At 33.1% G+C, this 72,089-nt stretch overlaps 2 protein-coding genes, 1 long non-coding RNA gene and 1 pseudogene across 4 annotated transcripts; 2 read left to right on the top strand and 2 right to left on the bottom strand.

The window, feature by feature from the left end:
- Window positions 1-5,252, bottom strand: part of LOC132057293 (polyubiquitin 3-like) — a 6,307-nt pseudogene extending 1,055 nt beyond the window's left edge.
- A 9,421-nt stretch (window positions 5,253-14,673) lies between these two features.
- LOC132057292 (uncharacterized) lies at window positions 14,674-26,492 on the top strand. 2 transcript variants are annotated; one of them, XM_059449829.1, is made up of 3 exons: window positions 14,674-14,825; window positions 14,990-15,210; window positions 26,092-26,492. In XM_059449829.1, the coding sequence occupies exons 1-3, from the start codon at window positions 14,738-14,740 to the stop codon at window positions 26,128-26,130; spliced, it is 348 nt and encodes a 115-aa protein (XP_059305812.1). In that variant the 5' UTR covers window positions 14,674-14,737; the 3' UTR covers window positions 26,131-26,492. The 2 variants fall into 2 exon arrangements, with proteins under 2 accessions (XP_059305812.1, XP_059305811.1); XM_059449828.1 differs by lacking the exon at window positions 26,092-26,492 and having other exon boundaries at window positions 14,990-15,510.
- Window positions 26,493-34,270: 7,778 nt separating this feature from the next.
- Window positions 34,271-35,170, bottom strand: LOC132057291 (protein S40-4-like). The gene has a single exon (XM_059449827.1). It carries the CDS (start codon window positions 35,079-35,081, stop codon window positions 34,587-34,589), a length of 495 nt encoding a protein of 164 aa, XP_059305810.1. The 5' UTR covers window positions 35,082-35,170; the 3' UTR covers window positions 34,271-34,586.
- A 27,471-nt stretch (window positions 35,171-62,641) lies between these two features.
- On the top strand, window positions 62,642-63,442 carry LOC132058525 (uncharacterized). The gene is made up of 2 exons (XR_009415327.1): window positions 62,642-62,745; window positions 63,157-63,442. It is a non-coding gene; the product is annotated as an uncharacterized LOC132058525 (long non-coding RNA).
- The last annotated feature ends 8,647 nt before the right edge of the window (window positions 63,443-72,089 follow it).

The following is a 72,089-nucleotide window of genomic DNA, read 5'->3' as shown; positions in this document are numbered from 1 at the left end:
TTTCCAGAGAAGATCAACCTCTGCTTGGCAGGAGAGATGCCTTCCTTTTCCTGGATCTTTGCCTTAACATTGTCAATGGTGTCGGAGCTTTCAACCTCAAGGGTAATGGTCTTCCCTGTCAAGGTCTTCACAAAGATCTGCATGCCACCACGTAGATGGAGGACAAGGTGGAGGGTGGATTCCTTTTGGATGTTGTAGTCAGCAAGAGTTCGTCCATCCTCGAGGTGCTTTCCAGCAAAGATCAACCTTTGCTGATCTGGAGCGAGCCTTCCTTGTCCTGGATCTTCGCCTTGACATTGTCAATGGTGTCAGAGCTCTCAACCTCGAGGGTAATGGTCTTAACAAAGATTTGCATCTGAAGGTACATTTAAAAAAAAAAGGGGCAAGGAAAAGAAAAAAGGTGAATACGCATATCAGTCATCCACAAGCCTGGTGAATATCCGAAGCACAGTCCCTTCATCATCTTTATCCACCAAGAATATCAATTATTCACATTTATGCACTTGCTCAACGATCAGTACTCTTCAAATTTTTGTAGCACGATTGGGAGGGGAAAATGCATAAAGTCACTCCTCAAAATACTCTTAGTTAACAGAGCTGGATGTTGTTAATGCATCTGAATTGACTCTTCATTTTGGTTCCTATTCATTTAGCGGAAGGAAAATCCTTTCATCACTGTTTGCCCAACATCCTCGGCCGTAAACTCCGCAAATTCCCAATGTCTAATGGCACGGCTATGCAGAGTCATAAAAGTGAACTCCAAGAAACAAAGAGCCCTAACCCCCATCATCTATTGCCCATTTAACAGATAAATCACGAGTAATAAGCAAGAAAGATGATAATAGAGCCAATCCAAAACGCAGAAGGAGCTTTGAGGAAGAGCACACGACGACAAATATGATTGTTAATCTTAGATGATCAGAGAAGAATAGAGAGAGAGAGAGAGAGAGAGAGAGAGAGAGAGAGACATCGAATGGGATAGAGGGCAAAGCAATTCCTGGTTAAAAGACACGTCAAATGACCATAGGCAATTAGCCCAAAAGACTAACATGAAGGGCAAATTTCTCCAACACGTATAGTCCAACTGCTAACTTCATGTTGTTACTTCTTGACCTCATCCATCTGATCATGAGCATGTATAGTCCAACTGTAACCTCATCCATCTGAGGCAGGTTTAACATAAATAGCAATTCAAATCTCAAAATAGAAAAGATATTTGGATGACAAAAGTAGAAGTAAAAGAGAAAAGCAAAACTGATAATAATACCTGTACCCAATCCATATAGGAATGTAACTGACAAGGATTATAGCCACAAAAAGAACCATTCCTCAAGCTCCAAGCATGGTTTATCTGGTTTCTACACGTCATATACACCAGGAGATAAGATCACAAAACTACGATGATTCATACTGCATTATTTTTTTCTTGCCTGACAAAAAAACACATCACATTCCTCAATGAAGCGATAGAGGTCGAAGCTGATAGCATCAGTAGCAAGAAGAATGAGTATGTAAAAGGTCATAAGTGATTCGATCTCAATAGACACATGAAATAAGTAAATAAGATGTCTAGGTTTGACACACGCCAAACCAAGAGAACATAAAAGTTGAAAAACTTTACAGAGTTCTACTGTATGTCAAATAACAAAAGAACTCTTAACATTCCCCAGCATAGAAGAGAGAGTGTTTCTAGACCAAAATCAATTAGTGCGCCTTTCTCAAAAGCTCCTGCCGAACACAAGAAATGACCTCATTTGTCGTCATAGTACTCTGTCTGGTATTACCCTTTTTTTTTTTGATTAAGCACAAAACTACGATGTCCGAGTTTTTTCTTGCCTGAGACCCGACCTCAATGAAGCGATAGAGGGAAGTGCATCAGTAGCCCTCGGCAAGGAGTTTCCCAAAGTAGCACATGAAATAAGTTCGATGCTCTAGGTTTCCCACACGCCAAACGTCCATGTTGCCCTCGAGTTGTTTGCACAAAAGAACTCTTAACATTCCCCAACTTGTTTCCTAGACCTTCAATTAGGGCGCACCCCAAGCCGCTCAAGTCAATGACCTCATTTGTCGATAGGGTTGTCTGGTATTACCCTTTTACTTGGCCAATAAAGCTCTTGATCTTCCAACCTTGCAATTCTTCATAATAAGTTGCAAAGAAATTGAGAAACTAATTTCTTGTAGCACGTTAAAATAGGCCTCAACAGTCCCTATCTTAATTCAGAGCCTGCCATGTTTCCAACATTAAAGTCATATAGGATTCATACTTCTTTCAGTACTGCCTTTTCAAGCTTTGTGCAGTTCCAATCATCTTATACAATGCCAACAATACTTCTGTTTTCACTCTTTTTTTTTTTTTTTTTTTTTGATCAAGTAATAATTTTCATATAAATAGGGCAGAAAAAGGAGCCCGTATACAAGAAGTATACTAAAAGGAATAGAGCCTCACAACAAGACAGGATTTTCTACAAAAGCCACCCAATCCTCTAAACCTATGGGAACATCATGGCTACACCAAAAAGAGATAAGAGCAAGAGTATACTTCTGTTTTCACTCTTAAACATGTAGTCTTTCATCCAAAATAATTACAATGCTGTTGATTATGTTTTGAGATCAACTTTCACCACGTCTCACTTTCGTGGCAACAAATAGAAAAAATAAAGGCGGCAAAAGTCAAGAAGTTAGAACAGACCTTTGATCTCATACGGCAACAAACATTATAAAGGATAGAATTGCCTCTTTAAGTCACAACTTGATGAATCAACCTTCCTTGGTTCTTTACATCAAGATATCCACTCCCTTCAAAACAGTAGGATATTTCCTTTTCCGCATGTATGTGCTCACTGCATAAAGTTTTCAACTTTTACTCATAGTTCTCCACCTTCAGAGCAAAAAGGTAATGGTATTAAGAAAATAATGCAGCTCATTATAAACAGCAGGTAAAGGAACAGAGTTCAAAATGGACGCAAATATTACAGTATTCTCTGAATGTAATAATAACCATAGGATATAATCACAGAGATCATGTGCGCGCTTTGAGAAGAGATTTCACTTGAACAGCACATAATGCAAAAAGTACAGAAAAAAGAGTTTAGAAGGTCAAAAAAACAGCACATAAATTGCATGTCCGTCGCTGCTTGTTATCTCCCTAGACCCGCATCGTTGCCACTTTGGCAGCAGACGTTTGCATTGCATTGCCAAACAGTGAAGTACCAGTAAAAGACAGCTTCAACCAAGAAGGTGGAAATAGATGAAAATTACACCAACAAAAGTGCTAGTGTCAGTCACACATGCGAAGAAAATGAAAACAATTCTGTTTTCCTTGATAAGGAAAACAAACATGTTATTAACTCTGCAGTTTATGAAACAGGTGTTTCCTGGACAAAAACTCTAAGCTTGAACATGTAATCTGCCATTTTATCTTATCACATAAGCTTATTACGAACCCTCTGCAATCATCTGAAGCAAAGTATCTAAGTAAAAACCTTGGTTCTTCTAATAAAAATAATAATGATTCTGCCCTCAAAACACCTACATCTGCAGTAATAATAAACACTGATAAAAGTGCATGAAATGCACACAACCTGTAGGCATTTTGTTCTTGTACTGAAGAAGAAAAACAAAAACCATCTTGAAGTCGCAGAGTGCAATCACATTAATATGTATCTCAGTAGTAGCTGCATTGATCAATTAGTCTCAGTAGTATTGACATATATACATAATCCAAATTATTTAGTTTGGCAGAAAAATTACACTACCCTATTTCCATTGCAATTACACAAATTTTATGTAGGCCACATGATCTGGATGAGTTTGATTGCATCAAGTTTGATTTGTGCGAATTTTTTTAAACAACACGATTAGTACAAAAGAGAGCTAGTAATTTAAAATATTGAGTTTTAAGTAGGTAAATTCAGTTCATGATGTATTATCTGGAAAATGTCTCAGTATTGTGGTTTACTACTTACATAAAAGAAGAAAACTAACAATTTATTAACAGCGGAAATACACATATGACTAACCATTTTGGTGTAATATCTATTTCTACTCGCTTTCCTCATTGTGGAGCTGCAACCAGGGGCTGAACCAGAACATTTGATAAGGGGGTTCAAGAAAATTAAAAAATAAACACGCGAAGAAATCAAAACAAACACAATTCTCTATTGAAAGTGCAAGTATATTACTACAACTGTACACGACGAGGTTTCATTCCTTTCTTGCCTGATTATGAATGCTATTGCTGCCACCAACATTTTTTTTAAGACTCTTCTTTTTTTGCCAACTCCTAAACCCTATGGTCGAAAATACATCACCCCCTCCTTGATGAATATTATCGTCTGCAAAGAGATAGCAATTCAAACAAAAAGACTGCATCTTTACTTCCACTATACTCCAACCAATTAGAATATTCACTAAACCACTGAGGATCAAAACGACGCATGTATCTAGAAACTTTTGTTCTAGGATACTCTTTAAGTCGAGGTTGACAAGGACCTCTCCTAAGGTATTCTCTTCGAATAACATCACGATGATTTGGATGAAAGTCCAAGATTTGAGTTCTTTCACCCGGATCATGCTTTAAAGAATTCAAATCAAATTCCTGAGAAGAAAGCAATGGTACTTCTGAGTGGTTGACATTTTCTTCTGGATTAGGTTGATCATGAGAGTCCAAACTTGATCTTGGAACTTTGGTAAAATAATTATTCACTAACTTTTGAGACTGAATTATAATAAAAAAATAGTTAGAATTAAAGGCACAATGTCAATCTTAAAAGCCAATAAAACAAAGCCTATTTAAGGACATCTAACAATGAGAATAAAAACTCAATCTTGTATATAGCAATACAGCAAAAAATAATCAGTAACCTTAAGCATATCCCATTTCAAATGCCTACAGATGATCCTATATTATAAAAAACTCTGCCAAATGTCTCAATAAGCAAGAAAACAACTTAACCACAATCCAGCACACATAAAAGGGAATTGATTACTAAATAAAAATCTACACTTTGATTCTTTTATCAGCTAAAAATAAATATCTGGAAGACCAATTTTGCAAACAAACAACATTTAAGAATTAAAACAATCAAGGCTTGGGGTTCACGGATGGAAAATGGGTCAGCTACCCATTTCACAAAATGGGTTGATTAACAACTAACTAACAAGAAACAATAATGGGTTTGTTGTGATTTTGAGTATGGTGAAAAAAGAAAAAAAGAAGAAAAACCTTGGAATTGGAAGCCATGGGCGAAGGCCCAAGAAGATAAACAGGAGCAGAGGAGCTTTGAAGTTTGAGTAAAAAAGCAGCCAGCAGTAGCACAATTGTGTTGACAAAGAACAACGTCAACACATTTTGAAATTAGGGATTCTTTTCTGCCCCTGGCTGCAACATGGTCTCTCATACACACTGATCCTGGGAAAAAAAGGTTGAATCACAGTTGCATATGAAAAAAAGAAAAGAAGAAGATAGAATATGACAATGTACAAATGGTTGATGCCATCAGAGTGAATATAAGATTAAGGGTACAACTTTGTCCATCTGTTTACCAGGGAAAAATAAAAAGAGTAAAGCCTCACATTCTGAGTATGACGTGAATACGAAATGCATTTCAGTACCCTACACGGTTAAACAATGGAACACTTGATATAATTGATTTAAAATCTCAAGTCATAAATAAAAAGCATTAAACACAAGTGATAAAGTCTTAAAAAAATGCTCCAAGCATATTAGACTTGAAGCACAAAGAGCAATTAAAGTGAGGATGTGAATAAAATAAATTGAAACCCCAGGTCAAAACTCTACTCAGTAATTACATATTACTCCTAGCAGATTGTTAGCCTTAGAAAATGGAAGGATGTAAAATGTTGATTTCATTTCACCTGATTATAAATTTGAGTACGGTAGAGATTTCCTTTGACATTATTTCCTTTTTGATTTAATGTTGGCCAAGAAATTAGAGCTTCACAATCTAAACAGTACTAGAACGTAATATCTAAAGTATTATTACTCCATTTGCTAGTTTCTCTAATTCAGATGTACATTGATGACATTTAAATATTTTTTAGTTTGAAGGAAACAGTAGGACTTTAAAGCCACTAGAAATCAATTTTTGCTTCTTACAACTGGTGAATTAACACAGCGCCAAAAGACGAATTACTCCTATTAAAATCAGTTTATCAATTAAATTATGTTAGGCGCAGTAAGTAATATTAGGGTTGTTGTAGACAGATGGAGTGAAGGTGGAGACCGTGGTGCTAATGGCGGCAAAGGTTGTGGAAGGATAGGAGATGGTAATGGTGGAAGAAGAAGGGGAAGAGAAGGGTAAATGAGTTGGGTGGTGCTGCGTGGTATCCACCTCACTAAGTTGTCATTGTCACATCAAATCTAGTGTCCACCTTGGATAATTTTTAGACTCAAAGTATAACGGTAGGGGTATATTTGGACTCAAAATATAACGAAGGGTATATTTGGCCCTTTTTCGTTTAATTAAAAGTTAAATGTGCTTAGTGCATTAACTAAAATCATAATTACGCAATAACTCAGGGACTAAAGCAGTCATTTGCCCTTTGATAAATTATTCTTCTAGGTAGGGGTGTCAATGGTACGGTTCGGGCGGTTATTTTATAAAATTTATACCATACCAATTTTTCGGTTATTTCACTTTGTAGAACCAAAATTAGACTTTTCGAAACCGTCCCATCATCTCGGTTTTTCTTAGGTATCGGTACGGTTCGGTTAATTTTTGATTTTTTTTTAAAACAAAGCAACATCATGTCATAGTCACTAGTAAAAGTTAAAGACACGATATCATGCATACTTCAATTGGACTTTGGCTAAAGTTCTAGACATTTACTATTTAAAAGGTGATGAATCAAGAAAACATGAAAGACGACAAGAATAAAGATTGATCCCACTATTTTACGGTAGTGTAAAATAATGTTAAGCAAAGACAAAAAGTATAATTTATATCGCACGAAGGGGCAAAAATCAATCAAGATGTGACTCAAGAACTAAGACTACTAAGATTAAGCATCCAACAAGAGTAGCTAGTTACTATTCGAGACACTAGAACTAATTTAATTTCAATAGGAGTAGTATAATAGGTTTTAGAGTTGGAACTTTAGGTGTTAATTATTTCATCATCCTGAACTCAAGACGAAAATTTTAATATTTATTATATTTAAATCTAATAGATAGAATATATTTTACACATATAAATGTATTCGGTACGGTTTGGTATTTTTTCGGTTTATTTTTATAAAATTAAAAACCAACCCAATTATTCGGTACGGTTATAAATTTTTATAAAAACTGTTGGTTTTATTAAAGGAAACCTAAAATCGGTTCGGTACGGTACGGTTCGGTCGGTTACGTCGGTTTTTTAAAAACCATTGACACCCCTACTTCTAGGGGCATTATTGTTTGATCTAGATGAGGCATTATATCAATAATTCTTCTTTGTGTACTTCTATAAATACTCCTACCGTCTCAATTTAAATATTTCATATTTGAGTATTTGATCATAATTTTAACGGAGAAATATGTTGAATTTTAAAAGCTAATTGCGTTTAGTCAAAATATTCAGTAATCATTAGGTATTCAAAACCTATTGAACTGATTAATATGAATTTACGTCGCACATGACCCATTAAAAGAGGAAAAATCATTATCATTATTTTTTTAGTTCCAAAGGGTCGAACTCGAGACTTTGAATACTTTCCATCCCATTTGGTCAAAGATTACTACCACTTTTTTGCTTTAATCAAAATGTGAAAATTAGCAGCCTAAAAACTACAGGTTGCTAGAGCTTGAGCCTGGACTTGGATTTGAAATTAAGGAAAATTATAGTCAAATGCCATTCAGCCATCTAATTTACAAAAAATATACACAATGCATAGGCAGTTTATACTTTATACTAAATATACTTACGTTATACATATAATATACATACTTATAAACAACATATATAGCCGAAGTGTAGTGTACACTTAGGCCATATTGGTGAACTAGTTAGCCGAATGACATATCACGTAAGTTTTCATTGAAAGTAGGCTTTGGATGGGGCTGGGCCGGATAATGCATGCATAGTGAATCTTCTTTTTTTTTTTTTTTTTTTTTTTTTTTTGCGCAGATTACCCTTCATTTGGGGTGGTCTTTAATTTTTTCCCTTCAAATTGGTGGTCTTTAAGTTTTTCCCCTCGCCTAACACCCCGAGGTTGTGGGTTTGAACTCCAGCTTAGTAAAAAAAAAAAAAATCACAAGGCAGAATTTTGCAAATCTGCCCATGCAAATTCTGCCTATTTGGGCCTCAAGGCAGAATTTGCATGAGCACAGGCAGAATTTCTGCTTGAAGGGCAAAATTTAAAGACCACCATTTTGAGGGGTAAAAATTAAAGACCACTCCCAGCGAAGGGTAATCCTGCAAATTGCCCGTGAATCTTCTGATGAACTATGGGCTCGGAACAGATCAGATTGAACCTGGCCCATAAAGAGCCATAGACATAAGAGATTTTTATGGTGTATAACCCATCAAAATAATAGTCAGTAAAAGTTTATTTTTTGTACTAATTAAAATATACAAAAAAAAATATAGTATATGTTTTGTTTGTAATTATTTTTTGTCAAGCGGTCAAATGTGTTAAAAGCCCTTGATTGGCAGATCTATTTGGAGTTCCGTTAGATTTTCTAACTTTGGATAACGGAAGGATGAAAATTGTTCATTTGAAAAATAATAAGGATGTTCGTTGTTCATCCGTATCTTATAAGGATGTACTCTAAGTCGTCGTCATACTTGAAGGATATTTTTAGGCCAAAAATATGATTACCTTATAAGATACGATCAAATAAACAGAAACATTCATAAGAATAAAATTAGTGGACGACCTTGGTTGTTGGACAATTCTCCATGAGGTGATTGTGTTGTAATAAAACTTTACGAGGTTGTTGATGTCCACTATTTCATACTTTAAAGGGTAACCATGAAATTAACCAATTAGATTTAGAAGAAAAACATTGTAAATTGTATTTTTTTCACTGTTAAAAATCTCTATTTTCCACTGATTTTCCATCAAAATATGTTTAGTAGCTATTTCCCACTGAATCTTCGTGGGAAAAACCTAAATAGTAGTAGTATTTATCACACTGAAAAATTAGGAAGTTTCCAAGCGTTTCAATAAGAACCTGTTTCCCACCATGTGTTTTCCTTGTGAGTTGATTCGGTGAAAATGAGGTGGGAAAATCATGTTTTAGCACAAATTTTCCCGTATGTCGGTGGGAAAAACCAGTAATGTTTTTGGTTCCAAGTAAGTTGTATTCTACATCTAAAAAGCAACAAGTTATACAATATTTAAAGAACATTAATTATTACATATTGCAACAATCACCGATTCAATAGTTTCAAGTAAGAAAAAAAAACTTAACATAATATAAATTCACACATACAAACATTTTAAAGTAAAAAAACACACTACAAAGAGAGAATTAATCCAAAAAAATGGTCACATCTTCTCAATTCTCACTTCTAATCTTGTTCTTCAACCTATTTCTTTTAATTGGCTTTTCATTTGGCCATTTCATTCCAAGTGTTTGTAAACAAATCAAGAATGAAACATTTTGTAAGGAGAATTTAGAGTCAAATCCTAAAGCCAAAACAGCAAATTTGTTCACTCTTGAGAAAATAGCCATTAATTCCCATGTTAATGCTACAAATGACAAGGTCAATTCACTTTTAGTGAAGGAAAAAGATCCAAAATTGAGGAATATTTAGGGAATTGTTCAATTAATTATGAAGATGCAGTGGATTTTTTAAAACAAGCAAAATTGTACTTGAAATAAAAGCAATTTTGGGATTTGGGCTATTCTGCTAAAGATGCAAAGCTAAGCCTTGCTTTTTGTGAGGAATCATTTAAAGGGAAAATGACCTAATAATATTACTTAAGACTATAAATGACAAAACATAAGGATATTTTTCATTATTTACAAAATATAATAATTTAATTATTAAACATACCAGATTTGGAATTAATGTGTCTTTCCATGATTTTTGGCCCTTTTTTAGGAACATAATCTGGATTTTAATTTTTGGCTTAGCATAGTACGTTTTTTTTTTTTTTTTAAGATTAGTATAGTACGATTCAGTTTCTACTTTCAAAGTCTTTATCAAAACAGATTTTTCTCTCTCCTTTATTCTCTCTCTCTTCAAAAAGATTTTCTCTTTCTATTCCCCTCATCTTTTCAATCTCTCTAACTTCTTCTCTGTAGCAGTTCAAATACACCATTACTCAAACCCAAATTTCATATTTTTTCCTAATAACAAACGTTTTCATATTCATGACAAACAAGTATTTATTCTTCAATTGGTGTTTTATGATCAAAATGATTGGTATGAATTTTGTATAGAAAATGGTATGTTTTATTTTTATTTTTGGGTTTATTATTTTGGGTATGAATATTATTTTGGGTATGAATAAAAAGTGTATGAAAATGGTATGTTTTATTTTTATTTTTGGGTTTATTATTTTGGGTATGAATATTGTATAATTTAGGTATATTTTAGTATTTTCATTTTTATTTTTTGGTCTCACTATTTTGTGTATGAATTTTGTATAGAAAATGGTATGTTTCATTTTTATTTTTGGGTTTATTATTTTGGGTATGAATATTTGTATAATTTGGGTATGAATTTTGTATAGAAAATGGTATGTTTCATTTTTATTTTTGGGTTTATTATTTTGTGCTTAATGTTGAGAAAAAACAGTACATTGTGCTTAATGTTGAGAAAATACATGATTTTTGTGGATTTTGACTTCCAAATTTTGAAACGGTTGTCATGTAAGATGTAATTTTGAGAAATAGCTCTATTTGAAAAATCTCAAATTGCTAATTAAATAGTCAAAGTTGTTTCGGGTGTGAATATTGTTACCAGCATATCCATAATTAGGATACTCATTTTGGCATATTATGACTTACAGTTGCTTAATGGAACAAGAAGTTTGGTGTGATTCAGTGCTAACTAAATACTCATATTCAGCAACTGTAAGTCATTTTGGCATGTTATGACTTACGGTTACGTGATTTATGGGTTATACTTTATTGCATATTAATTTTTTTTTTACTGTATTTGGTATTTTTTATAGGTTTTGTAAGTTTTCTAATGTTAGGTTTTGCAAACTTAAAAGTATCGTTATGTTTTATAAATACACCCTCTATCTATTTATATATATGTTTTTCTCCCATCATTTAAAAAGGCTGATTTGCCTTCCCCTTTTACAAATGATAATTATTTTTTGGGTCTGCTTTGTGATATCATTGTTGTTATCTCTAATATGCTTTTAAAATCAATGTAGAGTTGTTATTTTATTAAAATGGGAGTACTAGTATTGTACTCTTATAGTAATGTATTATATTATATCATCATCGACTCATTCTCATCTATAGATAGAGTGATAGATTAGAGGTAAGATATGTGTCTCCCTCCGCCAAGGTTTATGTCTCTTCTTTTAATTACATCCTCCGTTCCAAAATAAGTGTTATCTTAACAAAAATAATTTATCCGAAAATAAGTCTCACTTTAGGAATTCAAGACAAAAATTGACAATTGTTTTCAACTATGCCTTTAGCATTAAAGAAGTAGTCTTATTACAAATCTAAAAAAAACATCTAATAAATAGGGACAAAGTAAACTTCACATTGAATTTATTGGTTTCTTAATGGGCGTGATATTTGCCAAGGTGACACTTATTTTGGGACGGAGGGAATATTCATGAGGCTACTCTTTACGCTACAAATAATTGATTCCTTTATTGATCGATGAACAAATATTGTTAAAATAGGGGGGAGGCAGATGAGGGTAACGTTGAAAAATTATAGAAGTAATATGCAAATAGGGTAAAAGTATTATTTTTATTTTTCGTGTATATATATATATATAATAATTTTTTAAATCTCCTTGGTATAGTGTTTTTTTAAAATCTCCTTAGTTGAATTTCCGTATCACCACTATGGGAAGACTAATTCAAAGTTGCTTGGGTTTCAATTATCAATCCTTCGAAGTCCAGCAACGTTTCTTGAAAATGTTCCATGTCTTAGCTGGGATATCTTCTGGGGAAATAACTCATAGATACAGCCCACACATCTCCACACATCTAGTTTTCAGTTGATGTAACCCATTGTATCGTCGGTGTATAGATAATGTATATGTAATGTATAACTATATATAAATTGCTTAACTTTTTGTGTAACTTTACATATACATCCTTATACACTATTATACATTACATGTACATTGTTATACACTATATATAATGTATAAATAGTGTATGTGCTTTGTATAACAATGTATAAACATTGTGTAATTGTCTTAAAAGAAAAGACAACTCCTAAAATCTCACTTGTACACTATTATAACATGTATATTCTTATACACTATATATAATGTATAAGTAGTGTATGTGCTTTGTATAACAACGTATAAACATTGTATAATTGTCTTAAAAGAAAGGATAACTCTTAAAAATACTTATTTTCATTATTTTTAAAAGCTACTGGGTTAGAGATATTTATTGTCTAATGGTAAAAGAGATTGAAACAAGCAGAGGAAGAAAGCACTTAATATTTCTTCAAATTTCTTCTCAATTATAAATGGAGCTCCAGGATGAGATGTTGGCAAAACAAAGAAAAGTACGTGATATAAATTTTGGGAAAAAAAGAAAAAAAAAAAAAGAAAAAAAAAAGAGAGGCTGGGAATTAAAAAGAGTGATGTGGAAGAGGGAAAAGCGAAGTGTAGACCAAGTTTCCAATAAGAAATTGATTAAAATGCTAAGATAAAACTATAAAATGTAATAAACTAAGTAGGCGTTTGGACATGCGATTTCATGTCATGAGATGAAATTAGCGTTTGGACATATGATTTCATCACATGAGACAGGACATATGTTTCATCTCGTGAAATCGGGATTTGGACATATGATTTCCGTCAAGATAGGGGTATATTTGAAAAGCTTTATATGATTTCATCTCATGAAATCGGTTTTTGACATATGATTTGGACATATGATATTCATCTATATATATATATATATATATATATATATTTTACTCTTTTCCCTATATTTAACTTTAAGCCTATATTTTTTTTTTCTAGACGAATATATATTTTTTTTTAATTTATTTTTTTTGTCCTTATGTTTTTTAATATAATTTTCATACACAAAATTGTGATTAACTTTGATCGAAAAATGTGAATGAAATCATTATATCCTTTATCATATGCATCCTTCAAATACACACTTTACATTCTTCATACATTCTTCATACTAAAATTTATATATATATATATATATATATATATGAATGATATATATACAATAGAAAAATCTAACTTTTTAACAAATTTGACGGGAGGGTATTTTTGATCCAAAATAAGTTTGATATATATATATATATATATATATATATATATATATATATATATACATTTTTTTGATTTTTTCAACTCAATTTTGATTGTGGGCCTTTTTCCAAAAAATAGAGGGGTATTTTTGACCCTTTTCCCTATATTTAACTTGTGATACCACATTATATCCTTTATCATAATCCTTCAATATTGGACGAAGACAATCCTTTTTTTTGGGAAAATTTCTTAAACCTACATATATATATATATATATATATATATATATATATATATATATATATATTATATTTATAAACTTGAAAATGACAGTTTTTCTTATTTACAAAACATAACGATATGTTACGAAACATGACTTTAAGCCTTTCATATATTTTTTGTTTTTTTTTATTTTTTTCCGAAAATATATATATTTTTTATTTATTTTTTTGCTCAAAGGCTTAAAAAATACCTCAAATTTTTGTGTATGAAAATATCATGAAAAAAATGTATGAAATGTGTATGTATGAGTTTGTTCGAAATTTTTTAATATAATTTTCATACACAAAATTGTGAATGAAAACTTTAAGCCTTGAATATTATATGAAAGTTGTTACAATGTTATTGTAGTTGTATTAATTTTCCAGAAACCTAATATGAATATTATATACGAAAAATGTGAACGAAATTCTAAGTCTTGAACGAGATATACACATTTCATACCATTCTCATGCATAAAATTTTGAGTGTAATGTTTAAGCCTTGATCGAGATATACACACTTCATACATTCTTCATACATAAAATTTGAGCGAACTTTTTAAGCCTTGAGTAAGATATATACTTTTCATACACAAAAATTTGAGCGATTATTTTAAGTCTTGAATGTTGTATCAAAGTTGTATACAATGTATATATATATATATATTGTATATATATATATATATTTTACATGTTTGAAATCTAATATAAAGAATTTAGCTTAAATAATGAACTTTATACACAAAAATGTGAATGAAAATGTCGAGATCTCTATTTTAACGGGAAAATCTACCAATGCAAGGAGATGTCAATTCAAGGAAAAATCAACCTAGACTAGAAAAAAATGGTTTCTGTCATCGACCGACTAGTTGTCAATTCTCGACTAGGCGATTCAAGGATGTCAATTCGAAGGAAAATGGACCGGCAAGGAGGGTGTCAATTCAAAGGAAAATCGCCGGAGGGAAAATCGGCCGTAAGGAAAATCGACCGGTGCAAGGAGGTGTCAATTCAAGGAAAATCTTCCTCCTCCCGCATCCTTAGGGCACGCCATACCCCTGACGGTATATATGCCGAGAGGGGTGCACCAGGATGCAGACGCAAAAGAAGAAAAGTTATGAAAAAGTGTCGTCCCACTTGCGAGTGCAATTGCCTAACTTGCAAGTGCTTGGAGTTTTAGGTACGTTTTGTTTCGTAGATTTTTTTTTTTTTTTTTTAGGTGTTTTCAAGTTTGCTAGTTCCCCTTTCTATTAGTTTTATTGTAAGTTTTGAGGAGTGTCTGGTGATTTGTGTTACTAGCTGTTATATGGGCATTAGTACTTAAATTTTTCTTGGGTGTTGAAGAGCTGAACAGAAGAGGAAAAAAACACAAGAGAAGTTCACGGTATCGTTCTAACAGAAATGAAGACAATGATGGAGATGATTCTGGATCGGATAATGATGATAATGATTCTGGATCGGATAATGATGACTTTCCTCCATCTAAATCGGCGGTGAATGAAGGAACGGAGCCAGAATTTGAGGTCTGGGGATTCGGAATTTTAAGACAGGACAACGACCATAAGGTAATGTATAACAACCAATGGCGTCTCAATAAAATTAATGGCCTAAAGCTAAATTTTAATCCGAGACCTTAAATATATACACATACATAAAAAAATAAAAAAAAAATCTAGTCTTGCTTTTTTGGTTTTTTAATAATTGTTGCCTTTACTTCACATAGTAACATTATTATTAATATTTATAATAGTGAGGATTAATTCAAGTTAATAAGATGTTAGTCATGTGTTTTAAATACATTACCTTAGATGTTGTTGTAAAAACTTTATTTAATAATATGAAGATTTTGAGTAATTTAGTTCAAAGTTCTAAAATATTTCTCTTGAAAAGTAGATAGTTTTTTCCCTTCTTTTATTACATAAATTTTGTACTTCTTTTTACAATCTTCAATATTGTCTAAGAAAAAATAAAATCATAAAATTCATCCGTAAAAATTTTGAGGCCTCAAAAGTTTGGGCGGCTAAAGCAAAGTTTTTACTAGCTTCACCCTTGAGCCACCCTGATAACAACCATCAAACTAACGAACAAGTATAAGTATTTATTATATTTTGAAAATCTAATTTTAGGTTGGGCTTTATGAAAGAAAACCATGAAAAAGAATGGTAGCAGCAAGTATCGGGGGAATTCAGTTTGCTTTTTGCTTATTGATTTGTCAATTTTATATATTGTTTTTAAAATATAAAGTGTTAAAAGAAATTCTGTATGATAGCAAAAAGGGAAAAAGTTACCCCCAAAGGAAAAGAATTGTATGAGTTCAATTTATACGTTCTTCTAATTTTAAAAAGTGAATTAAAAGACAATCTTACTTATTATAACTAAAAAACGAAAAAACATAGGCACTGATGGGGTTTCGAACCCACATCTCTAGAAAGAGAGCATCTCTAGCCTCTGCAGAATTAAGCACGTGCAAAAAGGCAGTTGCACGACTCAACCGGAGGGCAATGACGGGCACCCGGAGCTAACCTACCGAGCACCTCTCATCATACTCTCATAATCATATCTAGGTGAGCCACATGGCTAACTCATAATTACCATGCACCAATGACACAAATTCCATCGGACGAAGGCACCATTATGTAAACATCATTAACTATACCTATATATACACAAGCCAACAAGGCTATCAAAAGGATATACAAAATACAAACCGACAAGGCTGAGGGATATCTAGCTATACACATCTGTCTACGAGCCTCTACGAAGAGTATGTAATATCATAAAGACGGGATAGGACCCCGCCATGCCCATATATGTACACAAAAATAATAATACCAACTATTGCAGCTCCGGATCAATGGAGCACCTCTATGCAATCACAGATGAAGCAGCCTAAATGTCTGGTCTGTCTCCCTGTCTACCTGCGGGCATGAACGCAATGTCCACAAACAAAAGGACGTCAGTACGAATAATGTACTGAGTATGTAAGGCATGAATAGTAACATGATAAAAGCATGAGGAATAACATAAGAAAAGTGAATCATTTATACCTCATAATACCTCTTAAGACGTTCATTATGCTTACTTAACCTTTCTCTGAAGAAAACATTTCCTACATATACATATAATGATACCATACCCGACCATGTAGGTTCGGTGTCATCCATACCCGGCTATAACAAGGCTCGGTGTTTTCCATACCCAACTGCAGTGGTGTGCGTGCAATAGATATCATACCCGGCCATATAAGTTCGGTGTCACAACATAGCTATATACATATATGACATACATGAGTATCCAAAGGAAACATTACAACTTTATCGGGGTGACATAAGGTCGGTAAACACCCGATTACCATTATGGAATCACCATTATCATCATCATCATTATCATCATCACTATGAAGAGCTTTTACCAATCATATCTTAAGAATATTGAAAGTCATGAACTTCTAGCATTTCTAAGAATAGGACATTACAGATATCTTAGATGGATTTACAATAAGGAAATCATGCCTTTAGAAAGAAGGGTTAGCCTTACATACCTTTACGTCTTCTTAACTACTTAACGTTCTCCTCCAAAGTCCGCAAAATCTACATTCAAGAGGATTCATACTAAGGTTAAGTCTTGAAAACACTTCTAAGTTCAAACTAGTACAATTAACGAGCTAACGAAATTTGGGCAGCATTTCCCCTATTTTGTCAACTTCCACTATATCACAAAACAACTCCCAAACAACAATAACAACATTCACAATATCATAGTTAAGAAGTTAGATGCAATTTAATCTCAAATTTGTCCAAAATCCCTTTTCAAATTCATCTCATAGTCATCTTGTTCACTCCAACACTTTATGACTTCTCCACTTTAATTATTTTCCTTTCCAAGAGTTACTAAACCTTTATATCAACTCAATCATGTAAATAATAGGAAGAACATACCTTATTATAGAAGAACTTCACCTTCCCCAACTCCTTTCAAGACCAAGTTTATCACAACTTTGAAGAGAAGTAAGAACCATCACCCTCCATGGATTAGCTTTGGGGTTTTGATGTTGATCTTCTCTTTTGATGATATAGAAAGGTTTAGAACATTGGGGAACCTTCAAGAACTCTCTAGAAGTGTGGGGAAATAAGTGTGGGAAGTTAATGTGAAAAATGGGGTCTTTTGGGGTTTAAAAAGGTGTCCAATTCGCCCCACCGCTCCGTGTTGCGGTGAGTATGCGGCTCAGCATACTGAGTATGCGGCCGCATACTCCCTCCACAACATGGGGGTGGTGTTGGGTAGAAAGCTCACCCAAAATGGGGAGTTTGCAGCCAATATGCGGCCCAACATACTGAGTATGCGGCCACATATTGCCCTAATTTCTCTGGTTTTGCGAAAATGCGTTCTTTTCGATTCATTTGACCTCCAATCCTTATGGAACCTTCTTGGCACTTATATAAAACTTCATTAACCATCTGAGGGGCCCTATAGATCCACCCTCAAGGTAAATCTAAGCAATGTATAACTCAAACGATACGAAATCTTCCCAAAACATAACTCAAATTCCAATTTCTTCAACAAACTTACTTCCGCCGATTCATATGACTCCAAAACCTTAAGGTACGCACTTAAAGTTATCAAATACCCTGCTTAACCTTATAAGGACTTCATGTCCACTTTAGGCTTACGTTAGTTCACTCATAAGGCAGACGACACGAAATTTCCAAGGTGTAACACATATGCAATGGGGTTCACATGATTTTCACCGAACTTAGGTATGTATTCCAATTTCATAAACTCATAAAGGTAACACACAAAGAAAAGTTAAAAAAGGATAAAACCGCTGAGGCCATTTACTCCTAGATCTTACTTGTTATATTAAACATTTTTTCCCACTTCCCTTCATTGAACTCATATGACATTACGTGGTTTAAGCAAAAACAAATTCGTTCTGCTCAGAAACTTATACATGGACGGAAATGTAGAGAAACAAGCAGATACTACAAAAGCAAAGGGAAGTCATTAAGTGTTCTGATACCTTCATTTCCTAACTCAATTTGATATTCAAGTCCAAATGGGGCATTCAGAATTGGTTTTCCGTTTGCTGGTCAGTCAAGCAAGAAAAGAAAGACAAAATACTTCTCTTGGATGGTTACAAAAATTGAATACAAAAAGGAAACCTACATTTCTGTGCTGGATACAAGTAGAGGTGATTGCTTTCTTTAATATTGTTGCTTCAAAGTTAAGACTAATCAACATCCCCCAACTAGTCCCTGTCTTTTGAACCATACCTAATTTTCACAGCAACCAAACAAAGTGAAAATCCACTTCCAATCAACTTTCTTGATCCATTTCTGGGTGCAAAGACATGATCTTTTTTAGGTACATTCCAATGCTGGATACAAGTGAAGGCGGTTCCTTTTTTTCATTATTGTTCTTGTCTAAAATTAAGATTAGTCAACATCCTCAATTAATCCTTCTGTTTCTTGAACTATGCCCAATATTTTCAGCAACCAAACAAAGTGAAAATCCATTCCCAATCATTTCTTATCCATTTCTAGGTGCAAAGACAATAAGACATGATCTTTTTCAACACTGGACACAAGTAAAGGTGATTCCTTTTAATTTTCTTTAAATGTTATTGCTTATGATTAAAAAATTAATCAATATCCCAAACTAGTCCTTCTGTTTTTTTAACAACACCCAATTTTCCCAGCAAACAAACAAAGTGAAAACCCATTTCCAATCATCTTTTTAGATGCAAAGACATGATTATTTTTAAGGTACATCGAAAGGTTAAGGAAGAAAGAATACCTGAGTAATTCAGTTTCAGTGGAAGAGAAATGATAGTCAATAGTCCAAAGCCTTAAGTAAACAACTAATCCCATAACCATAACAAGACCAACTCCAATGAACATTTGCTTTCTCCCTTTTCCTATGTTTTCCTTCTTTTTCTCCAACATATGCATTTGGTGATTCTTAGGTTGTCACAAATGTAAACCAATTAGTTGACACCCCCATATTATATAGGGTGTGCGTTCGGTTCTTCGGTTCGATTTTATCAAACTTCGATTCAGCTATTTCGGTTTTGATTTTTTTGAAAGTGGACACCGAACACCGAACTAAACTAGTTCGGTTCAATTCTTTCGGTTTCGATTTTTTGAAGTTTGGTCCGATTTTTTAATTTTCGTTATTTATGTTCAGCCCTAAATTATTATAAATAGGTGGAAAAAAATGCTAGCTTACTTTAATTTGGGATTACTACTAAGTCAAGGGTGTTTAAGGTTTCGATAGTTTTTTTTGCACGGATGGACCTTCAAAGGCGCTGTTATTTAATTTTTTACCTTCACCTAAAAAAATGACCGAAAATATTTCGAGGTTTTGGATTCGAACCCTCGCTCACTAAAATAAAAAAAGACAATTTCACAACAAAGAGTTTCGTAGCAAAGTAGGCCTACTCGGGCAAAAGTCTGCCTTATAAGGCAGAAGTCTGCCTTATAAGGCAGAAGTTTGCCTTTATGCAAAATTTGTCTTTAAGGCAAAAGTCTGTCCTAAGACAGATATTTTTTTTTTTTTTTGGAAAAGAACATCAATATCCACTACACACAAAATAATTAGCCTTCCATGTCTCCCTTCCTTTTATATACTCAAAACTATTTACCCTTTCTACCTATTATAGTTTTTGTAGTTAATTATCTCTTTTAAAAAAAAAAAATTCTCTACTTATTATCTTTTTGTCTTCTTTTCTTTCTTTTCTCCTTTTTTTCTTTCTTAATTTTTTTTCTTTTTTCTCCACTTTTGTTGACTAATTTTTTTCAGATTATGTTATTCTTTATTTTTTTTCACCATATTTAATTTTAGCTCCTTTCTTTTTGTTTCCTATTTTCTATTTTTTTATTCTTTATTTCTTGTTCCTTTTTTATTTTATGTAATTCTTTTTTTTTCTCCATAATCTAATTTCATTCACTTTTTTCTCTTTTTCCTTTTCTCTGTAATCTAATTTCATTCATTTTTTTTGTTTCTTTTTTAATTTCTGGTAATATTCATTCAATTCTTTCTCCTTTTTTAACTTTATTTTTTTTTCAATTTTTTTTATTCTTTTCATAATCTTATTCTATACACCTTGTCACGACCCAACTAGAGGGTCATGACGGGTACCCGCTGCTAGCCCACCGAGCACCACCTTTCAGACTTATCATCGAACTCAACTTGAATATACCCCATTCTCAACACAAACTTATCATGAAACGATCTTCGAATGCCCCTTAAAACATACATGTACATAAGCCCACAAGGATATAAATGATAAACAGAGCATATACATTAAGAGATCACATAACATCTGCTACTCACACATGTATCTACGAGCCTCTAACCGGAGTACTGGAATCATAAGGACGGGACAGGACCCCGCCATGCCCCAAATATGTGCACAAAAGAATATACCAATAATCGAACTCCGAGTAAAGGAGTGCTCTTGATATTCTGCCGATAAAGCTCCTAAGTGTTTGTGCCTCCCTCCCTACCGCGGGCATGAACGGCGTCCGTAAAAAGAAAAGACGTCGGACGAACAATGTACTGAGTATGTAAGGCATCCATGGCAACATAATCAAGAAGCAATAGAGCATAAAACGAAGAGATAACACCGAATCGCTTTGCCTCTTGGGCGAAGTCATACATGCTAACTTTTATATTAAACAACATCATATCATATGTACATACATAAACTGCCCGACCATATAGGTACGGTGTGATCATCATTAGCCCGCGTCCGAGGTAACCATCTCACACCGCCCACTAGTGGTGTCTACCCGGCAAACTACTCACGGTGTAATTATCATCATAGCCGCCCACTACGCCCAGCGCAGTGGTGTCTGCCCAGCCAATTAGGCACAGTGTAATCATACACATACATAACATAAAGCATGCATGAGAGCTTAAGTAAAAGCTATAACTTTATCGGAGTGACGTAAGGTCGGGAACCTCCGATTATATTATGGATCAAACATCATCACTAGGTCTCACCTTGAAGGAACTAATATCATGAAGTGAGATGGCCAACAATAAATAACATCAAGGAAATTATGAAATAAGATCATTAAGCTCATAATAACATCAATTCATAAGCTTTGGAATCTCTAGAAGTAAAATCATCATCATTATCATAGAACATATCTTATCTCTTTCTCATAAAAAGCTCTTAAGACTCTGTAACTTTCAACTTTTGGGATGTAAAAAGGTCATGGAAATAAAATATAGAGAGGAAATCATAATATAGAAGTCATGCCTTTGAAAGAAAGGGGATAGCTTTAGCATACCTTTACGTCTCCTTAACGATTAAACATTCTTCTTCCAAGCTCACAACTCTACATTCAAGAGAATTCGTACTAAATTAGATCATTTAAACATGCTTGAGTCTAAACTAAAGCGACTACGAGCTAGCGAAAATTGGGCAGCATTTCTTTTGTTTCGACAACTTTCTCCATATACTATACAACTCCCAAACATCAATAGCAACACCCAAAATATCATACTCAATAGACTTCTTCAAGTTAAACATTGTTCAATCCCCAAAACTCCTTTTCAAAGTCATTCATAACCATAATTACAACACAACACCATATTCATTTACATATAATACTTCTTCAACATCCTTAGTATAATTCATAACAAGACTATACTCATAGTATACTAAGAATCATGACTCAAGTTAACTTACTACTCAAAATCTCATTATTTTCATATTTGAGCCTATATTCTATTTTCTTCTCTCATTCAAGTCATTCAACCACTCAAATACTTTTAATAACATGGAATGGATGTAAAACTCACCTTTGATCATATAGAAATTAAACGTGGATGAAGATACTTCACTTGAGAAAACCCCAACTTCAATAGCAAAAGGAATCTTGACTTCTACAAACCCTAGTGAGGCTCTTTGCACTTGATTCTCTTGATTCTTGGTGTTTAATCCTTGATCTCCCTTGGATTTGTGTGGATATGGTGTGTGGAATATTCTAAAGTTCTCAAGAAGTGTGGAGAATGTGGAAATGAAAAATAAGAACTTAGGTCATATATATATATATAGAAATAGAAAAATCTGGAAAAAAGTGACCCGATTGAGTTATACGGACACTTATACGGTCCGTATAACATTATACGATCCGTATAAGTGACCGTATAATACTACCAGGGACTGACCTTCTTTGTAAAGGTTATACGGACCCTTATACGGATCGTATAAAGTTATTACGGACCGTACAAGTGGTCGTATAACTCCACTTTTTCGAAATTATTCTCGTTCATTTGTTCGATCTCAAATCCTCACGGAACCTTCTTGGCACTTGTGTAATACTTCATCAACTATCTAAGGAGCCCTATAGCTTCTCCTCAAGACACTACTAAATAATCATTAGCTCGATAACAGTGAAACCTTCCCAAACATAACCTATATTTCACTTCCCTCGACGAACTTAATTTCTCCCGATTCATATAACTTCAAAATCTTGTTGTATACACCTTTAAAGCTATCAATGACCCTCCTTAAGGTCATATGGACTCCATGTTCACCTTAAGCTTGTGTTAGTCTATTCACAGCACAACACGAAATGTCCTAGGTGTAACACACCTTTTGGCTCCTTTATTTTGTTCATTTTTTGTTTTCTTTATATCAATAAAAAAAGAACAGATAAAGTATATTTGTTTATTATTTTTATTTTTTTCAATATCCCAAAAACGACTTATTCTAGCATATAGTATATCAAATCAGTGCCTGTTGAATATATTGTTGCAGTATACTATGATACTCACATCGTATATAGTTATACTGATAGACCCTGGATGAGCTAGGGCTCACCAATCAGCTGATATTGGAGATCTAGCGAGCAGATGCGTCGTCCTATAAATCGTTACCTGCATCATGAGATGCAGGCCCCGGGCAAAACAGACGTCAGTACATTTGAATTGCCTTGGTATGTAAAGCAACTGAAAGAAAGAACTGTAAGTACTGAAACTGATAACTCAAGTGAATAAAAGGGGGTGAAGATAAGAATACTTCATGTTCTGAAGAGTGAATCACTATAAGTGCACAAATCAGTGGCCTCGGCCAAGTAAGTGTATCAGTCTATGGCCTCAGCCAAGTATACGTATACATGAGACTGTGCCCTCGGGCAAAGTTACAAGTGTTCAATATTCAACGATATTATTAAGGAACCGAGATCACTGGAATAATGAACATCGCTAAACTGAGACATGTATTCAAGAACTGATTATAAGAACTTGAGCTTTAACTAGTTTATAGCATGCTGAGTATTCTAGACTAAGACTCATGGGTATCAAACACAAGTCTATATTGATTACGTAGTGAGCTCACAACATTCAGAACGAAATGCGAAACTAGAGAATAGATGTTTTGCAACTATTCAAGGAATTAAGCTTAGCTATGTTTCTGAGGCAAATCTGTAACGTTATAAAAGAACACTGCGTAGGGAGAGTCATTAACATTCCCAAACATAGAGAGTTATTCTTACATATCTTAACTTCCTACTCTTGAGAGTAATACAACGTTCGCCAGCCCTTTCAACTTTAATCTATAGCAATACAAGTCAAAGGGATTCCATATTAGCAATAATATCTATGCTTTGGTCATCTAAGCATTTTATCAAACACTTGGTGGACATAAAGCTCTACAATCTTCTTTAATGGTCCATGGATAATTTGCAGTTTTATAAGTATACTTTTATATGTTTTATATGGGTACCATGAGTGAAAACTAGAAATCATGATATAAATCCAGTAAAGCAAATGTAACAAGTTTATATGAGGTATAACGAGTGAAAACTAAAAATCATGACAATCCGGTAGAGTAGATGGAAAACATGTAAATGGAGTACCATGACAATACTGTAGAGTAGATGGAATACATGTAAATGGAGTACCATGAGTGAAAACAAGAAATCATTACAATCCAAAGGAGTTTGTAAGTTACCCAACAAGATAGCTAGGTTGAATATACCATGAAATCTTACCAATTTGTCATGACTTGCATGCCGCACTGTACCATCTCTCCCGCTCAAGTTAAGGTTATTTTAGTCCGATTTTTTTTGTTAGACTTAAAAAGGCTATTTATTCGGGAACAATTTTTAAATACCGGTGTGAAAGTAGCCTATCTGTACAAGTCACCCCTAGAACTATGGTGACATATCCGATCCAAACCTTAAAATTTGTTACCTGTCCTGTTTGAGTTAAATAAATTGTGAATCAAAGATTTACTGTGAAGCATGCAACATGCTACATAGTTGTTTCTGTAATTCATCTTCACTAGCCATTCATATTTATGTATGTATGAACCTTCAAAAGTGAAGAAAGCATTTAAATACAGTCATCCATATTTATAGATACTAGTCTTCGGTGTATCGGTACAAACTTTTTAAAATGATAAAATAATATTAAAATATATGTGATTAATAATATGGAATTTCAAAGGAAATAGACGAGATCAAACTGATGAATAGTGAGCCGATTCGACCAATTTGATGGTTGAAAATTGAATTATCGGGGAAAGACATGATTGCTTGTGCATTGGCCAATCACAATTTCAACATATAAGAATAATATAACACCTAATTAAACTTAAACAGTAGATTATCAATCTAACAGTCATTAATGATTATAAGTTGATCATATATACCACCATGAGAAAAGTAATTTAAAGAACATGCAAATTTGTAACTGAAAATGATCTGTACATCTCACAGAATATTATATGTTGTTATCAAACCATACAACAGAGGACAAAAAGAGATAGGGAGAGAAACATAAATGAATGATATGCAGTAATTAAATTATTTGTTAAGGTCTGAAGAACTATAAAGGCAAAATAAAAGAAAAGAAATAGTATGGGATCACAAATAGGACTTTAGAAGTTTAGAGGGTGTATCTTTCATGAATTTCTCTACAGTTCCTTTTATCATTTTGTTTATTCAGAAATTTAGAACTTTTACACATATGGCATAGCATAGCAAGCTAAAGCATCATCACCTATAAAATTAGCAAAATGTTCATAGGAAGTATCAGAAAAAGAAATCAATTTACCTAATTTTACACTTGTAAGTTGGTTTGCATGTTGTAAATGGTGAGCATATATGCCAAGCCAAATTCTAAGAAAAACACGGATTTTATTATTGGAAAAAAGATTATTCACTTGGACAATGATTTGATAGAAAGGAGAATTGCTCAATTGAAATTTGCTCAATTTTTAGTGTTTGAGCAAGATATAGCAGATAAATAAAGAATTAAAAAGGACTTACATGCATGGTTTATGTGGAGCGAGCAAATGATTAACTGGTATATGCCAATGTTACAATATTTGATAGAAATTTTCTTGCTCTTATAGTATATTTAGTGCACCAACTTGTGAATTAATGATTCATCAATACTATTATTATTTACGTTGATACATGTAGGAAGCTCAAAATTTCTTGATAAGTTCCAGGAAAAGATAATGCAACATCAACTGAAATTGGTTGTTCTATGGTACCTGAGCAACCAGAACAATCACGCACTTCTGGACATGTGCAAGCGTCCGTTGAGCATAATTTTGCAATAGACAGGGGACCACAATTGGGGCTATGAGGATGAAGATCTCGAGGTGGATTAAGCAGCAACGCTAGTTCAAGAGGAACATGAATCTCAGAATGTTGAGCTGATTAAAGTTTGTGATAGCCCATCAATGAAAATGGACGATGCTTCAAGAAAGAGAAAGAGAAAGAGAAAGATAGCGGGGGAAAATGAGACCAGCTGCCCTCATTGAACCAACTAGCTTGCATGACTTTGATTGGATCATGATAAGAAACCTCCTACTTTGCTAGCAAAAACGGGTTACCAAAAGAAGAAACTCAAGGTTAGCCTTGAAGATATCTGGAGAATTCTCGTGTAAGATATGTATTTTTACCCTTTAATTTGTTTGATGTAAGAAGCATCTAATCCAATTAGATATTCAAACCAACGAGGATGTGATGTAGCAATTACTCAAACATCAAAATCAAGTATTCAAAGCTATGTGATTAAGCCCCATTATTTCCAAACTTAAGCTGAAAAACGAAAAGAGAAAAAAAGGAGAACATATCCTTATAAACTGATTATCTTATCTTGTTTGTTTGAAATAAACATAGCATTTAATTGAAGTAATTTTGTCCAAACCTGTTAGTATTTTGTAAACCAGAATATATGAAGAAAACAATTAAACGAGAAAATCAGAATTGTTAATTAAATATCTGAGCCCACAGAATTCACCATGCATCCTTAAGGAATTAATCCCCTCACCGTACCTGAAGTTTTGGATTACTTCCTCTCAGGATAGAACGGATATACCTATTATTGGAGTAGCGGTACCTCAAACACCAATAACTTTGTCGAACTCAACAAACAGCGTAAATCAAACGATTCTATGATAATTTTTTGAAAAAAAAAATGTGGAGAACAGTTTTTGAGGGGAGAAAAATCAGAATTTTTAGTTTCTAAAATCAGAGGCAAGACAGATCTCATTCACACCTTTTAAAAAACGCAACAAAACCTTCACAATTTTTGTATGTAAATGGAAAAACAAATGGTAAGATATACTGTCGAATCCTTTTTTATCCTTTATACCCTGTTATGTGAGTAAAAGTTAGACAACACAACTTAGGCGAAAGATCAAGAAAATCGACTAGTAGCTATTCCTATGGATAATCATAAATTCTTTAAACTGTCAGGGAATGTATTGTTTGAAGTAGTTCTACATGACTTGTACAACGTTCGTTTTTGGTATAAACCTGCTTAATTAATATGATCTCCGTATAATTGATACATCATTTGGCATCTGATATTAAACTTAGGATAACTTAAACCTTACATAAGTGTGCCATTTTTTTTTTTTTTACAGAAAGTTAGATATTGTATTACTAATTTTCCTATAACTTATAATTATTCCTCTCTTTCTGTATTCCAAATTGATAAAAGAGATTTTGATTTTCGAGGATCAGTCCTGGGATTTGCCAGTGGTTATGAGATTGTAATGGGGTTGCTTCTATTTGCTTCAGTTGTTTTTCTAGCATGCTTTAATCAGCAGTACTCTAAATTGTTTATGTTCATAAAATTTACTAGATTGACATGATTTGTTTATGTTTGTGTTGTTCAACAAGGCGTTCTTCGAATGTACATTCTTTCAAAACAAATTGTGACTAATTCAAACTGTTCAATACTGATCATGATAGTAGTAAAAAACAATGTTTTAAACTCTACCCTCCTTTCATTTCTTTTACTTTATGCAAAGACATCTCTGGAGCATGTTCCTAGCGAAAAACTCCATTATGTAATAACTTTTAGTTTTTATAAAATTATAATTATAATAAATACATTTAAATAGCAAAAAAAAAAAAAAAAAAAAAAAAGTTGTAAATAAGTTGCTAAAAAATTAAAGAAAAATATAAATAAGGATATATATATATATATATAGATTGTTATAATTATGCATTTTTTTTTTCCTTTGGAGCGGCATATATATATATATATATATATATATATATATGATTGACTTTTAAAAAAAAAACTAATTATAACAATCTATATATATATATATGCACTTATTTATAGTTCTTCCACCCTCACAAAAAGTCTAATTGATGAGTCAATCTATTATATTTGTGGGGTTTATGCTACATGCTTAATTTATTTTGTCATGTTAGATTTTCGTTACTTTTGAGTGATTGAGATAAAGTCGAGCGATTTTTTATACAAAATAAAAGATAAATAATTGAAAAAGAATATATATTTACCATTCTAAAGAATAAAAAAAGATTTGACTTTAAATTTAAAAGTGTGTTGTTGAATTACCTTTTTAAAACATTGTCAAGAATTACATGTAACACTTTACGACGTGTGAGTTGACTTGCATTATATAGATTGTCAAGACTTATTTAACAAATGTTTTTTGAATTTTAATTTGAATGACATTTTGCTGTACGTACTAGACGAAAAAAATTATTGATAAATCCTAATGGAATGACATGACTTTGTGTTGTCTGCATGATACTCCTTTAAATTGTTCCCCGACCCTAGATTGACATGATTTGGGCATTTTTGGTACACCCCGCCCCGGGGTTTGCCCCAAAAACGCCTTTTAAAACACTGTAGTACAAAAGGGTAAAACTTACATTAAATCCTTTGGATTAAAGTCAAAACTAGAAGATAAGCATCAAAATCAGAGGATCGATCTAACATCAAAACTTACAAAAATAAACAATCTAATCTAATAAAAAACAAAAACAAAATCATAATTATGCCCCATCCACTGTTAATTAATCAAGATTACTAATCTTAAAAACTACTTTATTTCCAAATAGCATTTCTGACCCTACTCAAAATTAGAGTTGACATTGATGATTCACCCATTTATTAACTCAACGCATTTTGATCAGTTCAATTTTGTTTATTTAAAAGTTAGACTTGATAAGCTATTCAAATTGACCCATGAGAAACCTTGTCAAAATATTTTTTGAAAGATCTTTTTGTTTAGTATGTTATATATATAGTCATAATAAAGAAAAGAAGTTTTATTAGGTACTTAAACAAATTATTAAAAAAATAAAAAATAAAAAATTTAGTAAGCGTTGGACGGGTTAGGCTATGACCCATTAGTTAGCTCATGTTAACTCAACCCCACTCTGCCCAAGTAACTTTTCTCAACCCATTTTACACCTAAATTCAATTCAATTCGCCCATTTGACGCACCTACTTAAATCTCTTCCTTTTAAGTGTCCTTCCAATTCCATCGTATACTGAAAATGGGGTTTGGACATACAGATCAGCAAGTATACAAGTATAGATAGTAACATCAGTTGGACACGATATATACTCTTCAAGCTGCATTGTAATTCGATAGCAAGTTAGCAACATCTTTTTATGATTAGATAGACCCTAATCTTGTGCAACTTCGACGTGAATTTGTCAATATTAGATTCCTTTTACGCTATAATTAATGTAAATCTGCCTAATTAACCTTGATTACAACACAAACAAGCTGCTGTAAATCAAGCTGCGCCCATTGTTTAATTAGTGCCTAATTAATATGTTTAGGCTAATTAGGCCAGTGCTTAATGGATAAGTCTTGTCAAATCTGTCTAACTAATTTAAAGGTTAGTCTCAGAAATTTTGTGACAAGACGTATCTGTTTGGTCTCCATTATTCTAAACATGGACCAAATTAACGTCACTAAACAAATACTCCCTCTGTTTCAATTTATGTGAACGTATTTCCTTTTTAATTAGTGTCAAAATAAATGACCTCTTTCCTCATTTGGAAACAAATTCACTTTATGAAATGATTTACAATCATACAAATATTCAAGACTTATTTTGAACCACAAGTTTCAAAAGTCTTCACTTTTTCTTAAATGTCATGCCCAGTCAAATGAGTTCACATAAATTGAAACGGAGAGAGTAATTAATAAGTACATTATACAGTAATTAAGATGAATTTCAGTAAGAAGAATTTGTTTTACAACTATGAACTGTAGTTATTTTCGCGTTTAATCACTTAAAACTATGTGGATTTATATGGTTTGACGAGCTACGGTTTGCTAATGTGAGTCTCAAACTCGAAAAATTAAAAAATTATGTTTGTGGTAAATTGATTGTCATTGTAAAAATAATTTAAGCAGGATATATTGATTAATCAAAGAAGAACAACATAATTACATAATATTCACCAATTAATTTAGAATTGAAGCATAGTGGGATGTAATTTAATGTAGTATGAGGATTATTAAGACACAAATACTTCCTTCGTACTAATTTGTTTGGCATAGTTTGATCCTATACAAAATTTAAGGAAAAAATATAAAAAAAATTATGGTCTTAAAAGTTTTAGTGGATTCAGAACTAAAAGTTTATGGTTCCTATAAAGAACCTCAAGTTAATATATAATAATAACTGAATTCACAGTCAAATATTTATCTTATTTAGTTAATTTTATAGGGAAAATTTCAGAAATATACAAATTGGTCACTTACATTGCAAAAAATAGCCCAAAACTTACGTTACAAAAAATAGCCCAAAATATACAAACATATACATACATATGCACACAATACAGATACTTATACCAACATGTACAAACATATAAGCAGGCAGAGAGAGAGAGAGAGAGAGAGAGAGAGAGCGAGAGAGAGAGAGAGAAAAGATTGGGTCATTTTTTGTAAGAATTTAAAAAATTGGTCAATTTTGATAAAGATTGTTGCCCCAATTAATATACAATGTAATTTTCTCATTTTATATATATATATATATATATATATATATACACACACACAGAGTCTGAGTAAAAGTTATTGGTTTCTGGGAAACCCATATTACTCTAGGTTTATCTTTGTTTAAATATGTCATAATATTTGTGTGACTATAAAAATGTATAAAATGAGAAGTTTAAAGTTAATTTTTTTAATTATAAAAACAATATGTTCTTTTTTCCAAACAAACTACTAAGAAAATAGTGTTAAATAAATGAATACAAACTCTTTTAATTTTCTTTTGTTTTGCAAAATGAGCTGACAAACATTTATTGGTTGTTTTGATTTTAAAAATGAAAATCCAAGTGACAAGGTTGAGAGGAATGTGTCATAGATAAATACACGTAAGTATATCCAATATAACAGCCTGTACAAAATTTTAAAACTATGGTCCAAAATTAAAGTAGAAGGGTTGTTCACAGTACAATGATCTAAAAAACTTTGAATATGACCTCAATGTCAGTATACAGAATTATTACAATGCATAAGGTCAATTTATTGGTACACATTATCTCTGCATATAAATTATACTTTTTAACTCATATGATATGAAATTTGTAACAAACAAGTCAAGTTACCATTTCTTTAAAGATAAATAAAAAAAAATTAAAAAAAAAGTTTCCCTCCTTAGGTGGCGTGTGATTTTTGCTTCAAAGGATTGTCCAAGCTAATATGTTGTTTTCTCACCTACCACTAAATATCCAAAAGTCTACAGAAACCTCTCTCTCACATACATTTCCTTTTTTAATTTTTCCATATCCGAGCACAAAACATTTCGCGTTCAAACAAGATTCGTAAAAAAGATGTACTCAAATTTAAGAAAAGTTCAGAGAAGAACCGCATCTTAATTCAAATAAGGTCAGGAAATGAACCGTACTTCAAAAATATATAATGTAGTTAGCTTTATCCCGACATGATGTAGATATCAATAATTGATTCCACAACTTGTAAGTAATAACCATGATCTGTAAATCACACGGAAATAATTTTATCTTTGTTCAAGGCTCTCCTTCAATCTTTCCATATTTTCTCTCATTTAAGTTTAAGTTCACCCAAAAATGAAACTACCACATCAAGAAGACAACAATAGGCCCAAGAACATAACTATATACTTTACTTTAATTCTCTCTTCTTTTTTATGAAAAATGTGTTCTGGTGAAAAGCAAATCAAAGGTCATAAAAGCAAAAAAGTACTTACACAAAAGCAAGAAAGATGAGGAATAATGTATATCATTAATCGGAGAAAAAAAAAATTAATTACTTGTTGATAAAATCCTACAACACAATCCCAAAAGCTCATCAAGTTTAAATTTACAAACTAATTAGAAAATCCATAGGATTCTTTAATCCTCTGAGTTGAAGTCACAACTAAAAGATCAACATCAAAAAAACAGAGGATTAATGTAGCCCCAAAAAAAAAAAAAAAAAAAAAAAAAAAAAAAAAACCATTAATCCAATTGACAGCCCCAAATAACTAAACAAAAATTATAAGGGTTAATATCAAAGACCTCCCCTGAGGTTTGACTTTGTAACACTAACCTCCCTTGTAGTTTGAGATATTACGTTCACCTCCCCTATTTTAATATTTTTGTAACGAAACTAATTTAAATGATATATTGTCCATAAAGTTCCGAAACTACCCTTATCTGCCACTTAAATGTAAACCTCCTCTCTAATTTCTAAAAAAAACTAAAAAAAAATAAAAAATCAAGGAATTAATATTTCGTTTTAGTTTATTACGTAGCAACCCGCAATTCTTGCACATAAAAATTTTTGTTATTCATTTTAGCTTTTGCGAATAAAAAATAACAACTAGGTATCTAGTTCATTTGTCCTTGCATTGATTTATATGCCTAAACGATGAATCAGTGATGTTCTCGCATTGACTTGTGATTACTCCTTTAACTTCAGCTCATAATTTTAAAATTTTAATTATCATTTAGTAAATGAAAAAATGTAAGTGAACCACAACAAATTCAATAAAAAGTAACTTACGATCTATAGACCTACTTTAACATTAAATATGGCATACTATTTTCTTCAATCTTTGCAAAATCCATCAATAAATCCAATTATCAGGTAAGGTACGTAATTTATTTATTTTTGTCATCAATTTATGATTATCTGAGGTAAAATTGTTAGAGAATGATATTCTATTAGATACATTCTAACTCCATCCAATTTGATTAAGAAATATATCTACTTTTTCTTTGAGGAAAAAAATAGGTCACTTACAGCTTTAATTTGCAGAGATGGCATAACATATAAACATGCCAAGGAATTTAATATTTTGCTTTTATATCAAGTTATCAGTCCTTGAAATACTTTTTATTTTTTTAGAAATTAGAGAGGAGGTTTACATTTAGCAAAAGGTGGTAGATAAGGGTAGTTTCGGGATATTATAGATAATTTATCATTTAAATTAGTTTCGTTACAAAAGAATAAAAATGCTTTTATGAAACGTAATATCTCAAACCACAAGGGATGTTAAATACATTAAGCCCAAACCTCAGGGATGCTCAAATTTACCCAAATTATAATTATCCCACCCCCCAAATTCACTGCTAATTAATTAAGAATTAGAACTAATCCTCAAAACCACTTTGTTTTCAAATGACATTTCTCACACTACTCAAAAAGTATTCACACCAAAGCAAGAAAGATGAAAGAACAATGTATATTATTAATCATGAAAAAAAAAAAAAAAAACTTAATTACTCATAATTGATAATATCCTACAACGCAATCCCCAAAACTCATCAAGTTCAAAATTACAAACTAGAGTTGAAGTCACAACTAAAAGATAACCATCAAAACATAGAGGATACACCCATCTAACCCCAAAACTTACTAAAAAAGGCAAAAAAAAAAAAAAAAAAAAAAAAAAAAGAAGGTATCTACACTAAGCTAGAAAGATGAAGAACAATGTTATTTGTATTAATCAGAGAAAATCAATTAAAATTAGTTACTACATAGTTAATAAAATCCTACAAAACCGTCCCCAAAACTCATCAAGTTCAAAATTACAAACTAATCAGAAAATCTAATAACACAAAGTTAGATTAAATCCTCTGAATTGAAGTCAAAACTAAAAGATAACCATCTAAACCAGAGGATCAATCCATCTAACCCCAAAACTTACAAAAAACAAAAAACAAAAATCCATTAATCCAATAAACAAAAAAAAAAACAAACAAAAAAACATAATTAGCCTTCACTGCTAATTAATCAAGAATTAGCACTAATCTTGAAAACCACTTTGTTTCCAAATAGCATTTCTCACCCTACTCAAAAAAGTATTTACACCAAAGCAAGAAAGATGAAAGAAAAATGTCTATTATTTATCAGGAAAAAAAAAAAGACAAATTAAATTAATCACTACATAGTTGATCCCCAAAACTCATCAAGTACAAAATTACAAGCTAATTAGAAAATCTAATAATACAAACTTACATTAAATCCTCTGAGTTGAAGTCACAGCCAAAAAATAACCACCAAAACCAGAGGATCAGTCCATTTAACCCCAAAACTTACAACAAAAGAAAAAAAAAACCCATTAATCCAATAAAAAACCCCAAAAAAAAAAAAAAAAAAACATAATTACCCTTCACTACTAATTAATCAAGGCTACTTTCACTAATCTTCAAAACCAGTTTGTTTCCAAATAGCATTTCTAACTCTACTTAAATCTCTTCCTTTTAATGTCCTTCCAATTCCTTCATGTACTGAAAATGAAGCAACTCTTGTCCTTGCTAAATATTCATGTGGGGGTATTCTACTTTCATAATCGAAATCCACGTCATCATCATAATCATAACCAACAACATCATTATTTCCAAAACTGCCCTTCTGATCATTACCTAGTATTTTAGACCAGTCTGGTATATTAACAGGCAATGATGTTGACGAAATTGCCCTCCTATCGCCTTTTTTCGTAGTTTTCTTCGAAATTCTTGAACTTGGTATAGATATTTTTTGTTCAGAATTATGAACAACATTTATTTCTTCAGAATTGGACCACATTTCAGCTTCATCAAATTCAAACTGGAGGGTACTTGTGCTTGAAGGTAGAGGGGTAATTCTGTCTTTTCCACCTAGGAACAAGAAGTTTTTGTTCTTCCTTGTTGCCATTGTCGTAGAAAAGAAAGGGAAATGATTATTTTGAGAGATGAAGAAGAAGAAGAGTGTTGAGTTGTTACTATTTGTTAGGTATGTTACAGTTAAAAATCTGTTCTTGCTTTGATTGAAGTATAGGGATATATATAATAATTGAGTTGTAGTATTGGATAAGCTCTGTTTGATTTTTTTTTTTGGTTGTTATGGTTTTTGTACTATTAGTAGGACTAGGTAAGACTTTACTATCATTAATTAGTACATCGTACCAACGATTAGAGAAGGTAACGTACTTGTACAATCTCTTAAATATTTAAATTATGGTCTATTTTAATGCAGCACTTGAACACATGATAAAGTGTTCAAATAAAATATTTTCAGCTCAAAAAAAAAAAAAAAAAAAAGGTTTGCATATGTCAATTTCTTTAATTATATACATCAATCTTAATTTATTCCTTCTTATTTATCTACGGTAGCTTCTGCTTCTTTTTTCAAACTGATTTATCATGACTTTTTCGCTTTCGTTATTTTCATTCGTACGACTTTGAATTGTTTTTCCTTATCTGACATTTTTTGTCATGCTTTTCGAAATGCCTCAATTTTTTTCGTAAATTTCCTCCTTACCTTCCAGAAAGTTCGAGACACTTTATCCTCTCCAAATTCCATATTGTGGGATTTCACTGAGTATGTTGTTGTAATCTTAATTTCTTCCTTGGAATTAAGATGGAACGAGAATTGAATCTACACATATTGCGTGATAACAAAAGAGGATTCAAAATTAAAAAATTTTGAGTTTCTATAACAATTTCAAGTTAACCCATATAATTGAACTTCTAGATTCACCCCTTACGTGATAGATTTGTGGAATTAGGAGCTGAGCTGCGGCTTCTAACTCATATAGATGTATGTGCAATTATATTTACTAATTAATTTCGTTAATCAGCAGGGACAAATCGAGTCCATTTTCTTAACAACTAAACTCAACTAAGAGTTTAAATCTAGATCCATTCATATAATTCAGGAGAAAATTTAACTCTTTCCTTGTTTTTAATAATAACATACATTTATGATAAGTTCAAATTCATGACCACAAAACAATTAAGTGTAAGTGACCTTATACACCTATAAACCTATGATTTAAGATATATACACCTATGTTGCCGAATCTGCAAATAATTTAACGTACAAAAATTTATATGTAGTAATACTTTTTACACGACTAATGCATAAAATTTAAACTTATTATTTAAATGGTAGATCTGACTTGGTGTGATAAACTTTATGGATAAAATAAGCTGAATGCTAGCTGGTTATGGAGGAAAACAGTCAAATAAATTGACTTTCACTTCTTCTGACTTTTCTTTTTATTTGTTTCTAAAAAACCATTCAATCATACACGTGATCCTTCATGAAAGTATCAAATGCGGATCCCAATAAAATTATGGCATGGGTTCTTAGTTCATTAGCAGCTGCCTATGATCCTTCTTTTACGTGTCCCTCTCTTCCCCATATATTTTATTGGGTATAATAAGATAAGGATATAAGATTTAATAAAGACCAGCAATAATAGTGCATGCATCAGTGTAGCTAAAGAAGGATTTAGTCTTTCAAATCTAATAATGTTGTAAAAATTATTTGAAATATAATTGTAGAAATCCTTTTCAAATTTTAGGCATATCGCTGATGATACTATTCTTCAGAATATTTCATTCGATACAATTATATTTTTCAAGATTCAATACTTTTATTTAGTATAAATTAGGACCGGAAACAATAAAGAATGATTTAGAGCCTGCTTTGATCAAGCTTATAACTTAAAACCGGAAACAATAAAGAATGATTTAGTAGCAGAAAAAATCCAATTGATTATTAGAAAGAAAGAAGGATAATATTTTGTGTGTCTTGGTCCATTTCTCGTAGGAATGAGTCTGTGTATATTTAGGTGAAATATTCAGAACGTTACATTGACTAAATAATGACCGTAACATCTAAAGGTAGAAATTCTGAAATAATGGCCATTATATGGAGTTTTTTGCAATTAATCTCAAGCGAATGTATCTGGACATATTTTGATAAGCTTGAAATTGGACTCTTTTTGGTATTCTATTGCACTCTTGGGGGAGAAAATCCATCACTTTTGCCTTTAAACCCATCTTCATGTACGGGAGCCACTTTTCCGTATTTTAGCTCATTACAAATTCACTAAAGGACAATTTCTTTTTTGGAATTCCAGAAAACTCACAGCGTTATTCTTCTTGCACAAGACTGAGAACTTACTCTCTCACATAACAGTCGCAAATCACAAAGGAGATAGGCAAGCCCGGTGCAACGAATCTGATTGAGAAGGCTGCTGGTGAGGGGGATTGATCCCAGGTCTCTCATGTGAGAAACCACTCACCAACCAACTTAGCCAACTTTACAGTTATAAAATAAAAATGTTGAGTTTTTCTTATTACGAGGGACACTAATTTTTCTGTGATGTCCTTTATTTTCCTATCAAACACTACTTGCATATATAACACCATAAAGTTTTCTTTTCTTCTTTTCAATGGTTTTAGTTTTAAGGAATACCTTAGGGAACATTCTAAGAATTTTGATAAAATTTTGTACGAGATGATCACATATTTCAATATAATATTAGAGCAGATAATTATGGAATTGAACTCATATTTAGTGACTCGAAAAAAGGAAAAAATTGTATTTGCATATTTGTTTTATTAAAAAAAAAAAAAAATCAGGTCCACGGGTGAAGGATGTGTAAAGAATATAATTATACAAATAAAAATTGTCATTTTAACAATTTTTAAATTTAGATGAGAGAGTTACATATTTTAAAGAAAAAAAAATATCGCTTCTGACAAGCACTGTGATCTTGAATTATATTTTCAGCACGATACTATGAATCATAAAACTTTTCATGTAACTACAAAATTAGTTGTTGAAAATCACCTAATATATTTTTTCACCAACAACCAGAATATATATATATATATATATATATATATATATATATATATATATATATATATATATCAATCAAATTTCGACAGAATAGCAACGTACTTAAGCCATTATGTAAAATGTCGTAAGACTATTAAAAATTTGTCATTATCCCATTAAACAAGATGGATAACAGTGGAAATTAAAGTAATCGTCCCCTTGGATATTTAGAGAACTATAATTAGGTGCCGAAATAATTCAATGTGAGAACTCTATCTTAACCAGCTTTTCCATTATAATTAATTATATCTTCCTAATTTTATGTAGATTTATCAATCACGAACGGAAACAAGATTTCACTCACCAAAGATTTATAAGCTATCCAAACAATCAATTTACTTTCTTTTTTGTAGGTAGATTTTCTTCTATTCAACTTATAAAACACGAATTTTCGACATAAAATTGATCAGTACTTGTTGAAAACATTTCTGTTTGAAAGTTCAACAAAAAGTCTAATGAAAATTTTGTATTTCTGACGATGTTTCGATGGGAACGGCAGTCGGAAATTAGTAGCGCCATCATATGGATGTGTCCTTTATACACTTTGAGTTATTCATGATCCTGTTACATTCAGGGAGAATCACACCCCAAAAGTTAGATATTGAGGTGAAAAAGCGCAAGGCTGTATAAATTCCATATCAAGCATATATAGTAGCGTCGATTGTAGGACTGGAACATAACCATCTACGGTTGTGCGCTAGAGAATACTAGCACCGGATGAACATTGCCATACCGGCATCACCATTCATGGCATGGTGGGCAACGAGGGTGGTGGGTAGCTCTGATATCATTTGTTACAACCTAGAGAGAACCACACCCGTGTTTCCAACCTATTGGCGGAGAGTTTCAAGATTATATAAATTCCACATCAAGACATATAAGCTAGCATCGATCAAGTGACCGGAACATAACAAACCACCACGCTCGTATCCGTCGTCTCAATCTACCGTGCGCTAGACATTACTAGCACCATACGAACATTGTCATACCGGCACCATTCATGGCACGATGGGAACGAATGACGGTGTGTAGCTCTGATATCATTTATTACAACCCAGATAGAACCACACCGAAAAGTTAGCTGTTGAGGTGGGAGAGCTCAAGGCTATATAAATCTCACATCAAACACATAGTGATATTGAGATGGGATTGAAACATAAGAGATCCAAACAAACATAATTAACTGGAAGTATCTTATTGCTTAATAAATTCATAACTATCTTTGTTATATTTAAAACTAAATTAAGTTCTAAAAAAATTAAAAAAAAAACTTTCCAATCATCTACCCTTTAACTTTACTAGTCCATCTTATTGATTGGTAGATATGGTTCTTTTATTTTTTGTTAAAACTCAAAGCATGTGATGTAAGATAATGGATTCAAATTTGAGGCATGCGATACAAGATAAATAGATAACTAGTTAGATTTGAATAGACTCTACATGGTGTTACTATGAGCTGTATCCGTTGCCAATTCATATTTTTATAACCTTTCATATTTGGAAATGACTGACTTTATATTTTTTTTTTGTTGCTAATATTATACATTTTTGTTGTCACAAAAAAGTAGAAAACAGTTAATTTTAAAAATTAAAAAAAAAATAAAAAAATCGTACACCCATATGCCATGCGTAAAATGAAAGAGGAGCACTCAATTATGTGAGAATGACACGTTGGAAATGTGTTGGATCAATCATTGATGAGGAAATTTAGGTAATTTAAATGCTGCAAAAGAAGATAGCATAGTTTATCCAATAAAAATGACAGGTGGAACGTGGACGAATTAGAAGCTTTAATCAAAGAACTAAAAAATAAAAACCGATAATGTATAATGATGGACTTGATTTCTGTGGGTCACTCTTGTTTTTTTCATCCCATCACTACGACTTTTACAAGAAATAAAAAATGTTCTTATCAAGACACGTCATGATCGCAAGAATTTCTCATCCTAGTCTAAGTAACAGCTTATTTTTTTATGGAAACTTCTCGATTATTTTTTTTGTGGAAACTTCTCGATCTACAAGTAACCTACAATAGTTATTTTGTAGAGTTTTTCTACGTGATAAAATTATAGGATATTGTCAATGAATCAGTTCCAAGTAATATAAATGTCATCATGTTTTGACATCACTTGAGAACCTAATAGTTTGAGTGTTTTAATGTGATAAATTACCGAAAGCGGATTCAAATTTTTAGTTATTCTGAATCTTAAAACAGGATAGCAATTGAGTTCAAAATAAATTATTTATATATTAAGTAAATTATTTAACACAAAAATAAGATTTGAGCTTAAATTACTAAGTTCAATCGAACTCTTAACTTCAATAACAATCAGTCCCAGATTCTCAATCCCGTATTAGAAGGATATTTTCCCAGTTTACTCTTATTGGCATGCTTTCATAGCCACACATAAACGTTTTAATGCAAGCCGTTATGGTTGGAACACTGCCGATCTCCACTAAAATTGGTGGGGAATCCCAAATGGCGGCACACTGCAAGCTGCCATACGTCCGGATTAGGGGTGTCAAATTTGACCCAAAAGGTGATGGCCCGCGCAACCCGTCCAAAATTTTATGGATTGGGCTCAAGATAATTTTATATTGGGCTGATTTAGCCCCAACCCAATATAGTCCATTTTAAAGTTATCTCCAACATAGCCCAATTCTAGCCCATTTTTAAGATTTACTTAAAAATGTCACATATATTAGGTGTATTCAGCTGTATCTGGTCAGTGTATCTGGTCAGATATATGTCACATATATAAGGTGTATTCAGCTGTATTTCGAAGAATTTACAACGTATTTAAAAATACGAAATACAAATAAATTGCAAAAAGGTAGCTACGGTTTGTAAATTTTAAAGTTGTAGTTATACATCGTTGGAACTTATAAAAAGTAGCCTATTTTTTTAAGTTACCCAATTGTACAAAAGTTTTCGTTTTTTAATAGATTAATATTGGACCAAAAGAAACGTAGCATGCGTTTGTGGCTTCAGAGCCCATTTAAGCCCGATGGAGAGCTGAATTGGGCTGGTTATTTGGAGCCCTTTTCAATAAAGTCGTTGTATTCCTCCCATTAATGGCACGCCCTTTGGATATTGGCTACTCATCCATGATGAATATGATGGTGACATATTTTAAGTGGTTAACTTATTTATATAATGGACATTTGAGATCACGTGCAAAAAAATTTCTAAAATTTGAACCGTAAGTGTTTAATAGAAACATTTTTTAGAAACATTTTGTCGTGTGTTCAGGTGTTCAACTAGAACAAACCACAGTTAGAGTGTTTAAATAAAATTTGTTAATAAGTTTGAGGGGATATTAAGCCTGTAAATAAAGGTGGCATGCGATAGTGCAACACATGAACGGCACGTGAAGGCCCATGTAGTAAGCCACAACAACAAATCCAATGTAATCCCACAAGTGGGTTTATGATAGTGATGTACGCGACTTTTACCCCACTTTCATGGGATAGAGTGTTGTTCTTGGTAGGCTCTCGAAAAATAGCGCCAAGAAAATAACAAGAGGTACAAAGCAAATAAAGCAACAATTAGTAATAAAGATTGAAGAATAAGGGCTCATTTGTACAAGGGATAAGGATAAATACTCCCCGGATTATATTTCAGATTTAATTTATCCCACATTTGATTGGGATAAAATGGTGGTATAACTAATTTCGGATTAGTTATCTCGGGATCAGTAGTGTTATTTTATCCTCGTGTGGACTTGTGAGAGGTGGAATAACTAATTCGTGATAACTTATCCCAAATGCCTATCCTGAGATAGCTTGTTTCCAACCAAACGACCCCTAAGAGTCTATGTTACTACTAACTAATACTACCAAATAGACTAGCCCCTGTCTCTCCCACAAAACGTCCTACAACATTCGACTAGTTATTACCCCTCAACCCCAATCCTTGACCTTCATACCTTCTTATTTAGTAAGCGACCTTATATAATAGGTTTTTCCCCTTAAAAATCTAAACAAATATCATGTGAGTCGATGATTCATATATCAAATATTAGCTAATAATATATCTGGTCGGAAGGCGACTTTTTGAAAAGAAACTATAGGGGTCAAAAGGTTTTGTGTGTCAACAGAAATTCCTATGAAAGAGATTACATTGAGCCAAAAGGAAGCTTCGTAGCCCACTTAAGCCTAGGGGTGGCAAATGGGCCATTTGGGTTAAAGTTGGGTAAGTCAAGACGGGTGAACCTATAGATGGGTCAAAGCCCTCAACCCCCGCCCAAAGTTGTTTAAGCAATTTACGGGCCGGGTCAAAGATAAGCAAATGGCCAATATAACTCAACCCGCCCAACTTAACCCACCTTTTCAACATTTTGAGAAACTAAAAATATCGATATTCTTTGATTATAAATATTCTCTAAATGCTTTTCAAAATAAACGTTGTTTTGAAAATCAAATTTAAACACTTTTGGGTATAAAAAAAACTCTAATGTATGCTTTTATTCAAAATAATAAAGATATTCACTGTAAATATTTCCTCATGAGTTATCCCGCATAAATTATATTTTAAATTATTTCAAAAATAAATCAAAAGAAAATTAAATGTTAATTGACGTAATGTATATTGATTGTGTCGATTACTCTCTCTCTACCCCTTTGTCTTTATTTATATATTTTTATGGTTGTCTTGTACATAACTACGAGTAAAGCAAACGTATGTCGGATATGGGTGGATCGAAAATAGGTTAAACAAAAACGGATAAATGTAGACCCTCAAGAAAAAAAATTAGAAACTTAAAAATAAAAAGTTAAAATTATAGAGAATTTCATTTTAGATTAAAAATGTCCATATCTACTTAATTATCTACTTCAAAAATAATGAAAACATGACAATTCAGCAATAACAAAGAAGAATTATATCAATTTATTCCATTAACATGTATTTAGTAACTTAATTCTTGAACATAGATCAGGGGCAGTACATTTAACACAAAAAAGTGCAATTACAATCATCGCCAAAACAAGTTCCTCCAAGAAGTTGTCCTGAAATACCAGGAGGATTAGGCTTTCCCTGGTACTTGTCAAAACAATCAGTGTTGCATTTTGTTGGATCACAAGATTTGGTAGCTCCTGGAAGTGGAAATTGGCATTCTTTTGCTTCAAGATGTAATCCTCTCATCTCAGTGCCTTAATTTGGTTGGACAGAGAAGAAAACGGAAAAACAAAAAAAAAAAATGAGAAAGAAAATTGAGCAAATATTCGATGACAATGAAGTCAGTAGGTGGGTTTTGCATATATTAACCACTTTATAACATTAGAGCACAGCGGGTCATTTAATTTTCTGTACTACTAATTTATTTTTCTTTATAATCTAAATGATAATATCATGATCCAGCTTAATACAAAGTCGTCATATAACTTTGAATTTAAAAGTTTCTCCACTTCAGTTATTAACGGGTTGTAAACTTTTTAATTACATATCATCATAAACATTTTATTTTCTGATTGTTTTAGAAATGATAAAAAAATTGTGGTATCGAATGTAACCATAATAATTCCATTTGAAAGATTAGATGAATTAGAAAGAAACTTACTGAGAGCAATGAAAAGGGCAAAAGAAAGACAACCATGCTTGAGAAGTTCTTCATGATACCTAATGAAATTAAATCAATATGGCTTTTGATGGTAAGATTAAAGTGTTCTGCACTATATATAGGACCAAATAAGGTAGAACTATGGTAACTAATTGATTAAAATGTTAATGAAATGACTATGATCCCAAGAGCACTAAAATAAAAAACAAGTTACAAAAAATCTTACATGTTTTAAACTAAATCAGGGATATAAAATGAATTATGGAAATCTAAAATGACTTAATGGATATTAACTCTCATATGGAAATAAAATTATAGCAAGAAATTGATTATAGATACACAAATGTATAACAACCCAACCCCTCTTTTTGAGCATTTTTGCCTTAAAATATGCTCTAATACTTTGTATTAGTTATTTTATCATATGATCGGGGCGGACGGGTTGCGGGGGTTTGGATTGAGACCCAAGTGGTTCAGGTATGTTACAAACTAAGTTGTATTTTCAACACAACTCGAACACGAATATGGATCAATCTGTACACTCCATAAGGAGTGCAACAAGAGTAGTATGAGCACAACGCCGACAACGATTAGATAACACATATAAATGGAAAGAAGTCAACAAGTAAAAATAGATAAGTAGTCGAGTAAAGTCACGAAACATACTTCAAGTAAAAGCTTCAATATTAATAATCATAGTAAATCTCAGTATCCTCATATCGTAAGCCTAGGTGCAAGTTTCAAATCTACAAGTCAGTCAAGTTTCTAAATAAACACCTAACAAGAGGAAACAACTCAAGTACATCACCAACCAAGATTTCGTTGAGATAAGGTGCTATAAAATGATGTGAAGTGCAACACAAATGGAATACAATGCAATACAATTGTCATGCCCCGAACCATGGCCAGGGCGTAACACGACACTCGATGCTGTTGCATGTGACCGAGCGAACCACATGGCTTGCTGAATCATCATGAGGCATACTTGAGCGGAAATATAACGTGAAGTGTATGATGAGCTTTTATAAAACATAGTAAGTCATAATATTAAACATAAGTACTTGATTAAGTCATGAATGCGGGCAATATCATAAATGAGCCAAGCCGCTAACCAACTCTAAGTCTAACATGACACTTGTTTTGTCTATGAAACCTCTAACATGAAATCAAACATGTAACATACTTATTTGAGACAAGGCCCCAAAGATACCTTTAGATGCAAAACTAAATAAAGAAAGACAATGCCTAAACCCCCCGAATGAGATGGGGCTCGCCATAAGGCGGTACGTGCAAATCCCTGCGAGCGGGCGTTGTCCTCAGAAATCTGCACCGCACGTGAAATGCGGGCCCCGGCAATAAAAGGGGACGTCGACACATTGAATGTCTTGGTATGTAAAGCAAGCGAAAGAAATAACATGGGACATGATAATAACATAACGAGAGGAAAATGAAACATGATCATGAACATGAGTACATATACATATATAACATGTGTAAAGTATCGTGAGTAGGGTGAGCGGGTAAATATAACCGACAACATGTGCGGTACTTGAGTCCTACCCGGAGAACACTCATACCTTGCCGGGGACATGAGATTTAATAATATTATGAAAGGATCCGGTCATTATGAGGAGATTGTCCTAAACATGGGTGGAGGCAATCCTCGTCCTACGGTGGCTACGTAGTTTCGAGGAACATTTGAAGCCTTCTCGGTAATTAATGCAACTCCCCAAAACATGAACATGTAAAATAAGTGGCACTTGTTGCCCATGATTTTCATGAATATAACTTGCTTGTACATGGATATCATGAAATAACTTGTAAACGTGATTTCATGAAATAACTTGTATTTAGCATTTATGTATCTTGTATCATAGCATGAAAGATATTATATAATATAGTTGCATGAAAACTTGTAGACATGTAGGATATTCATGAAATAATCATTTTAGCTAAAACATGCATGCAAGAACCCATGGAATACAAGATATATGGGTTTTTATGGATTACGGATCGATTCTCAATAATCATATGGAGTTATTAAGAACACAATGATAGAATAATAGCAATTCATGCATAATATAATCATGGACATAGGCCTAGGATTATCATGAGCATGGTATAGAAACCACTAGTTTTTAGTAGAGAATCATAATTTATGGATTTTTTGTGGCGTGGGGAAGAACAATGATGTTCCCACGTAGATAGTAACTCTACACATACCCGATAATGCTCCAAACTTGAATCAAAGATTTTAACTTTGAAGAAGATTTCCAAAATCTTGAATTCTTGAACCTTGAGGTGGGTTTTCTTGAAAACCCTAGGTTAGGAATGATGATTTCTTGTTTAGATTACAAGGATATATATTAAAATTGACTTGGAATGATTAGAGTAGGCTTACCTTGGTGTTCTTGATGATGGGAGAGAATAGAAGGTGGAGTACGCCTAGGTGTAAAGAATGAAGTGAAAAAGCCTTAAAACAAAGTTTTATAATTGCTGTCGGACCCATTTTACGTCCCATAAAAGTTTTACGGACCGTATGTCTCACCGTACATTCATTCCAGTGATTTGGGCTTTCTGGGCCAATTTTACGGTCTGAATATACGGCCGTATAATTTTCACGGCCCGTATATTCCACCGTATATATCGGCGAATCTGTTTTAGTAAAACGGGCATAACTTTTTGTACGGATGTCTGTTTGACCTTCATAATATACTCGTTGGAAAGGTATTTCAAAGATCTATAACTTTCAAGAAGGATATTTTCCCAAATTCCTTACATATTTTTCCGTATACTCATTTCCCAACTTTCAAGTGGTGCAAACTCACTTGAAAACATGCTCCGTAGGGTAGCTTCCGACTTTCCTTTGCTCAAGGACTCTTCTCATGTCTTGATTGGGTTTCAAACACCATTTATATACTACTCAAATGGGTTCATTATACCCCGTCTTATGAGTCAAATCTTAGCCCGAATGCACGAGATGTTACAACAATGCAGTGGTATGCAAATGCTATGAAATGCCCCCCTGGCCTCTTCTCCAATCACATACACACATGCTAAGGGCAATACCTTAAACTTATGAACCATGAGGGATCCGTGAAGTCCATGTACCCACATAGATTATTAGTATTGTCATTGACGCTTAGGCCCACACAGATTGTAACGACCCGCTTGGTCGTTATAGTCTTTCTAGCATTTTCACCCCTTTCCAAGCTTTGTTAGCTCACTTTTGACCCGAGGGGACCGTTGACACACTTCCCAAGGTTTCTAGATTTGATTCGGGCGAGCTTTAGTGAAATTTGGACTTAAATCGAAAAAGAGTTGACTCAAAGTTGAATTTTGAGTAAACGGACCTTTTTTTAAAATTCGTAGATTCCAAAAGGTCCGGAGGGTCTTTTAGAACTTGTGTGTATACCTAGTTCGGTTCCCAATGCACTCGGGAGCATTTTGGGACTTGGGTTGGGAAGTTGGAACTGAGGTATCAAGGTTTGACTCGATCAACGAGACCTCCGTTGGAAATTTCGAGGCCACGAGTACGTTCGGAGCGTGTTTTTATGTGTATCTGTGTATATAGTTTATGAGCAGTTGGCCTTGGGAATTAGATGGAAATCCGAGTTACAACAACAACAACAACATACCCGGTGAAATCCCATGATGTGGGTCCGGAAGGGTAAAGTGTATCTGTGACCTTGCCCACGCTTGGGAGGTAGGGAGGCTGTTTCCGAAAGACCCTCGGCTCAAGAGAAAACAAGACAAAAGAGTCAGATACGGACAAGCATATCAGAGTAATGCGAAAATAAGAAATAACAAGAGCGAAGAAGTCATGATAAAACAATCTGGAAAGACAAGACCCAACAAATATAAGCAGAAAAAGACAAGACCCAACAAATATAAGCAGAAATCAAAGGGCAATAAACGATAGAGCAAAACTACGACAGCTAGTGCGACAGAATATGTGAGACTACCTACTAGCCTTACTAGCCTTCTATCCTAATCTGAGTCCTCCACAACCTCCTATCTAAGGTCATGTCCTCGGTAAGCTGAAACTGCGCCAAGTCCTGTCTAATCACATCTCCCCAAGGCATTTAACACTTCATTTAATGAACATCGGTAGATGGAAATCCGAGTTGATTTGTGAAAATGAGATTAGTTTACGGTGTACGGTGCCGGCAGCGGCACCGGCATAAAGTCCCGCGCGGTTGCTTTATGGGCCAGTCACCCCACTGACTATTTGAAGTGGTCTGTGCTATTTGGGCATGACCGCGGTAGCGATCATGGGACCAGTGGGGAGGCACCACTGGAGCGGTAATAGTGTCGCGGAAGAGGGTGACTGGCAGTTAGTTCATTAAATGAAGTGTTAAATGCCTTAAGTCCCTCATTTATTTCCATTCCGAAAATTAAGCTCTTGGGAAAAATTCTAGAGGATTCTTGGTGGTAAGTCCTTCTAATCCCTTTGCTATTTCATAATCCCTAATCATCTTACAATCTTTTTTTCCTTATTAGTTCATTAGTAATGGAAGACTAAAGTGGGTTTAATGGATATATTATCTAGGCTTCTAAATCAAGATTTGTTGTTTGGGTTTTCAAATAAGGAAATAAAAAAAAATGATCTTTTCTAAAAAAAAAAAACATTTTAATAAATTAAAAAAATTACAAAATAAATAAATAAATAATAATAAAAAAGAAGTTAATCATGTTTTGCTTTTATTCTTATCGATGAAGGACAATTGATGGGTCAGTTTGGGCTCATTTGATGAACCAGTTTGGGCTGATGATTTGTGATGGGTCAACTTGGGCTAAGCCCAAATCAGCCCATCTTCAAAATTACTCTAGTCCCAAACCCATTAAAGCTTAGACGGGTTGGACTGGTCAAATGGGTTTGGGCTAGTTTTGTCACCCCTACTTAAGCCTATTGAAGACATTTTTGTGTGCGGATTGCCCTTCAAAAGCACGGGTCTTTAATTTTTACCACTCAAATTGGTGGTCTTTAATTATTGTTCTTCGCCTAATGCCTCAAGGTTACGGTTAGAACTCCCGCTCAGTTAAAAAAAAAAAAAAAAAAAAAGGAATTTTGCAAGGCAGAGCTTTGAATGCAAAGCTCTACCTCAGGCAGAATTTTGAATGCAAAACTCTACCTGCAGGTAGAGTTTTCCATTCAAAATTCTGCTGAGGCCTAACTTTGGCCCGAATAGGCCTAACTTTGCTACAAAACTCTGCCTTGCGATTTTTTTTTTATTGAGCTGGGTTTAAACCCCAAATCTCATGATATTAGGCGAAAGATAAAAATTAAAGACCACCAATTTGAGGGACAAAAATTAAAGACCGCCCCAAAATAAGGGTATTCCTGCAATTGGTCGGTAAATTTAAAGCCCTTTTCCATAAACTCATCATATTCCACCCATTAGTGGTAATGTAGCAAGTACAGACAGTTTTTTTTTTTTTAAATCAAAATATAATATAGATGCATAAAAAAGATTGCCTATTTAAGTGAATATAATGTTTTGATAAAAGGCTGTCGATTAACTCCCCTCGAATAAAGGTGGCTCCGCCACTAAATGTCTCGAATATAAAATGATATCCTTATTTCTTGCGTTTCTGAGCAATTTCAAAGTGAAGTTTTAACAACATACCCAAGTAATTCCACGTGTGGGGTTCAAACTTCAAAATGCTTAAACACATTTCGAGCTTAATTAGTGTGAATGACAAGTGAATTGCCATAAAATGAAAGTATTTGGTTATGATCTATCATAAAACGTACGCAAAAAACTATTGATCTTTACATGAGTCCATAGTTGATTGTTTTTTTTTTACTTTATACCATTAATCATGTCGTAAGGATAAGATAGATTTGGTTGATTTTGAAGGTAATTACTAAACCAAGTTGGGAAGTAAGAAATGTAACTTATCCTTTTTGTATATACTTTAAACACCATTATTAGATAATACTGTTTAAATTTAAGCACTGTAGCTCGTAGGGTGATCCTCACAGGCCAAGACATCTTTCTAAGTTTGTTTTCGAGACTTGAAACATATCCCACAATATTTGTAGCATATCCCAATATATTATTTTAAGACTGCACTTTTTTTCAATTGACTTACTCTCTATATCTAGACATAATTAAAATATTCAATGTCCAACTAGTACTCGTCTTATATTTTTGTTTTCCATGCATTATACATCGTCATTTTGGAGCCCGACTTATCTTATATATGGAGACATTACTTATGTCCTAGAATAAAGATTAGTTTTTTACTATGAAATTGAAGGAAATAATTGGGGTTACTCATCTGGATTAACCTTAGAAATTAAATAAAACAAATTTAAAAGGAGAAAATAAGAAGAGATATGACTATTGGTAATAGGTTCCATTTAAACAAGAGGTATCTTGCTTAAATAGAATTCCTTCTCCTTTAACAATAAGTTTTTCCTTCTGAAACAACACAAAAAACTTTTTGTTCTCCCTAAATTCTCCCAACCCCCATATCTCATTTTTTTTTTTGGTAATTAACTTGTCTTATTTACCAATAGAAGCTGTGCTACACGCATCTTTAAGGAAACACGGCATCTGGACATAGTCCCGGGTCGATGTCAACGAAAACAAAACTAGTCTATGCCTACATCAACAAGCTAAGGCTACGGATGGTAGTTAAGTTCTTCCACTCTTTTTACTAGCTTTGGTTGCAGACATGCCCTGTAGACAGCATTTTGAATGATGGTTCTCAGAACAACTTCTGCACTTCTTTGCTTTGCTTGAAATATTCTTTGGTTGCGCTCTATCCAGATGGAATAAACGCAGCAAGCTAGAACAACTCGATATACCTCATGTGAAGCCTGTTTCCCATTTGCATATTCAATTAACCAAGCGACTTCATCTGTCCATTTACTAGCCACCCGTTGCCACCCCTGCCATTTTAACAGTCTAGACCATATCCCAGCTGAGTAGGAGCATTGAAAAAATAGATGATCAATGGTCTCACGTTCGCTTCGGCACAAAGAGCACTGCTCTTCAGTGGTAATGCCCCACTTCACTAGTCTGTCCCGTGTGTGTAGCCTTCCCTGTATAGCCAGATACAATATGAATATCCATTTAGGTGCCCCACCATTATTGCATATCGCCCTCTCAAGGCAACTTTTGATGTTGTCCCCTTAGCTTGAGATAGCATTCTTTGATTGAGAATTTCTGGACATTTTGTAATTGCTGAAAATTTAGCCCTGTTGCCTCTAGAGTAGTTGTAGACTTGAATATCTTTCTAAGCATCTGTTACACCCCGCACCTTCAGAGCATGAGCATATCACGTACTTCACCATTGTAATGGAGCATTGGAGACGTCCATGAAGTTGGAAGGTATAAGTCATGGGAAGTACGTGACAATTGAATAAAGGATGAATTACGATCTCGTAAGTCGTAACAGAAGGACAATCTTGAAACAAAAGAACATGATCATTATCAAGTATGATTAGTGATAAATATCATGTATGGAGAGTTTTTAGAAGATTTCGAGATCAAGCAAATTGAAGAAAATAAGTTTGACGAAAATTTGAGAAATGTTGGCGGGATTTTGGGCAGATTTTTAACCAACTTTGGAGGGGCATATCTCTGATATGAGGATTTTTAAGGTGTTTCTAAAGCCTAAAATGAAGTTCGTCGAGTCTAGTTTCCAACGCAACAAACCACTCATCGATAGGACATCGGAGTAGAGAATTATGGACGTTGCAAATTCAGCTGACAGAGCAGAAACAACGCTGCTACAGTGCTGCTACAGTGCAGCGACAGTGCAGCGACATTAGCACCTATAAAAGGGTTAAAAACCCCATTTTTCTCCATCAAATTTTTCTGAAAATTTCCAGAAAAATCAGCAAGCAAAGAGAGCCTATTTACCTCATAAAAGTGAGGATTTTGAGTAATTTCGGGTGACGGAATGTTAATCGAGGTCCGGAGCAACGTGTAGTCGCGCTTATAGTATTGTTTTGCGGTGTATTTTGGCTTGGTTTCAAGGTGGATATTGGAGATATTATTGTTCTAACAAAGAAAAGGTATGAATCTCTCCTTATTAATATTAAATTCAGTTTATTTACGGAGATAAAGTTAGTACATAGTCGTATTATAAGTTGGATAGTTGAGAAACTTGGAAAACATCGTGTGAGATGTTTTATGGAGCCTATTGGTGTTGATAATGTTGTTGTGATATTGGTATTGTTGTTGTTGTTGTTGGTTATTGGATTGTGATTTCGGGCTAGGCATATAAACAGGGGAGATGCTCCGAATTTAAACTGATTCTAAATGGATTTAAATTAAGGGCTTAAGGCAGTATGATGATGATCCTAACAATAGTATGAATGGTTGTACATGTAGATTACGAGGCTACGAATAATCTTAAGTGAATTGCAAGACGGGAAGTAAGTTGGAAGTCGAGAAATTATCTTCCCGGGTATGTTAAGGCTAGTCCATTTTTCTAAAGGCATGATTCCTTTCTTATGAATCAATAGGTGTTTTCCAAATGTCCCATGATCCCTTTATGTGAATCCATATATGTTTTCCAGAATATTCTTATTCTCAAAAACTAGAAATTCATTATTCATAGAGTTCATGATTCAAATGCATGATTTTTTTCTTGATAATCCATAAATATTTTCCAAAATGTTCCTATTTTCCGAGTCAAAGATTTATGATTCTCTAAGATTTTATGACCACACCAACGGACATGTTTTTACCATATAAATGACGATGTTAAAGATGAGAATCTTTCTATGATGATCATGATGATGATGATTTTAATTCTAGAAATTCCAAAGCTAATGATGTTATCTATTTAAGAGATTATTGAGATTATTTCATGATTTTCTCGATTTTATTCATTGTTGTTGATCTCACCTTATAATAATTGTTCCCTCAAGGTGATATATATAGCGATGATGATAATTCCATAATGAAAATCGGAGGTTACCGACTAACTTACGTCACTCATTCAGTATTTATAGCTTTATTTGGCTCTCAATGCATGCTTTATATATATGTATGGATTTTCTCACACCGAGGCGGCGCTATAGTCGGCCGGGTACGACACCTATTGTGCAACCAACGATCGATTGGTATTACAGAGTCCGAAAGAGGGCGGGTGCGTTACACGCGGCGAAAGGGCCGGGTTACGTTACCTGAAAGGAGTCTGAAAAGGCGGGTACGTTATGATGATGATATATATATATGTATGTAAGAAAAAGTTTTTTTTAAGCGAGCATGCATGGCATCCGCCTTATGAGGCATCCGGATGTCTGAGTTATCTCTGTTTAAGTATTAACTTTCATATCTATATTATGTTGTTATTCATGCCTTACATATTCGATACATTATTCGTGCGCGTCACTATCTTTATGGAAGCTGCGCTCGTGCCGCGAGGTAGGCGGGGGAGACGGATCGGACCGTAGGTCTTCTATCAGGATTCTCGGTAGCACTCCACTTACTTCGGAGGCTGCAGGTCTATTTGGTATTGTCCTTATAATAAATTGAAATCTATGTAGAGCTCGTAGATGTATGTGTCTGATTAGATGTTTTAAAAGTTCCATTAGGTCATATTATGGTATAATATGTTGGTGGCCTTATCGACTTTATTTTGAGCTTTTGATAGTGTCTTTTATTGTATATAGCTTTATGATATACGTTATGATGTGGCGACCTTGTCGGTCCGTATATGAACACATATCTTGAATGATCGGATATTCCTATGTTGGGCCTTTTAACGCGCGAGTGTTCTTTGAGTTATGGTTTATCATGTTCAAGGTAACGGATAAGTCGGTGGTTCCCGACCTACGGGTCGAGCCCGTCATACTCTGGTAGGGTGTGGCATCCTTTACAGTTGACATCACCCGGTCCCCGAGATAGGTTCCTTTCACATAGTAAGAGTGCACCTATTGGACGAAGTTTATCCTTTTTGCAACACAGGTTCCACATGAGTTTACAAATGGCTGCCTTGTTCCAAGTTTGGACATGTAAAATATTCAATCCACCAGCTGTTTTTGGTAAACACAGTTGTTCCCAAGCTACCAAAGCTTTGTTTCTAGCTTCAACTCCACCGGTCCATAAGTAGGTCCTACAAAGAGCCTCTATACATTTGATCACCTGCTTGGGTAAAATAAAAACCTGTGCCCAAAATGTTTGAATAGAAAATAACAACATTTTTTATGAGGTGCTAATCTCACTGCATGGAGAGGAGCTTTGAAGTCCGGTGAAATGATCCTTCCTAGCATCTTGTCGAGTGGGTTGACATTGAACAATAGAGATCCTTTGTAACTTAGAGGCACGCCCGAAGCACGAAGGTAGTTGTCCTTTAGAGTTCAATTTCTCCATAATTGCATTTTTGAGTTGTGTCATCCACCCCTCCAAAATAAATGGAGCTTTTGTCTACATTTGCAATGGTCCAAAGGCGAGAGAAGGATAAGAAGAACTTCATGCTGAACGACGACATGAGATCACCTCTGTTGAATAACAAAAGGTCAATCGACCAAATCCTAGCGAATAATGTTGAGTTTTGCGCATTTGGGGTGGTAATTGAAGTCAGGATCATTCTTTAGAGTTTTCAGGAGTCTTGATAGGTATTCCATCACCAGTACAAAAAGGAAAGGGGATAGAGGATCCCCCTGCCTAAGACCCTTCTTAGCATGAAAAGGTTTAGTCAGCTTGCCATTTATCACTATGGCATACGAGCGTAAGAGCGGCGCATAATCCATGTGACAAATTTTTAGGAAAGTTGAAATTTGTGAGCACATGTTCCACAAATGGCCATTCAACTGAGTCGTATGCTTTTTGCATGTCGATCTTCATCATACATCTAGGGGAGATTCTTTTCTTGGTGTAACCTTTAACCAACCCCCATATCTCGACCACCCTATACAAAGATTGCTCTTGGAATAGTACTTTTTTCGTATTTACCAAACATTAGAAAATAAGAAAATTAATTATTTTTCAAAAACACATGATTTTCGAGAATTCATTTCCTTGAAAAATATTTTCCTTCATACCAAACACACCCTATGTGTTATTGATTTTTCCTTCAGCAACTTTACAATGCTTGCATGATTGATTCCAAGAAATAAGGGACAAACTTTGCATTAGCAAGTAGCAACATGTATACCAATAAGAGAGTCTCGTTATATAATTTTGTAGGGTCCTCTATTTTATTTCATTGTCAATAATTGGTCTAAATCATGAGAAAAAAGAAGAGAAAAGATATCATTTGACCCCTGAACTTGGCACGAAAACTTAGTTTAGCAACTAAACTTAAGTTGTGTTTATTTACCCCCCTAACAACTTATGGGTGAATTAAAATCAACCTTACTTTGCCTAGACTAGTTGAGATCTGGATGATGTTACACCACTCGCTCTTTGATTGGTCCACGTCATCTAATTATTATTTTTTAAATAAATTCGTTAAAACTAAACTAAAAATTATTTAAATAAAAAAATACAGGTGGGCCCCATCTCCTAACCCTTTCAGACTTTCTCCCTCTTCTAAACCCCCCTCCCCCCTCCCACGCCCACCCCTTCTCTCCCACTCGTTCTTCCCCATGGTTTCCATTAATAACAACAACATTCTCCTTCTTCCCCATAACCACCACCACCACCGTAACCACCTTCTTCTCCATACTCCACCACGGCTACTACCATCTTATCCTCCACCACCACTACCATACCTTCCCCACCATCTTGCTCTCATCTTCTTCCTTTCCTAATTTTTTTTCTCTCATGTTCAAATGATTTGGCACTTCTTTTCCTAATTTTTTTTTCCTATTCTTTTTCTAAGGTTCAAATGATTTGGGTTGCCAAAAACTTTAATTAATCAATACTATGACAACAAAATTAAATTCTTCAACAAAATCATTTGCCAACAATAAAACTAAATTGTTGCCATAAATGTCATTTTTACCGTTGTTAAATTTCACCAGGAAAACATCTTGTTCTCACAAATCGAAGGATTTCAAGCTTTTTAAGATTACCCAACTCATTTGTTAAAGACCCAAAAAGAGCAATTACTTGAAAAGGTAACAAATCTAATTTCTCAAATGTCCTATTTCCAATGGAATCCCACCGGAAAGTTCACAATTCGCGCGTATAATAGACAAGTTAAGATAATTTAACTTTGCTAATTTTGGAGTTTGAAATTGATTTGAAATAGTAATTTTATCTACCATAAGTAGAAGGAGAGGCATGCTGGTGAAAATGGTGAGTGAAAGAGAAGAGTGACAACGACTAGGCCGCAGACTCCATCAAAAATGGAGGAAGAGAAGATGATGAGGAACGGAAATACAAATAGGTTAAAAAAAAAAAAAAATAGAAAGATGGAGATGTCGGAAAATATGGAAAAACAAAGAAAGAGAAAAGAGAGAAAGAAGAAGAAAGAAAAAAGAAAAAAGGAAAAAAAATATAATTAAGTATAATAAATTGTCATCAATTAGAAGAGGACATATGCGAAATTTCAGAATCATTTTTAGTGTTTTTCCCCCCTTCCACGCGCTTTTGAGAAAGTCAACACACTTTCTTCTCATGTCACCCGTTAAGGGGGGTATTTAATTAACTTGAAAGTTGTTAAGGGAAGTAAATAAATACAACTTAAGTTTAGTTGTTAAACTAAGTTTTAGCTTAAAGTTAAATCAAATGATGTCTTTTCTCAAAAAAAAAGAATGACCTATTATGAGGCATGAAATAAGAAACAATTAATGCGATTTTATTTTTATTCGTGAACTTCTTTTTCCTCCTAAAATATGTATCACGCTGAGCACGTAATTGTCACAGATGAATGATATATTAAGTCTTAGACAATCACATACCTAAAAGATTAACTCATACCAAGAAGTAAAGTGAGACATTTTTTTTAGCGTGCATAAGTATCCTAGCATTCAAATGCGCATGATTTTTTTTTTTTTTTGGTCAATGAATTTATTTGTCAAGTAAAAATGAATTCGTAATATAATTGTAGAAAATAGAGTATACTAGTCCAAAATGTGAAATATCTCATTTATCAGTTTCTCCTAGAATATTTATATTGGAATCGCAATTTAAACTTGGTACGTCAAAGAGACATGGTAATTAATTACAGCTTTAGTTATTTGCCTTGTGAATGAAGGTGTACTCCATAAAAGAATAATAAAAACTCGTGAAGGAAAAAAATTTGAGGTCACAATACGTTGCATTGACTTGCCTAACCATATTGAATTTTGACCTTATTATTACTCTCATCTTTAGTGCTCTTTTTTAAGGAATCGCTTTATAGTTACAGTAGAATATAAATTATATACATTGATAATGTAAAAATCATTAGATTATAAGAATTATTAAGAAAATAACTATAAATAACTTTCTATAATTAAAATCTGAAACTATACCTAACAAATAAAACAAATAATAAAGTACAATAAGTTAAATTTCCGATGTAAAAATTCCTTAACAGATTCTGTATATTTATATAATAAGTAAGTTAAATATATATTATGCAACTACGTTGTTACAAGTATTCAAGATTCATGAATGTTCCCTACTAAACAATTGACACATGTTAATTTTAAAATGAGGTTGCCCATGTTTCACACGGGAGCTGCTTTGCATGCATGCACTCTCTTTAATGCCCGCCCCCCTTTATTTTTCCTTAGTCAACAGGGGCTAATTAATACAGTATTAATTGGTTAGTATATGACATGTGACTAGCTTTTACACAAGTTTTATAAAATACGGAGTGGAGTTTAAAATTTTCTATAAGACTCTAACGATCTAAAATTAATCCATTATATTAATTAGGTTTATAGTTAAATAAAATTAATCCATTATAATAATTAGGTTTATAGTTAAATAAAATTAATCCATTATAATAATTAGGTTTATAGTTAAATATTTATATATAATACTTAATAAAATAAGTATTATAAAATTTTAATTTTAATTTTATATAATCTATTAAAATTATTAAATTTACGTAAATTCATAAATTAGCAGATTCGTGTCTTAAATCAATAGCCACCTATAACATTGATTAAGGCAGAAATATCACGAGCCGCTAAAATGGGAAAAGTTCATTTTTTATAGGATAACTACAGAATAAATAAAGACCTAGATAGTCAAATTTGATTTCGTGACACGTGTTTCTTTTAGCTTTTTGTACATGAGACCATGGGAAAAGACAAGTTTTTTTTTTCTTTTCCTTTTAATCTTTAACTTCTTAAAAACAACTAAGACCAATAAAATGGGTAAAGACGAAGTTTGGTGTACGTACATCCGCTATTATCATTAGTATTAGTATAATTAAAGATTTGCAAATGTATACACGCTACCAAACACGTTTAATTAGAACCTGCTGTCACCAAAAAAAAAAAAAAAAAAAAACTTCCTCTATTTGCGTAATTTGATTGCCAGTGAATTTAAGGGGAAAAAGGAAGAGACTTATAGAATTTGCAAAATTTAAATTTATTATAAAATTAACCGATATGTCCTAAGATACATCTCATTTTAACACAAAAATCATACTTGAAAGACGAAGGCGGTAACGGAACAAAGGAAAACATCCAGACTAGGGGTGTGAAATACGTATTAAGTTAAAATTTAATTTAAAATGAAGTTAGTGAATAAATAAGTTGGGGACATTGGCCCAAAAACTACTTAAAAATGGGCTAAAAACGGGGTGGTCATGGCGCACGCCGCTTAACTTGATTTTTGAAGGTCTGATTTCTAGAAAAACATTTTTGCGAAAAATATTTTTCTTGAAAATTATTTTTTCTTACGGATTTTTTGTGAAAAATATCTTTGAGAAAAACATTTTCCGTGGTAAATATTTTCAAGAAAAACACATTTTTTGTGAAAAATATTTCCCTTCATATTAAACATATTTTTAAGTGAAAAATATTTCCCTTCATATTAAACATACCACAAACTTATAAGATACATGATACAAGAAAAATGTATAAATAAAAAAAAAATAAAGTAAATCTCAAGCAATAAACTCAAATGTAAGTAAATCTTAAAAATGTAAGTAAATATCTGACCAGATATATGTCACATATATTAGGTGTATTCAGCTGAATACACCTATAGTATACTCTATTTTCTACAATTATATTACGAATTCATTTTTACTTGACAAATAAATTCGTTGACCAAAAAAAAAATCATGCGCAGGTTCATGGTATGAGTTATGCACGCTAAAAAAATGTCTCACTTTACTTCTTGGTATGAGTTAATCTTTTAGGTATGTGATTGTCTAAGACTTAATACATCATTCATCTGTGACAATTACGTGCTCAGCGTGATACATATTTTAGGAGGAAAAAAGAAGTTCATGAATAAAAATAAAATCGCATTAATTGTTTCCTTCTATTTCATGCCTCATAATAGGCTCATTCTTTTTTGAGAAAAGACATCATTTGACCCCTGAACTTGGCACGAAAACTTAGTTTAGCAACTAAACTTAAGTTGTATTTATTTACTCCCCTTAACAACTTTTCAATTAATTAAATACTTAGCACGGGTGACATGACAAGAAAGTGTGTTGACTTTCTCAAAAGCGCGTGGAAGGGGGAAAAAAACACTAAAAATGATTCCAGATGTACATATGTCCTCTTCTAATTGGATGACAATTTATTATACTTAATTATACTTTTTTTTCCTTTTTTTTTTCTTTTCTCTTTCTTCTTCTTTCTCTCTTTTCTCTTTCTTTGTTTTTCCATATTTTCCGACATCTCCATCTTTCTTTCTTTTTTATTTTATTTTTTTAACCTATTTGTATTTGGTTCCTCATCATCTTCTCTTTCCTCCATTTTTGATGGAGCTGGCGCCTGGTCAGTGTCACCTTCTCTTTCACTCACCATTTTCACCACTGTCAAGCCTCTCCTTCTACTTATAGTAGATAAAATTACTATTTCAGTCCGAATTTCAGTCCAAAATTAGCAAAGTTAAATTATCGGAACTTGTCCGGTTATATGCGGCGAATTGTGAACTTTCCGGTGGGATTCCATCGGAAATAGGACAGCTTGAGAAATTAGATTTGTTACTTTTTCAAGTAATTGCTCTTTTTGGGTCTTTAACAAATGAGTTGGGTAATCTAAAAAGCTTGAAATCCTTAGATTTGTCGAACAAGATGTTTTCCGGTGAAATCCCGGTGACATTCTTGGGTTGAAGAATTTAACACTGTTAAATTAAAGTTTCGAACCAAAAAGAATCATTTGAACCCTAGAAAAAGAAAGGAAAAAAAAATTAGGAAAAGAAGAACAGAAGATGAGAGCAACTATGGTGGGGAAGGTATGGTAGTGGTGGTGGAGGATAAGATGGTAGTAGCCGTGGTGGAGTATGGAGAAGAAGGTGGTTACGGTGGTGGTGGTGGTTATGGGGGAAGAAGGAGAATGTTCTTGTTATTAATGGAAACCATTGGGAAGAACGAGTGGGAGAGAAGGGTGGGCGTGGGAGGGGGGAGGGGGGTTTAGAAGAGGGAGAAAGTACGAAAGGGTTAGAAGATAGGGCCCACCTGTATTTTTTTATTTAAATAATTTTTAGTTTAGTTTTAACGAATTTATTTAAAAAATAATAATTAGATGACGTGGACCAATCAAAGAGCGAGTGGTGTAACAACACCCAGATCTCAACTGGTCTAGGCAAAGTAAGGTTGATTTTAATTCACCCATAAGTTGTTAGGGGGGTAAATAAATACAACTTAGGTTTAGTTGCTTCCTAAGTTTTTGTCAATTCGAAGGTCAAATGATAATTTCTCTTCTTTTTTCTCATGATTTAGACCAATTATTGACAATGAAATAAAATAGAGGACCCTCTGAAAAATTATATAACGAGACTCTCTTATTGGTATACATGTTGCTACTTGCTAATGCAAAGTTTGCCCCTTATTTTTTGGAATCAATCATGCAAGCATTGTAAAGTTGCTGAGGAAAAATCAACAACACATAGGGTGTGTTTGGTATGAAGGAAAATATTTTTCATGGAAATGAATTCTCGAAAATCATGTGTTTTTGAAAAATAATTAATTTTCTTATTTTCTAATGTTTGGTAAGTACGAAAAAAGTACTATTTCAAGAGCAATCTTTGTATAGGGTGGTCGAGATATGGGGGTTGGGAGAATTTAGGGAGAACAAAAAGTTTTTTGTGTTGTTTCAGAAGGAAAAACTTATTGTTAAAGGAGAAGGAATTCTATTTAAGCAAGATACCTCTTGTTTAAATGGAACCTATTACCAATAGTCATATCTCTTCTTATTTTCTCCTTTTAAATTTGTTTTATTTAATTTCTAAGGTTAATCCAGATGAGTAACCCCAATTATTTCCTTCAATTTCATAGTAAAAAACTAATCTTTATTCTAGGACATAAATATTGTCTCCATATATAAGATAAGTCGGGCTCCAAAATGGACGATGTATAATGCATGGAAAACAAAAATATAAGACGAGTACTAGTTGGACATTGAATATTTTAATTATGTCTAGATATAGAGAGTAAGTCAATTGAAAAAAAGTGCAAGCTTGAAATAATATATTGGGATATGCTACAAATATTGTGGGATATGTTTCAAGTCTCGAAAACAAACTTTAGAAAGATGTCTTGGCCTGTGAGGATCACCCTACGAGCTACAGTGCGCAATTAAATTTAAACAGTATTATCTAATAATGGTGTTTAAAGTATATACAAAAAGGATAAGTTACATTTCTTACTTCCCAACTTGGTTTAGTAATTACCTTCAAAATCAATCAAATCTATCTTATCCTTAGGACATGATTAATGGTCTAAAGTAAAAAAAATAATCAACTATGGACTCATGTAAGGATCAATAGTTTTTTGCGTACATTTTATGATAGATCATAATCAAATACTTTCATTTTATGGCAATTCACTTGTCATTCACACTAATTAAGCTCGAAATGTGTTTAAGCATTTTGAAGTTTGAACCCCACATGTGGAATTACCTGGGTATGTTGTTAAAACTTCATTTTGAAATTGTTAAAAACGCAAGAAATAAGGATATCATTTTATATTCGAGACATCCAGTGGCGGAGCCACCTTTATTCGAGGTGAGTTAATCGACAGCCTTTTATCAAAAAATTATATTCACTTAAATAGGCAATCTTTTTTATGCATCTATATTATATTTTGATTTAAAACTGTCTCTACTTGCTACATTACCACTAATGGGTGGAATATGATGAGTTTATGGAAAAGGGCTTTAAATTTACCAGCCCAACAAGGCAACAACTAGGACAATTCGCAAGAATACCCTTATTTTGGGGTGCTCTTTAATTTTTATCCCTAAAATTGGTGGTCTTTAATTTTTATCCTTCGCACTTGAGTTGTTGCCTCTTGTTCGGTGCTTATTTAAAAACTTGACACACTTGTGGATTAGAACCTTGCACCTAGGCTTATGATCTGAGGATATCGAGATTTATTGCGATTATTAATATTGGAGCTTTTACTTGAAGTATGCTTCGTGACTATACTCGACTTCTTACCTAATTTTCTACTTGTTAACTTCTTTCCATTTATATGTGTTATCTTATCGTTTTTGGCGTTGTGCTCATAATACTCTTGTTGCACTCCTTATGGAGTGTACAAATTGATCCATATTCTTGTTCGAGTTTTGTTGAAAATACAACTTAGTGTGTAACATACCTGAACCACTTGGGTCTCAATCCAACCCCCCCCCCCCCAACCCGCCCGCCCCCATCATATGATAAAATAACTAATACAAAGTATTAGAGCATATTTTAAGGCAAAAATGCTCAAAAAGACGGGTTGGGTTGTTATACATTTGTGTATCTATAATCAATTTCTTGCTATAATTTTATTTCCATATGAGAGTTAATATCCATCAAGTCATTTTAGATTTCCATAATTCATTTTATATCCCTGACTTAGTTTAAAACATGTAAGATTTTGGTAACTTGTTTTTTATTTTAGTGATCTTGGGAACTTAGTCATTTCATTAACATTTTAATCAATTAGTTACCATAGTTCTACCTTATTTGGTCCTATATATAGTGCAGAACACTTTAATCCTACCATCAAAAGCCATATTGATATAATTTCATTAGGTATCATGAAGAACTTCTCAAGCATAGTTGTCTTTCTATTTGCCCTTTTCATTGCTCTCAGTAAGTTTCTTTCTAATTCATCTAATCTTTCAAATGGAATTCTTATGGTTACATTCGATACAACAATTTTTTTGTCATTTTTAAAACAATCAGAAAATAAAATATTTATGATGATATGTAATTAAAAAGTTTACAACCCGTTAATAACTGAAGTGGAGAAACTTTTTAAATTCAAAGTTATATGACGACTTTGTATTAAGCTGGATCATTATATTATCATTTAGATTATAAAGAAAAAATAAATTATTAGTATAGAAAATTAAATGACCTGATGTGCTCTAATGTTATAAAGTGGTTGCTTGTATATGAAAAATCCACCTACTGACTTCATTGTCATCGAATAATTGCTCAATTTTCTTTCTCATAATTTTTTTTGTTTTTCCGTTTTCTTCTCTGTCCAACCAAATTAAGGCACTGAGATGAGAGGATTACATCTTGAAGCAAAAGAATGTCAATTTCCACTTCCAGGAGCTACCAAACCTTGTGATCCAACAAAATGCAACACTGATTGTTTTGACAAGTACCAGGGAAAGCCTAATCCTCCTGGTATTTCAGGACAACTTCTTGGAGGAACTTGTTTTGGCGATGATTGTAATTGCACTTTTTTGTGTTAAATGTACTGCCCCTGATCTCTGTTCAAGAATTAAGTTACTAAATACATCTTAATGGAATAAACTGATATAATTCTTCTTTGTTATTGCTGAATTGTCATGTTTTCATTATTTTTGAAGTAGATAATTAAGTCTATATGGACATTTTTAATCTAAAATGAAATTCTCTATAATTTTAACTTTTTATTTTTAAGTTTCTAATTTTTTTTCTTGAGGGTCTATACTTTTCCGTTTTTGTTTAACCTAATTTCGATCCACCCATATCCGACATACGTTTGCCACTTGTAGTTATGTACAAGACAACCATAAAAATATATATATAAAGACAAAGGGGTAAAAGAGAGTAATCTGACACAATCAATATACATTACGTCAATTAGCATTTAATTTTCTTTTTGAAATAATTTAAAATATAATTTACATACTGGGATAGCTCATGAGGAAATATTTACAGTGAATATCTTTATTATTTTGAGTAAAAGCATACATTAGAGTTTTTTTATACCCAAAAAGTATTTAAATTTGATTTTCAAAACACTGTTTATTTTGATAAGCATGAGCGAGAGAATATTTACAATCAAAGAATATCGATATTTTTAGTTTCTCAAAATGTTGAAAAGGTGGGTTAATTTGGACGGGTTGGGTTATGACCCTTCATTTAGCCCATCTTAGCCTAAACAATCTTTGGGCAGGGTTGGGCTTTGGCTCATCTATAGGTTCAGTCCATCTTGACTTACCCAACTTTAACCCAAATGGCCCATTTGCCACCCTTAGGCTTAAGTGGGCTACGAAGACACAAACCCATGTCATTTTCTTTTGGCTCAATGTAATCTCTTTCATAGGAATTTCTGTTGACAGACAAAACCTTTTGACCCCTATAGTTTCTGTTCAAAAAGTCGCCTTCCGACCAGATATATTATTAGCTAATATTTGATATATGAATCATCGACTCACATGATATTTGTTTAGCTTTTTAAGGGGAAAAACCTATTATATGAGGTCGCTTACTAGATAAGAAGGTATGAAGGTCAAGGATTGGGGTTGAAGGGTAATAACTAGTCAAATGTTGTAGGACATTTTGTGGGAGAGACAGGGGCTAGTCTATTTGGTAGTATTAGTTAGTATTAACATAGACTCTTAGGGGTCGTTTGGTTGGAAACAAGCTATCCCAGGATGACTGGGATAAGTTATCCCTGAATTAGTTATTCCACCCTCCCACAAGTCCCACAAGGATAAAATAATACTACAATCCCGAGATAACTAATTCGGAATTAGTTATACCACCATTTTATCCCAATCAAATGTGGGATAAATTCATCTCAAATATAATCCCGTGAGTATTTATCCTTATCCCTTGTACAAAATGAGCCCTTATTCTTCAATCTTTACTACTAATTGTTGCTTTATTTGTTCTGTACCTCTTGTTATTTTGCTGGCGCTATTTTTCGAGGGCCTACCAAAAACAACCTCTCTACCCCACAAAGGTAGGGGTAAAGTCTTTGTACATCCTATCCTCCCAGAACCCAAAGGTAGCGCTATTACTACATGGGCCTTCACGTGCCGTTCATGCGTTGCACTATCGCATGCCACCTTTATTTACAGGCTTAATACCCCCTCAAACTTATTAACAAAGTTTATTTAAACACTCTTAACTGTGGTTTGTTCTACTTGAACACCTGAAGACACGACAAAATGTTTCTATTAAACAATTTCGGTTCAAATTTTAGAAAAACTTTTGCACGTGATCTCAAATGTCCATTATATAAATAAGTTAACCACTTAAAATATATCACTATCATATTCATCATGGATGAGTTGCCAATATCCAAAAGGCATGCCATTAATGGGAGGAATACAACGACTTTATTGAAAAGGGCTCCAAATAACCAGCCCAATTCAGCTCTCCATTAGGCTTAAATGGGCTCCGAAGCCACAAACGCATGCTACATTTCTTTTGGTCCAATATTAATCTATTCCGCAAAAACTTTTGAACAATTGGGTAACTTAAATAAACAACTACTTTTTATAAGTTCCTAACAATATATAGTTACAACTTTAAAATTTACAAACCGTAGCTACCTTTGCAATTTCAACTGTATTTCCGTATTTTTAAATACAGCTGTAAGGTTGCTATTCGAAATACAGCTGAATACACCGAATATATGTGAAATATATCTGATCAGATACACTGAAATACATTCCAATACAACAAAATGTTAGGTTGCTATTCAAAATACACCTCAATACATCAAAATACATATGAACTCAATGTGGTGCAACCAATTTTGTTAATACAGTCAGATACATGTTTATTTGATTGTATTTATATACAGTAGAAGTTTGCACATTTAAATACAGCGAAAACGAAAAGATTATCAGTATATTAATACAAAGAAATACATGGAAATACATGAAAATTCAACCAGAATTGCAATTTCTCCAAAAAAGAATATGGCTAGCGGGATTCGAACCTGGCGCGCAAGGGCAAAGCACATGCCCAATGACCACTCCATCTACAACGCGCCTCATGTATAGTAGCTACAAAATGTAATTATTGCAAATGTTACACCTCGAAAAATTTCCCGTTAACGTACAGTAACTAGACTAACGAAGGGCACGATGTATATGATGTTTTGATAAGTAAGAAATAGCATTTGATGATTCTAATCAAGATCTCAAAGATATTCGATGTTAGACGAGAAAGTTTGCCAAGAGAAGTCAAGGCGTACGATAAGTATCGGAAAGGATTTACGAGTAACAAGTTTATGATGATTTAATGATGCTTGGGAGAAGAGTTATAACGTCTCTTAGATTATTAATGAGGTGATAAACAAGTGCCAAGAAGGTTCCATAAGGATTGGAGATCAAACGAGTCAACGAGTGATTTCGGAAGAAAAATGGCATTATACGGTCCAACATGCGGCGTATAAATTATCACCGTATGTCGGCCTTATAATCAGCCCGAAATGGCAAACCTCATTTTCCGGATCTACGTGCTATTTTCGGTATAATTTATACGGACCGTATGTTGGTCCGTAGATTCAATAAGTGCTTCCTAAATGTTGATATAAGGGACCCAAGTTCATTTATTTTCATTTCATTTTCACTCCACACTTCAAGAACCCTCTAAAATTCTCTCCATTCTTCATCTACAAGAACCCAAGAGAAATTGATGATCAACTTCATCAAACTAACAAAATCAAGTGTATGAGACATATTAAAGTTCATCCAAGCCAAGAAATTCCAAGCGAAGTGAACTAGGGTTTTGGTAAAGAATTATTGCCACTCAAGGCTTGTTCCTACACTATCTAAGGTAAGTTTTATGATATTCTCATGTTGTTTAAGGTCTTGAGAAGTTGAAACACTTGGATTGTAGAAGAATATAGGAAATGGGTCATAAATGTGGCAATAGTGTCATTGTTGAGTAGAAGCTTGGATTGAGTTGTGGATATTGATATGTTGAGATTGTAAATATGTTATGAGTGACATTTAGAACATGGGATGAGTATTATACGTGAGAAAACGTAATAATGAACTATGACCATGATTATAGAGAATTGAAGTGAAATTGTGAAATGTGGACAATGTAAATAAATGATGATTGTTGCTTATGATATTATGAATGTTGTTATGGATGTTTGGGAGTTGATATGGAAAATGAGAAAATTTGTATAAACAAAGGAAATGCTGCCCAACTTTCTCTAGCTTTAGTAAGCCCGTTTTTATAATCGTTTAGCTAATGTTAATACGAATTCCCTTGAAGGTAGAAACGTGGGCATTGAAGAAGAACGAGCAAGCGATAGAATAGTTAAACGGAAAAGGTCTGTAAGGCTAGTCCTTTCTTTCTAAGGCATGGATCTTTTGGCATGATTTTCCTCCTTCTTCCTGAATTTCCTACATTTAAAACTAAGAGTCTATATTCATGAATAGCCATACGAGGTAAGAGATACATTATGAGCACGATAATGATGATGATGACCTTAAGTCTAAAGATGCTAGAGTCCATATGATGTTCCTATAAAGCTAATGATGCTATCTATAATCCATTGATGTTGTTTATTATATACACTCACCTTATATGCTAATTCCTTCATTTTTTGCTTTATAAATGCCCATAATGGAATCGGGGGTTCACGACCTTATGTCACCCGAAAAGCATTATTGTCCTTGAGTTTCCATGCATGCATTATGATGAGTACATTATGATGAATATGATGATGAGTATATGATGATGATATTATTACCGCGCCTATATGGCGGGGCGGACACCGCTAAGGCGGGCGGCGTAAACACCATGTCTAGATGGCATGAGCAGACACCACTATGGGCGGCATGAGATGGTACCGAATTTAGGCTACGCGAGCTAATGATTATCACACCGTACCTATATGGTCTAACTTTACATATTCAAACATGATATGATGATGATTATGATATATTATTTCTTGATAATTGACCATAAATCAATTGCTCCTCGTTTGATGCTTCCTATTTCGTTGACGTATTATTATTGTTTATGCTTACATACTCGGTACAATAGTTCGTGTTGAATCCGTTTCTTTGGACACACTGTTCATGCCCAGGTAGTGATCTCACAAGGATATTTGTACAGAGCACTTTTTCTCGGAGGTGCCATTGATTATTCTTTTGTGTGTATGTATATGTTTTGGGCACGACGAGGTCGTGTCCCGTCCCTGTGTCTAGCACTCTAGTAGAGGCTCGTAGATGCGTAGTTGTGGGTAATATGGTCTCACAGTTTCTCATTGTATATGTATATTATTTTGATGGCCGAAGGGCTTGTATATATAATGGTAAATATGTTTCAAATGAGAATAGTTTTTCTATGATTATGAGCATAAGAAATATGAATGAACGCAGGATGGGTAATAGAATGAGTGGTGCTCGGTGGTTAGCCCCAGGTGCCCGTCATGGTCCTAGTCGGGTCGTGACAGCAAAAGGTAGTTATAATCTAAAAATAGCTCTTAGAAGTAGTTATGGCATGTAAATTTCCCTTTTTGTTTTTGGCAAAGGGGGGAATTTATTCATATTAATAGCCTGTTTGGCCAAACTTATTTTTTCTAATGAGTGCTTATTTTAAAAAAGTGAGGTGTTTCGCCAAGCTTTTGGGAGAAAATAAGAGCTTTTGGGATTAGCAGAAGAAGTTGATCAGAAGCTAAAAATAGCTTTTGCGCAAAAGTACTTTTGAGAAAATACACTTATAGCCTATTTGACCGAACTTATTTTTCCAGTTAGTGCATATTTTAAAAAAGGTGAGGTGTTTGGCCAAGCTTTTGAGAGAAAATAAGTGCTTATAGCATAGTTTTCGGGGAATGAACTTTTGCCCAAGACAAAAAAATACACTTAGAAGCACTTTTTAAAAGCTTGCCCAAACACTAATTGCTACTCAAAATTTCTTTTAAAATTAATTGGCCAAACATAAACTGTTTTTCACCCTAAGTACTTTTATGGAAAGCACTTTTGAAAAAAAAAAATACTTTTCAAAATAAGTTGAGTTTAGAAGCTTGGTCAAATAGGCTATTACAAGCACTTTTTTAAAAGCTTGGCCAAACAGTAATTGCTGCTCAAAAGTGTTTTTACAATTAATTGACCAAACACAGATTATTTTTTGTCAAAAGTACCTTTTTGAAAAGCACTTATTAAAATAACATGATTTTTGAATCTTGGCGAAACACACTGTAAGTCGTCATTACATTGCCATAGATAATACTAACAGCCTGTTTGGCCAAACTTTTAAAAACAGCTTATTTTAAAAATTATTTTTTTCAAAAGTACTTTTCAAAAAAGTACTTTTGGCTAAAAGCAGTTTGTATTTGGCCAATTAATTTAAAAAGTACTTTTGAACAACAATTAGTGTTTGGCCAAGCTTTTAAAAAGTGTTTCTATGTGTATTTTTCTCAAAATTACTTTTCAAAAAAGTGCCTTTGGGCAAAAGTTATTTTTTTAGCTTACGAAAAGCGCTACTCCCCAGAAGCACTTATTTTCTCTCAAAAGCTTGGCCAAACACCTCACTTTTTTTAAAATAAGCACTTATTGAAAAAATAAGTACTTTTGTGGGAAAAATAAGCTTGGCCAAACAGGTTATAAGATTACCGAATTTAGCTAGGCTACTACACAGTAGAACTAACTTTTTTCAAAATATAGTTAGCATCTGATATATTATTAGTTTGATGTTTGACCATAAATCAATGACTCACATGATATTTGCACAACTTTTCTACTATATTAGAAGAGTGGGTTGGATCGTCATCCACACACTCTTCTAGAGTAGTACTCATAAGATATTTGTACAACTTTTCTACTATATTAGAATAGTGGCTTGGATGGTTGTCCGCTCACTCTTCTATATCTATTTCTACTATATTAGAAGAGTGGGTTGGATCGTTGTTCACCCACTCTTCTAGAATAGTACTCACATGATATTTGTACAACTTTTCTACTATATTAGAATAGTGCGTTGGATGGTCGTCCGCCCACACTTCTATATCTACTAATTTTTTTAAAAAATTAAAGTGGGTTCCACGTGAAGAATTAGCTGACAAATGCAAAGATAAAATAAAAAATAAGGCGAGGTCCATGTAAAGAAGTAGGAGACAGTTGCAAAAAAATTAAAAAACAATTAAGGGCGGGTCCACGTGAAGAAGTAGGAAACAATTGCAACAAAAAAAGGACATTTAAATAATGATAATAAATTCAGAAAATGATAAAGATACGCCTAGAGAAAATTTAAAGAAGAGAAATTCAGGAAAAAAGAAATAACGATATAATAGTAAATTTTTAAAAAAAAAATTAAAGGGGGCCCACTCTTTTATAATAGTACAAATTAAAAAAAAAATATTTAAGGTGGAGTCCACGTGCAGAAGTAGAAGACAATTGCAAAAAAAAAATAAAAAATAACAACGTGGGGTCCACGTGAAGAAGTAGGAGACAATTGCAACAAAAAAAAATAGGACATTTAAATAATGATAATAAGTTTAGAAAAATGGTAAAGGTATGCTTAGAGAAAATTTAAAGAAGAGAAATTCAGAAAAAAAGTAACGATTTAAATTGAACACAAAAACCTCTAAAGAAGTTATAAAACCAAAAGATTTAAACAATATGTCTCACACAATTAATGAGGAATAACATCAAGAAGACGAAATATAAATGGTCAAAAAACGTATACACATATTTTCTTAAAATGATGAAGTTGGTCTATACTTAAAAATTTAAGACTACAACAGATGCCGACACATGAAAGCGTTTTTCAGTGTTGATAAGTAGAAAGAGATGATGGCATGAAACTCGGGAGGAGAAGGTGTATTTCAAATCTTTCAATTGGAGAACCAAACCAGGAAAGTCATATATAGGAGAAGCGAACTAAGTAAAATAATTTATTGATATTTTCAATTAATTAAATTATAATACTTTCTATAATAAAAATTTCATAATTATATTACTAAAAGGTACTCTCTCTATCGCAATTTATGTGGCATAGTTTGATTTGTACACTAAGCTTAAAAAAGAAAGGAAAGATCTTTGAAACCTGTGGTCTAAAACAAGTAATAGATATTTGTGTGGATTTAAATTATTTCATTAAAGGTAAAAGGGAAAGTTTCAAGTTAAATGATTTTTAAACATAAAAATATATCATTCTTTTTTTTAGACAGACTAAAAAAAAAATATGGTATAATTTTTTGTGTTGGGCACATGCTTTCATCATCTAGTTTTAAGGAGAAAGACTTATTAAGGACGCTTACTACGATGCACCCACCTTCAATTGTTGCTGTTTCTATTAAGCTGTTCAAAGAGAAAAAATTGCATGAACTAGAAGTAATACCTTCATTAGCTTTCCAAAAATAGGTAACTTTTACTCTCTAGTGTTGCTCTCTAAAATCTTGACAACACTTGAAGTTTCTCAGATGTTAATATGGCTCTGTCATAGCAATTCCTTTTTTATCTTACTTTTTCCATAGAAAAATATCAAAAAGGAAGAATGTACATAATTAAAATGTCTCACGATTTAAAATTTGTGTGTCGTCTAGATTTGCACTCTTATTTTCTTCTAGAAAAGATCTCAATTTTACCTAATTTTAATCCAAATTTTATTTTGGAACAGTATCCAATGATCAGGAGTTCACAATTAAAAACATATATAGTTCTTAGGAAATCATGATGATTAATAACTTATATGATATATATTTGTCACAAAATATTTGTCACGTTTCGCTTTTTGAGAGTCAATCTGACTATTCTTCAGAGCTAAATTGGATTAGATTGATCCAATATTTTAAAATTACATTTTAGATATTGAAAATTATACAAAAATTAATACTATAAATTGCAATTTTCTAATACTATAAGTTGCAATTTTCTCATAAAAATATGGTAGAAAAATACAATTTAAAAATGTTGGTGATATAATTTGAATATCGAAAAATTAAAAATAGCAAATATTTTGGAACAAAGGGAATAATTGTTTGTAATTTTAAGGTAGTTATGACTATTGCAAAATAATTGAGATTTTACTTCCCCTATTCTAGAAGTCCTTTAGATTATTCATTGGAAGAAGCTCATACCTACCTCAAGATATGAAAGGTGATCCACTTCAAACGGCTGGCCACAAGATTATGTCTCACAATTGTAATATTCAAGAACCACAAATTAATGAAGCTTTGTCCTTGTTTCTAGGGGACTTGCACCTTTCCCATCTCTATAAATTGCCCAAGATACTTC

The sequence above is a fragment of the Lycium ferocissimum genome, chromosome 5 (assembly GCF_029784015.1).
Source record: "Lycium ferocissimum isolate CSIRO_LF1 chromosome 5, AGI_CSIRO_Lferr_CH_V1, whole genome shotgun sequence".
Taxonomy (NCBI): domain Eukaryota; kingdom Viridiplantae; phylum Streptophyta; class Magnoliopsida; order Solanales; family Solanaceae; genus Lycium; species Lycium ferocissimum.
This window is presented reverse-complemented; position numbering and strand designations above follow the sequence as displayed.

Coding starts and splice junctions, on each gene's coding strand:
- LOC132057292 (XM_059449828.1), top strand. CDS start 14,738: ATGCAGACGCAAAAGAAGAAAAGTTATGAAAAAGTGTCGTCCCACTTG. Junction 14,826..14,989: donor GCAAGTGCTTGGAGTTTTAG/GTACGTTTTGTT, acceptor TGGGTGTTGAAG/AGCTGAACAGAAGAGGAAAA.
- LOC132057291 (XM_059449827.1), bottom strand. CDS start 35,081: ATGGCAACAAGGAAGAACAAAAACTTCTTGTTCCTAGGTGGAAAAGAC.